At 40.1% G+C, this 66382-nt stretch overlaps 1 long non-coding RNA gene across 1 annotated transcript; it reads right to left on the bottom strand.

The window, feature by feature from the left end:
• Positions 1-32158: 32158 nt before the first annotated feature.
• Positions 32159-60557, bottom strand: LOC115646179. The gene is made up of 3 exons (XR_003998960.1): positions 60459-60557; positions 58010-58121; positions 32159-32295 (listed from the first exon to the last, which is right to left on the bottom strand). It is a non-coding gene; the product is annotated as an uncharacterized LOC115646179 (long non-coding RNA).
• Between the last annotated feature and the right edge of the window lie 5825 nt (positions 60558-66382).

Genomic DNA, 66382 nt, shown 5'->3' on the forward strand with positions numbered 1-66382 from the left:
ACCTATGCCAGGAGGGTATGTGCCGAGGCAAGGAAGGGAATGGAGAAGGGTAAACTCACAGGCCGAGGAGGTACCCTTAATGTCACTGTGAAGTAGTATATTGGAGCAGGCTTACCCTTTTGGTCGTCATAGGCCTATGTAATGAGCTGTGGGTGACCTGTGTTGGCTGACACATGGGCACCAAAATGTCCCCAGCAATAACTTTCATTAGACATGGGTCTCAACCAACTTCTTGGATACTGAGTATTCTTCAAGGGTCACCACCATACTGGGCATACCTGAAATCAGGTCTGACCACTGGAGACACTATGGACATGAATAAGCATGCTGCTTCACATTGCAAGGATGACTTCTTTAAATGGAAGAGAGCTGACAGAATGCAACCTTCCCCATGGAGAGAAAAAAGGTTACTAGAAGTCATGCAGGGATTCAATGTACCAGGCACAAAATTAGAATCCTAATAATATATATTACTTTGGTAGAATTTTAAATTAGGATAACCCATGTAAAATAAAAATAACTGAATTGGTTTAAAATAAGTGATCAAATATGTTCCAAGAGAGGGAATTATGTAGGCATACAATATATGATTTTAATATTGTACGTATTATATTACAAATGTATGCACAGATCTGAAAATGGATTGCAGGCAGGCAGAATGCTGGGCCCATGGAGAGCCCTCCCCCTGAAGTTAGGGTTGCACCTTTATAAAGCATTAAAAGTAAAAATAAATAAACAGGACTCTTCTAATGTTATAAGTGACTTTATACTAATTTATTAGGAAAAAAAGCCATTTCAGTTTATCATTTGTTATCAAGTACTTAGGAAGGTAACCTTCATTTAAAGTGTTACCATAATTGAAGTGTAAAAGGTCTTGGTTGTTCAGCAATACCTGGTTAGGAAACAAAGTACCTCGCGCATGATAAATCAGTGCTTCCAAAACCACATTGTGTTGTATGAATCTCAAAGAAGCACGGGTTTTAAAATTCAAATCCCACACTAATGCCAAGAAACCAAGGCAGGCCATTTTTCATGGGATTCCACCATGATAATGACCACAGCAATGGCAGATAAACTATTACAGATGAGCCACATTGAATGTGATATGAGTTAAATATCTAAAGTACAATTCATCAGCAGTGTATAAATAAATTGCAGAGAGGGAGAGGGAAAGGGGAAAAATGGTATTTTATTCTATTGATACATTTAGTAAGTCTCCATAACCCATTTCCTTTTTCCAGTGATTTTTCTGAGCCAAACATTCAAGACTTAGTTGAAACTGAAGATAATGTTAACACTTTGTCAAGCATTTGAATCGCTTCCAGCATATTGTAGTATAATCCACTGTCCACAAACATCCCCTTCATTATTGCCTAATTACATGCAAATTTCATAAAATGAATGAGTTTTAAGTACTTGTCAATCTGTCATCCTAGGAACCACTGAAACATTTTGACTGCTAGATAAATAATCAGCAATAATCACACTATGCAAATTTGATATTTTCTGTACAATTATCTGAAACCATAAATAACTGGACACAAAGACATTTGGCATTCTCTCAGAAAGACTTGACCTACGGGCTTCTTTATTCCCAACAAACATGCTAGCAGAATTTTTAAAACTCTGACTAGATAAATGTGACCAGTAGGAACATTATCAGCACTTAGTGAATTCATATTTTGTTTTATTTTTATTTAGGGTGGGGTTCCTTTCTTTAAGATTAACTGCACTAACTCATAATTCCATTTGTGTTCAGACTTCTAGTTCTCTTCCTTTTTGCATTTCTTCTTTATTTCTTAATCTTTATCTTTGTTCTTGTTTAATTTTTCTTTTCAAGTAATCAGGAAAAGACATGGAAGAGGCTGTTACCTGTTAATATTTTTTTTCCATTGTAGGGCTCTTATGGTGGTTTTTATCATGATTCATTTTTGACATTTCTAACACACTACAGGCACTTCAGTAGAACCAATACCAGGCGGCTAATTATCAGCATTATAGACAAGCTTAGAAATGTATAAACAGTCCATGCAGGTGAACTTGCAGAATCAAGAGCTACTTCTATATTCTATTTACGTTGTGTGTGTGTGTGTGTGTGTGTGTGTGTGTGTGTGTGTGTGTGTGTGTGTGTGTGTACAGATGTGTTTGTGGATGTGGATGTGTGTTTTGAATTCTTAAATACTGGTTCAGAAATTGATGTTTTCCTATAAACAGTAATAAAGCTCTCAAAAACAAAACCACATCAGCTAAAAAAAAAAAGATGACTGAAAATCTGAAAAATGAAACATAAATGAAATGTTACCATTAGTACTGGCATAAAGTACTGGCAAAATACTAAGGCCAAGAATTTGGTGAATACTGCAAAATAATTGTTTATGATTATTTCCTTGATGTTTTAAAAATTAATTTGCTTTAACTACATTAACAAGATTGCTATTTATTTTCTACAAATATTCTAGGGCCCGATTCAGCTCCCATTGAAGTCAATGGGAGACTATCTATTGACTTTAAATGTGGTTTGGTTGGGTCCCCAGGGAATCAACTTCACCAGCACAAATATCTGTAAAAATCAAGTTTTAAATTCAAGTACCTGAATGTTTACTGAAAATGAATCTCAAATGTGATAAGTAAATGACTATGTGATTTTCAACATTTTTTAATTGTTATTTTTATATTTAAATATGCAATGTAAAAATTCACATTGTTATTGGTTGGATGCATAAGTCATCCAACAGAGTACCAGACCCAATGTTGCGTTACTTTTGCAACAACAAAATACAATGCACATTTTGAATTGTTGGTATTCTCATTTAACTGTTCACAAATTATTCATTAAAGACATTTGTGATTAATTTTGAATAATGAATAAATTTGAGGATTTCATAGTATGTTCATGGATAACTCATGATCTGTGAAAGATGAAATTAATCAAATAAGTAGTTTTTTATAACTATTCACTTATCTGTACAGTATGCTATAGGAACATTTGAACAGCCCAATAACGTCCTCTCACGCCTCTAATCTAAAAATGTGTCTATTATATTAATTTTTTGCTTCTCGCAAACAAGAAATTAATAATAAAGGTCCCTGAACACAACACTAGACTCATCAACCACTCTTTTTTTGGCAGATCAGCTTCTAGTGAGATGAATAGGTAATAATACCCTTTTATTTACACCATACACAAAATTCTGGCAAATGTGACAGCTTTGTGAGCTAAAGTCTAGTGCACTTGAAATATAGCTTACAGGCTCAAAATCATCTTACTGAAACCCTTTTTATCAGGGATCTTAATGGAATTATTTTCTATCATCTTTAGCTATTCAGTATTCAAATATTTGAATTCAATAAAGGCATGTGGAAATGGGCATCTGCAAACTGTTTCAAGACTTGCAGTGGCAGCAACAAATGGAACCAATAGATGTACACCTGCTGGATAAGAAAAATGAAATGCTCATCATAGCGGACTTTTCCAAAATTCTATCAATGCCGATGAACCAGTGAATGGTGATTATTTTATAGGATGTACGAAACCACTGTAGACTACATAGAACTTTATAGTGCTGAATGTTTAGGGGTCACCAAAGGTGAATAAATACTGAGAATTCTGGATCTAGAAACATTCTTGTGATAAATACTCCTGAGGGAATTCTGCACCACTGTGCAATGCAGAATTTTGCAGAAATCAGTGTTGTGCATGCAGAATTTCCTTTTCCCCACAGAAATGGGCTTAAGAACTGCTGGCTGCCACTAAAGACTGCTGGACCTGGCAAAGCCAAGCTTGCACATAGAAGAAACTGCTGGGGGAGGGGGAAGGGAAGGGACCTAGAGGGGTCCTGGCTGCTGCAGTTCTGCACATGCCCTGAGGGAAGGAGACAGTGTTGCTCAGCAAACTCCACATAAACCTGGTACTAAGCATCAGGCTGTTTCTCCCTCTGGATTCCTTGGCTCTGAGGGGTAGGGAGGCAGGTGGCTGGGCTACAGGGGGCCCTGTGGCTGGGCTCTACGGGTGAGGGGGGGTGGGTATCTGGCAGGAGGGGCATGGCTGTGTTCTGAAGTGGGAAGGGCAGAGAAACAGCAACTGGCTGTTTTCTTTAACTCTCTATTCCTCTGTGAATTTTTGTGTGTCTCTGTATTATTACAGACATACTTGCTGACAGATATTTTGAAATAAATTACCAAAATAATTGAAACTGGCATGATTATACAGTGTTATTTTGACAAATAAAATTTGCAGAATTTCCCAGAATGTTAAAGTATTGTGCGCAGAATTTTTAATTTTGTGGCACAGAATTCCCCCAGGAGTAGATAAAGAACTCTTCTGTGCCTTGTGCATATTCTTATTTCCCTATTCCAAGCCCTCGTGTTTTTTTCTTGTCACGAGCCCAATTCCACAGTCCCTTGCTACAGTATATGTCTAGTCTAAAATAAATAGGATCAGTTCATTCAGGGCATTCCAAAAGTGGGGAGTGGCATGAAATAAATCAGAGGAGGGCAGGTTAGGGAGTGGTGAGGCTGGCATCATTGGTTGAGCAGATTGGATGGAATAGTATAAAAGCCAAAAGCACATAAGTAGGAAAGGATGAGTTGTGATGAGTCAGTTGAGTTTGAGGTGTTGTGCAGTAAAAAAAGCACATGTTGGACCTGGTAGGAGGGAGCTATTTCATCTCTTATCTGAGTCTTCTGTCATCAAGAAGAACACTTTTTTTGAGGGAGGATGGGGGGTAGCTTTTTGGGTGCGGGCAGCCTTAGTAATGCATCTTTAGCAATTTAGATCCCAAATCTTAGAACAGTGCTCTAGATCACCAGTAATATGACAAAAAATTACCTGCAAGATCCACTGTGAAAATGTAGTGCTTACTGTTATGTAGCCAGAAAAAAACAATTATGTGTCAAATTGATGGAGTTTTATTTACGAATTATGGTAGAATTTAAACTGAACTTTGATCACCAGTTGCATGGATGAGCACTGTTTTTCAATACCCATTCCAAGTCACCTGGCTTCATTTCAAAATCCAGTCATAGTGTTAACATGCCACCTGCAAACTCTCTTTGCCTTTCAGTTTCATCAAAAATAATTATATGAGGAAGATCTCTTTCACCAAGAACTGATCTGTGGCCTGTGCTTACAAGACCCTGCCCATTTCTTTCTGACATGTGAGAAATAATGTTAAATGAGAGGTTTGGACTGATGTTCTTTTGAAGGCCTTCGTCATTACAGTATTGAGGTTTGTGACATTATACTTAGCAGTTTGCTAGAATTTCCATCAAAACTCCCTAATTCAAAAGGGATTGATAACTCAGATGATTAACCCTCTGGATTCTGATTCATACAGCATTCAGCAACCTGGCATATGTGAATCACATGCTGCAATTTTAAAAGCACTTAACATTAATGTGAGAATATAAAGTATACCACCTTGTTTTCAGTCACATAAGTGTAAGGCTGGTTCATTGTGAACTCATACATGTTGACTCTCCTCCTTCCTTCCTTCTACTGCTGTAATTTAGCATCACTCACATCAGTCATTATAGCTCAAGAGAAAACAATAGCAGTAGCACGGTATATTAACAGTTCACAAGGATGACATGGATTCTTCTCCATTCCTAGTACGTACAACATGTAGGAACTACAAATGATCCCCCGCCCTTCCCCCAAAAAAAAAATTGAATTAAAAAAAAGGGGTGACTTTAAAAAAAATAATTGAAACTTGCTGCTTCCTGAGACTTTGATTTATGTTATAGTATGAATATGTTATAAAAGATACACCCAGTCTCCTTTAAGAAGGTTTAGTCTCTTAAAACAGACAAGTAAACAAACAAACAGAAAAACAGTTCTGAACTTTTCTTTCAGGCTTCAGGGCTACCTGGGTCTCATCTCCCTTCCATCTCCTGTTTGAGGCCAAGAAACCCAAATTATCCCTTTCCAGAACTATTGGTCAAAGCAGGCACTTGTTTACCCTGACACTTAATCATGTTCATCAACCTTGAACCTTCAGGCCGACTTCTGCTGTCAGGTAAATGTAGGTCTGACCATGGACACAAGAGACAAGTACAGGGAGATGTTTGCCCAGGTTATTCACCTCCGCCTGATCTTCCTGGACAAAAGTGCATGCACAACCAGAATCTATAAGTCCCTTAGTCACTGTTCCTCCCAGCCTAACTGGTACTAATCAAGACCGAGCCTTCCCTGCCCATAACAGGCAGCAGGTTTAAAACAAACAAAAGGAAGTATTTTTCACACAACACACAGTCAACCTGTGGAACTCCTTTCCAGATGATGTTGTGAAGGGCAAGACTATAAGAGGTTCCTGCCTATCCTGGCTAGTAGCCATTGATGGACCTATCCTTCATGAATTTATCTAGTTCTGTTATAGTCTTGGCCTTCACAATATCCTCTGACAAAGAATTCCACAGGTTGACTGTGCATTGTGTGAGTATTTCCTTTTGTTTGTTTTAAAACTTCTGCTACTAATTTTATTGGTGACCTCTAGTTCTTGTGTTATGAAAAAGAGTAAATAACACTTCCTTATTTCCTTTCTCCACAATCAGTCATGATTTTATAGACCTCTATCAGTATCCCTCCATTGTTAAGCTTTTCTCCAGTTACAAGTCATGATGCCACGGCTTCCTCTGATTAGCCAGTGGTAAGATGGGGAGAAAGCATGCACAGAAGAAGTGCTACCAGAAACATAGCCTGGGAAAGTAGCATATAACATCCATGACTCCCATAACCAGAAGTCCTGAAACTTGATCTGAAGCCTGAGCATGATTCAATTTACACGATTTTTTATTTTAGGTTTTGATTCTTCTTAATGGCCTTATTTTCTCAACTCTGTCACCGTTAATATTTTCTTCTTTTGGTGTTTGTGTTTTTGATGTGCATTCCATAACTGGAGAATCCTACTGCGTGTTTACATATAATTGTTTTGTTAGTCTATTAGATTTCCCATACTTTAGATTGTTTGGTATCCTAAAGGATACCAGGTCAATCTAACACCATTATGTTGGTTCTGAGTTTTGAATACATGCAGGGGACAAAGCATTCCACTTCATGTTGATTTTTTCTTTTCTAGTAGTGATGGGTGTGTATTTATGCCTGTGTTATACCCCTCTTCCCACTGTCAACTATATAATATTAAAATCTGGTCATAACTCTGAATGTCTGTTCCTGCTGTCAGTTCAACAGTGCCACAGCAGCCCCTGGCTCTAGGGAGGTAAAGTTGCAGGGAAAATCCTACTTCACCCCTGCAACTCTAGTCCAAGGCTTGGTCTACATTACGTGTTTAAACTGATTTTAGCAGCGTTAAACCGATTTAATGCTGTAACCGTCCACACTATGAGGCCCTTTATATCGATATAAAGGGCTCTTTAGATCAGTTTCTGTACTCCTCCCCGACGAGAGGAGTAGTGCTAAAATCGGTATTACCATATCGTATTAGGGTTAGTGTGGCCGCAAAGCGACGGTTTTGGCCTCCAGGCAGTATCCCACAGTGCACCACTGTGACCACTCTGGACAGCAATCTGAACTCAGATGCAGTGGCCAGGTAAACAGGAAAAGCCCTGTGAAATTTTGATTTTCATTTCCTGTTTGCCCAGCCTGGAGCTCTGATCAGCACGGGTAGCAATGCAGTCCCAAATCCAAAAAGAGTTCCAGCATGGACCCTATAGGAGATACTGGATCTGATCGCTGTATGGGGAAACAAATCTGTTCTATCAGAGCTCTGTTACAGAAGACAAAATGCCAAATGCTTGACAAGCGTATCGGGAAGCCAGAGACTCAAATGGACGCTCATGAAGGGAGGGAGGAGGCACTGAGGACTCCAGCTATCCCACAGTCCCCAGCAGTCTCTGAAAAGTATTTGCATTCTTGGCTGAGCTCCCAATGCCTGTAGGTTTAAACACATTGTCTGGCGTGGTTCAGGGAATAGCTTGTCAATTTACTCCCCCCCCCCATGAAAGAAAAGGGAAAGAAATCATTTCTTGACTTCTTTCAATGTCACCGTATGTCTACTGAATGCTGCTGGTAGACGTGATGCTGCAGCAGTGAAGAGCAGTATCCACTCCTTTTCCCTGCCCAGTGGCAGATGGTGCAGTAGGACTGGTAACCGTCCTTGTTATCAACCCGTGAGTGCTCCTGACTGGCTTCAGGTGAGGCTGGCCGGGGGCGCCTGGGTAAAAATAGGAATGATTCTCAGTCATTCCCAGTAGATGGGACAGAACAGCTGGTAACCGTCCTCATCATAACAACTGGAGGCTGAGCTCCATCAGCCCCCTCCCTTTCCTGTGTAAAGAAAAGATTCTATCCTGCCTGGACTATCATAGCAGTGGGATGCTGGGCTCCTCTCCCCCGCACCGCTTAATGTCCTGCCTGGACTGTCATAGCACCGGGAGGCTGCCTCCCCCTCATTTTATGTCACTAAAAACTCAGTGTTTCTTATTCTTGCCTTCTTTATTACTTCATGACACAAATGGGGGGACACTGCCACGGTAGCCCAGGAAGGTTGGGGGAGGAGGGAAGCAACGGGTGGGGTTGTTGCAGAGGCACTCCTCGTAAATGGCATGTAGCTCATCATTTCTGCAGGATCTGATACAGAGCAGTTGTGCTCTCTGATACACTGGTTCTCTAGTACACTTGCCCCATATTCTAGGTAGGACTGACTCTATTTTTAGAAACCATAAAGGAGGGATTGACTCGGGGAGTCATTCCCAGTTTTGCCTTTGCGCCCCCCAGCCGATCTCAGCCAGGGGCACCCCATGATAGCAGCAGACAGTACAGAAGGACAGATAACTGTCATCTCATTGCCAATTTACACCAGCAGCAGATTGGTAACCATCTCTGCTATCATGCAAAAGCAAATGAATGCTGCTGTGTAGCGCTGGAGTATCGCCTCTGTCCGCGGCATTCCGTACACATATGGTGACAGTAAAAAAAAAAAAGCTGAACGGGCTCCATGGTTGTCAATCTATGGCGTCTGCCAGGCAATCCAGGGAAAAAAGACCACAAAATAACTGTCTGCCGTTGCTTTCCCGGAGGAAGGAATGACTGACGACATTTACCCAGAACTACCCGCGACAATGATTTTTGCCCCATCAGCCACGGGGCTCTCAACCCAGAACTCTAAGGGGCGGGGGAGACTGCGGGAACTATGGGATAGCTACGGAATAGCTACTCAGAGTGCAACGCTCCAGAAATCGACGCTAACCTCGGACCATGGACGCACACTGCCAAATTAATGTGCTTAGTGTGGCCGTATGCACTTGACTTTATACAATGTTTTATAAAACCGGTTTATGTAAAATCGGAATAATCTCGTAGTGTAGACATACCCTAAAGCATGCTCTACCACTCTGCAGGAATAGAGCAAGGCCAGTTTAGTTGCACTAGAAGCTATCAGGAGATGGTGCATGCTGAGTGCAGAAAGAATCTTCAGAAAATTAAACTGCTACCCTCTAACGTGTCTCTATTTAGAGTATGTGAACTGAGATTCTAGGGAAGGTAGAAGTTGACCAAATTTGGGTGGATTTTCTCAGTGATAGCAAAAGACACATTCCTGACACCAGAGTGACATTCTTGCCAAATTTCAAATCCCTACTGCAAAACATGGAGGTGGTAGAGCTTCACAAAATGGTTGTTACTTTGTTTTGCCAATATTTAAAAAAAAAAAACCTATTTGTGCCTAACCTCATTATGAGAAACAGTGGAACTGTTTTAGTCGAAACTTTCTAAAAATTTCAGCCTGAGGCAGACACACGGCATGGAAAATTTCAGTCCAAATGTTTTAAGACTGGCAAAGTAATAAGTAACTAAAACAGGGTCTTATACTAGAACATTGCAGGCAACCTAAATTGTAGATTTCTCTACCTGATCCACTTATAATAGACATCTTTTGCAATATATACCATGCATTCAGGCCTCTTGCCATAATTTTTCTTAATACACCCAATAAATCTTCATAATCCTGACCTCCAACCTCTCATAATATAACATTTTATCAACACATTATTTTATAAAGGTGGAATTACATTTTGGTAGGAGATGTAAGTATGTGCCAACTTAACATGAATTGTCTTTTGTCTGAGAAAGTTTTGATGCCATTTTCTTTTAGTATCTTTTCCTACATTCAGTGATCCACAGAGATAAAGGTGGTGATTATTAAAAATGTTTTCTTCTGTTCCTTTTGTAGTGCATGCATTTTTATGAAGCTGTCGTTGTTAAATCCCTCAGTGTCCCTCAATTTCTTATGCCCAGTCCTGTTTTGTCACTAGTTAGTTTGTGAAGGCAAATAATATGCACAGAACTATTCTGTCCATCAAGTTTTCTAATAGTCAATATCCTGACAAGGATATCTGAGTGTTTATCAACTGAGATCTGGATGGTTCCATTAAGTTATCCCATGGTTACATTATTCAGCAAGTTCTATCTCTCTAGCCACAGTTGACTGGATGTATTTATAAATGCTCTTTAGCTTCATGAAACATTTTTTGGATATGATACTTGTTGCACATCATACACATATCATGTGAACTGTGCCTCAGTCCTTGTTACTTATTAGTTGTTACATGTTTGAGTCTGCAAGAATGAGGTTTATCCTATGGGCACTGTAATTGTGCACTGAATGTATCATAGAGAAAGATGATGTAAGACATTATGCACTGTTGCTATAAAGTTTAAATTTCATTCAGGTGGAACTACATGGGTTACCTGTGGAGGAGAATCTGGGCCAGTAATGACCTAGACTGAAGTATTGATTTCACAGCAAATAACTGGGATTTCTTCTCTTTAATTTTGGTTACTGTTCAGGTGATTTGGCATGACTTTTAAAGGTACACACAGTAGAAGAAAAACTGCATTTAGGGACAGCATATCATTATTTATTTGTTCCAGTGTTTATTCTCCAAGAAAAGCAAGCAGTTCTTCTGCCTTCACAGAAAATTCACAGTGATTCAGCACTTATTGAATGCATTAGGTGACTGTGCTAGAGTAAGAGAATTGTGGTGGTGATGGATAGCCCTCTTTGCTTTGAGTTTTGATGAATTTTTTTCATCAAAATTCAATTTTTGACTAACTATCTCCTCCCCACCATTTTTTTCTGCTCACCTCTAGTCTTGAAAGATGAGATAGACTTTTTTTTTGCTGCCAATGTTGAGGAATATGTAAAGACCTATAATATAAGTCTTTACTAAATCATTGCTATAGTAATTGGGAGATGATGAATGTGACCTCCCTTTTGTCTGGTGCTCATAGATACTGAAATAAAAGATTGGGTTGAAGTGTCTGATACTGCACTGAAGTCAATGGAAATTTTACTATTGACTTTAATAGACACAGATTGAAGCCCTGAATTAACAACACAATACTGGAATTTTCTATGGACACAACATTTTAGTCACAGTCCTATGATTTTTAAATTAGGCTACTTATATTTTTTTAAATCAATCACTTAGAGTGTTCAGGTGGATAAGAAATTCCATTTAACAAAAATATATCTCTAGGATATTATCCACTAAGGAAGGAGACAAATTGTTAAGTTAGCACATATTTTCCCACATTTTTCCTAAGGAGAAAAGAAAGGCTAGTGGCATAAAATAATGCATTATTGTTTAATTCTGAAATAAACAAATATATACAGAGAAAGAAAATCTTACTATTCCTTCAGAGGTACACAAAAAACCTTTGTTGTGGTGTGAGCATGAAAACAGGTTAAAACTGAAATATTTGTATATGTAACATCTCATTTTACATTACGAACATTTATTTCTTCTAAAATCAAAATCTATTTCCTAAGTGGTTTCATTTTTAGTACATTTTTGTCAAAATTATATAAATTGCTTTCCGGGAGGTCTGTGACATGGAAGTTGTAAGCAGCGTCTATCCCTTTACCATGACATTTCATTTTTCATTCATCCTATAGTAAAATCAATATGATTATTAAAATCAAAATGGCCACAAGATTACAGTTTTCTTTTTAGACAAGAAAAATGAATGCAATTTACTAATTGATAGAGAATAAATTGACTCCTAGTTTAAGGTATATAGTATTTACAGTACACCTAATTTTCTTTCATTGCTGAATCCTGGTATGAGAAATGTCCCGCCTCCTTATACCAAATACAACTCCCCTTCCCCTAAACCTGCTTGCATGCACATACCATAATTTTTCTAGAAGTCTGCCTTTGTTACCATTCAGTCACATTGGACTGGCCATGTAGGGTGGCTTGCTGCCAGATAAATCAGCTACATTCACCTTACACAGTTATTAATAAAACCATGTTTTTTTTATTTTGTATTGTTTTTTTTCTGGGATGGGAGTTGTCACAGATTCAGAAACTAGTTAAAGTCCATCTTTCAAACAGCTTCCTTTCAAAACTCATCTAAACGTAGTTTCTAGCTGCTAAACCTGTGGGACTTTGGTACTGGAACGGCAGATGAGCTGGGTTATCAATCACATAAACCTCTATTAATTTTATCACAACTCTGATAGCTGTTGACATTAAGTGGCACAAATTTGGCCATTTTAGTCTCTGAGGTAGTGCATCTTCATATCCTATCAAATGCTAATTATATTTTTGACCTTAAATACCAGACAAAAAATTCATCCCCTTATGCAGCCCCCATTCCCTTTCTCCCCATAGCAGAAACACTTTTGCACAGGCCATTTCTCTGACCTCACTGCTTTGCTGGTGGGTTTATTTTTTAAAAAAGTGTATTTTAGCATTCTTATAAGATTTCAATAGCTGTTCTAGTGAAAGTCTTGATACACAGTAGTGCTGACATTAGCGTTCACTGCGCTGAAGAGAAGAGACTGCTTGATGATGAAGACATTTCAAGGACACCACTATTATGGAAGAGCTTTCTCTCTGAGTCAGTCAGTGTTTCAGATTGCTTAATTACAGCAAATTCACGCAGGTAACTGTGATGAACACATGGAAAGCCATTAGGAGGTCTCGTCTACTGTTTAATTTCAGAGAGGAAAAAAGATAATTGTTGAAATGGTGAAAGAGCATTTTGTACAAGCTTTTAATAGGATATCGCTGCTTGTCAGTCACCGAGGAAATCCTAAAATAATTTGTATCATATTAATATTTGACATATTGTTATTCAATAAAAAGGCTTGGACATCTCTGTTCCAAGGTCAGTTGAAGAGTAATTTTCAATGTTCTTGGAATTCAATAGGATATTATGTGTTTTATTTATTTGGAATTGTTGCTGTTCCTCTTCCTCCCCACCATTGCTGGAATTTTAGTTTCTTTACTATAGTTTCTATTTGACTGACAATTAAGCTTGCAAATATGCAGTGTGTCCCTTACTAGTTAATATGACAGGTGTTTATTACATCCAGCTATTGCTTCTTGTTGACAAAAAGAGTGTGAATATAACTGGGTCTGTGTGCCAATTTTTCCCCTCAGACAGTCAAGCTAAGCTTCCGCTGAAGTAAATGGGAGTTGCAGGCATGGATCTAAGGGAAGAATTTCGCTGATTTATTGGGCGGGGGAGATTGGCATAAACCACAAAATTAGAAGCTAGATCTAAGTTAAGATATGAACTCTTCATAGATCAGGTTTGCTGGATCTAAGGATTTGTTTGATAATAAAGATAGGATCTATTTGCAAAATGTGGCTCCAGATTTTTAACAACCCCAAAGGTTGGAGTTGTTCACATTTTGATTGAACATAAGAACGGCCATACTGGGTCAGACCAATGGTCCATCTAGCCCAGGATCCAGTATTCCAACAGTGGCTAGCATCAGACACTTCAAAAGAAGTGAACAGAACAGAGTAGTTTATTGAGGGATACATGCCTGTCATCCAGTCCCAGCTTCTAGCTGTCAGAGGTTTAAAGACACCCAGAGCACTGGGTTGCGGTGCTGACTATCTTAGCTAATAGCCATTGATGGAGTTATCTTCCATGAGTTTATCTAATTTTTTTTAATCCAATTATACTTTTGGCCTTCCCAATAGTTCCTGGCAATGAGTTCCACAGGGTGACTGTGTGTTCGTTGGGCGCAGAATTACTGCTTTCTATTTGTTTTAAACTTGCTGCCTATTGACTTCACATGGTGACCCTTAGTTCTCATGTTATGTGAAGCGGTAAATAACCCTTCTTCTTTCACTTTCTCCACATCATCCACGATTTTATAAACCTCTCTCTTATCTCTCCTCAGACATCTCTTTTCCAAACTTAACTGTCCCAGTCTTTTAAATCTCTTCCCATATGGAAGCTATTCTATGCCCCTAAGCTTTTTTGAGACAAGGTAACCACAATTGCACACAGAATTCAAGATGTGCATGTGTCATGGATATATATAGTGACATTATGATATTTTCTTATCTTATTATCTATCTCTTTCCTAATGGTTCCTAACATTCTATTAGCTTTTTTTGACTACTACTGCACATTGAGTGGATGTTTTCATAGACTGATCCACAATGACTCCAAGATCTCTTTCTTGAGTTGTAACAGCAAATTTAGATCCCATTATTTTGTATGCGTACTTGGGATTATGTTTTCCAATGTGCATTACTTTGCATTTATCAACATTGATTTTCATCATGCCATTATGATGCCCAGTCACCCAATTTTGTGAAACTCCCCTGTAACTCCCTGCAGTCTGTTTTGGACTATCTTGAGTAATTTTGTATCATCTGAAAACTTTGCCACCCCATTGCTTACCACTTTTTCCCAGATCATTTATGAATACATTGAACAGCACCGGTCCCAGTAAAGATCCTTGGGAGAACCCACTATTTACCTCTCTCCACTGGGAAAACTGACCATTTATTCCTGCCTTTGTTTCCTGTTTTAACTACTTACAAATACATGAAAGGACCTTCCTTCTTATCCTATGACTACTTACTTTGCTAAGAGCCTTTGGTGAGGGACCTTGTCAAAGGCTTTCTGAAAGTCTAAAATACACTATATCCACTGGATTCCCCTTATACATGTATTCATTGAGCCTCCTCAAAGAATTCTAGTAGATTGGTGAGGTAATATTTCCCTTTACAAAAGTCATGTTGACTCTTCCCCAATGTATTTTATCTATGTGTCTAATAATTCTAATTAATTTCTAATTTCAACCAATTTACCTGGAGCTGCAGTTAGGCTTGTAATTGCCAGGATTGCCCCTGGAGCCTTTTTAAAAAAAAAAAAAAAAAAGAAAATCTTCATCACATCAGCTATCCTACAGTCATTCAGTACAGAGACTAATTTAAGTGATAGGCTATATACGACAGTTAGTAGTTCTGCAATTTAATATTTGAGTTCTTTCAGAACTCTTGAGTGAACACCATCTGGTCCTAGTGACTCATTACTGTTTCATTTATCATTTTTTTCAAAACCTCTTCTATGGACACCTGAACCTGGGACAGTTCCTCAGATTTGTCACCTAAAAAGTATGGCTCAGGTGTGGGAATCTCCCTCATATCTTCTGTAGTGAAGACCAATGCAAAGAATTCATTTAACTTCTCCATAATAGCCTTGTCTTCCTTGAGTGCTCCATTAGCACCTCAGTTGTTTAGTGCCCCCATTGATGTTTGGAAGGCTTCCTACTTTGAAGTACTTACAATTTTTTGCCGTTAGTTTTTGTATCTTTTGCTAGTTGCTCTTCAAATTCTTTTTTGGCCTGGCTAATTACACTTTTACATTTGACTTGCCAGATGTTATGTTCCTTTCTACTTTCCTCAGTAGGATTTGACTTCCCATTTTTAAAAGATGCCTTTCTCTCTAACCACCTCTTTTAGTCTATTTAGTCCTCTTTTTTCTTTTTTTATTTGGGGTATACATATAGTTTGACCTCCTATTATGTTGTTTTTAAGAAGTTTCCATGCAGCTTGCTAGCATTTCTCTCTTGTGAATATTTCTACTACTTTCAATTTAAATAGCTTCCTCGTGTTTGTGTAGTTCCCCTTTTTGAAGTTAAATTCTACTGTGTTGGGATTTTTGGTATTTTCTCTCTTACAAGGATGTTAAATTAAATACATTATGGTCACTGTTACAGAGTGGTTCAGTTATATTCACCTCTTGGACCAGATCCTGTATGCCACTGAGGACTGCCTCCCTCCTTGTGGGTTCCAGAACTAGCTACTCCAAGAAGCAGTCATTAATGGTGTCTAAATATTTTGTTTTTGCATCCCATCCTGAGGTGACATGTTCCAGTCAATATGGGGACAGCTGAAATTCCCTATTATGATTGGGTTTTCTGTATTTGTAGCCTCTTTAATCTCCAGGAGTATTTTACAGTCACCATCACCATCCTGGTCAGGTGGTCAGAAGTATATTTCTACTGCTGTACTCTTATAATTCAAGCATGGAATTTCTATCCATAGAGATTCTATGGTACTGTTTGATTCATTTAGGAATTTAATTATATTTGACTGTATGCTTTCTTTCACATCTTGTGCTGTTCTTCCAGTCATTGCAAATCCAGTTATCTACATTTCTAATAATCAAATCCCCCATTACTATTACTTGTCTCTTCCTAATAACTGGGGTTTTCTCCTCCAGGGTGCTATCCGCAGAGTAAGAGGATGCCATGACATCATCTGGAAGGAGGATCCCAACTATGAGATTGTTTCTCTCTGCTCCAGTTTATGTTCTCCTTCCCTGAGACTTTCATCCTCCTCAACAGCACAGAAGCTATCACACTGGGGGTCTCATCTGTGTACTCTTCTGTCTCCTTAGCTCCTTCAGTTCAGCTATTCTGGTCTCAAGAGCCCGTACTCGGTCTCTGAGGGCCATCAGTTACGTGCACAACATATGCCACCTGCCCACAAGGCAGATAGTCATACATTCTGCATTTAGTGCAATAAACTGGCTAGCCCCCACGCTGGTGCTGGACTGCTGCCTTTATTCTTGTACAATGTTGTTTTTGTTTATTTGTTCTTTATGTGTGGCTTTTTTCCTTTGGTAGGGGGACACTTACTGGCCTAAATTTAGAGAATGTTTATTAGGTGTTTCTGGCTATCATGCTCCCCCTTTAACTTCCCTTGCAAAACTCCCCTGTCTGCTGCTCCTGTTCGCTAGCTCTTCTGGTAATGTAGGAGCTGTTTTTTAAACCCCTAATGTCCCTGAGTTCCAGTTGAGTCAGGCATATATCTACCCAGCAGGTAGCACATTATGTGAGGAAGACAATTTCACAACCTGTTTGTTCTTTAGAATTGTAGATTCTTCATCATTTGGCGCCTTTATATGTCCCTCTGAAAGATGATCTTGCTTAACCAGCAGATAGGGGCTTGAAGAAGGAATCACTGGGCAAGATTCTGTGGCCTGTGTTATGTAAATCAGACTAGACTATCATATGGTCCATTCTGGCTTTACAATCTATGACTCTGTGTATGGTCTTGGGGAAGGAAATGAGAGTCACTTTTCTTATGATCAGCTCCTGGTGGCTCTCACACCAGTGGCAACTGTGTAAATCTTAGCCAAGACTGAATATCAGCATTAGGTCTGGAAGAAGGCTGAAACAGTTTTGTATATGGTCATCGCTGTTACAAAGTGACCACTTATCGTCAGTTGCTACACCAAATAGCTGAGATACCACAGTTATTTTCTGTTGTAAACATAAGGAATAATTCAGAAACTGTAAAGTGCAAACTGCTGGTAATTTAAGAAATTCAATAGTGACCCCTGTACATATATAGAGGTGAAAGAGGGATCATGGATGGGTAAGTCACATACAGATAAAATGAGTGTTCCCATAATAAAATGGTAGGAAATTTTTAGCCACTGACCTTTATAGTGGGATGATATATGTTCAGAAACATGAGAAGAGAATGGGTACTGTGGGTGCACTTAAAATGATTTCACCATTTTGAAATATAATAGTAAGTCGATATACATATCAGCATGGGATTAACATTAGAGCCAGTAAAATTTCCCAAACAGTAACAATTTTTAATTGTGTGATGCACTGTGAACACACATATATGACCACAGAGTGCATATTAGTCTATTTAGTCCAAATTTTCACCAATGCAGCTCTATCGACTTCAGGAAAGTTGCTAGAGACTGTGTGACCTGGCTAGTAAAGCAGAAGTCTAAGACTCAAGAGACCTGGGTTCAATTCCCAGATATGCCAGTGGCTAAGTGGCGCAGTCACTTCATCTATACTTCAGTTTCCCCATTGATTAAAATGGGGTAATGATATTTATCTCTTTCCTGCAGTGCTTTGAAACCTCTGAGCTCAATGTTAATGTTAGATTTACTGGTGTGACTCAGCATTGTTTGGCCTATAAACTTATATTTCAAAGAACTGGTCTCTCAAATGTGTGTTATATCTTACATTAAAATTCTTATAACGTAATGAGGAAAAAAGTGTCATTTACAGTAAACAAAGCCTGCAGAGAAACAATATTCAGCTATAATTAAATAATAAGAATCAAGAGGCAGTTCATTTCTGGGGAATTATTACTGTATGTCTGCTAAGTGAATTATGACAGACACAAGCCTGAAGAACTTCAACAACTCAAGAAAGGGTTTGGGAAATCTCCGTTTCATTTTTTTTTTTAAAGAAGAGACTGTACTGCATCATATTGACAGTGAATTATTGACACAAGGTATGATGGCACCATTGGCAACCATTCAGAAAGGTGGATATAAAACAATAAATCTACAGTGCCATTATAGTCTATCAAATGCATTTACATTTTGGCACTTCTTAAAGTTTATTTTTCAGGTAATACACTGTAACACTTTCTTTGGAATGTAAATATTAGTTTGGCATATGATACACATGCAGAGAAGTAGACAGTAGAATTTTTTATGATTTTTAAATATATTATTTTTGCCTGCAAAACATTAAGTATCTTAATTACTTTTTTCTTTTTTTTCCCCCCCCAAAATTCCAACACTGATTAGTCCATGTTATGGACTAATTGCTTGCCAAATTTCATTAATTTGATTTTAAACCAACAGCTGAATTATATGAAGGCAAACAAGCTTCAAAACAGGTAAACTTCTGTTATTCATATAATTTAGAAAAACAAAAACAATTTTTTTCTTTAAATTGTCAAATTTTAGCCCCAAGCACCATTTTTATTACTAGTTCATAATTCCATAAAAATAGGGCTTTATAAATGAAAACATTGACAGACCCTTAGCTATAGTGGCACTACAGGGAATAGCTATAAACAACAATTTTATTCCTCAAGCATATCTTACCCTTGAAAGTTTACACTAATTACCTGTAGTTTTGTTAATGTTCTAAGCTGCCCTTCATCTCTCCCATCCAGACATACCACTCAGATTCTTCAACAGATATATTCAACAGCTTCTGTTCACACCTGACATCAATTTCCTTTGATGTTCACAGTCTAAATGAGAATGCTACAGCAAGCTGTATTTGTGAAGTATACAGGATGCCTTTAAAATGATGGCAGGTATTTTCCTCATTAAAGCAGCCATAACAGATAGTCAGATATGATGCTGTCCCTCACCTTCTTGCTAATTAATGACTATGATTGCAACCCAAATAAGATCAGGCAATTAAATGTGATAACATTTCAGAAGCAAAGAAAATGTACAACAATCTTGGAATATCTTCCTATAGATAAATAAAGTTAATCTCAGCAAAATTAACATACAAATGCACTATTCTATCAAAAAATTGCATAAACTAAATAATCTAATACTTTTACTTTTAATTGAAACATGAGTTAGTATACAGGCTCAAACCATAAGCAAGTTGCACATCTATTTTATAGTCTATATAGCTAAAGTTTGGATTCTTCAAAGCACAGCTCTAAAGTACATTTGCAAATATGTGACCTCTAGTAGTAAACAAAATAATAATAATAAAAACCCAGACAATTTCTCCCCTAGAAGACTTATGTGTTGAGATTTAGTGCTTTGCATTGTGCTCTCCCTCAGCATCCTGTGACAGTAACAAAATGGCCCACTGCATCCTGCCTCAATATCTGCCACTATATCCAACAGCAACAATTAAGCACTTTAGTCATGTGATTCTGCTAAAATGTTCAGAAGAGAAATCATTCATATTGTATTTTAATTTGCGATCATTCAGCTTCAGAGTTAATGCTCAATAGAACCATTCACACTTCTTGGAGTTATTGATTCATGTTGTCTGTACACTCAAACAGACTCCACTGGATCAATTTGTATTCAGGTCCTATTTTGAATGTTTTCTTTACAGACATAAGGACTAGTGATTTATTCTTTTTTTTTAAATGAAAACTTAGGTTCTAAGCCTGCAATTCTGCCTCCATATACCTGCCTACATAGCCATACTATATAGTGGCCCCTGATAGTAAGAACCAGATAGAAAGGGCCAGATGGGTATTTTCCATACTTAGACCTGGTCTACACTACGTGTTTATACCAATTTTAACAGCGTTAAACCGATTTAATGCCACACGCGTCCACACTACGATGCCCTTTAAATTGATATAAAGGGCTCTTTAAACCAATTTCTGTACTCCTCCTCAAAGAGAGGACTAGTGCTAAAATCCCAACTCTATCCCGAAGGCTAGCTCAGATAAGGCGGAGGAAGAAGAAGAGGATGCGAGACGAAATGTTCTCGGAAATCATGGAAGTAACCCGCAATGAAAGAGCTCATCTGAATCAGTGGAAGGACGTAGTATCAAATTACAGGAAAGATGCCAGTGAACGTGAGGACAGGAGGGACCAACGTGAGGAGAGGAGAGATGCTCGAGATGAGAGGTGGAGGAAGGAAGATCAGCAGTGGCGGAATGAAACGCTGGGGCTGCTGCGTGATCAAACTGACATTCTCCGACGTCTGGTGGAGCTTCAGGAAGAGCAGCGAGGTCACAGGGTGCTGCTGCAGCCCCTGTGTCACCACCCTCAGTACTCCCCATGTTCCATATCTTCCTCACCCAGACGTGTAAGAACGCGTAGGGGAAGGCTTTGTGCACCCATCCACTCCACCCCCGTGGATAGCCCAACCAAAAGGCTGTCATTACATTGAAATGATTTTAGTGGCCTTTTCCTTCCCTCCTATCTTCCTCCCAAACCGCACCCGGGCTACCTTGTCAGTTCTCTCCCTCTTTTTATAATGAGCTTTTAAATAAAGAATACATGATTTTTAAACGATAGTGACTTTATTTCCTTAAGCAAGCTGTAATTGAAGGGGGAGGGTGAGTTGCTTATAGGGAATGAGTCAATCAAGGGGGTGGGGTTCATCAAGGGGAAACAAACACAGCAGTCACACCGTACCCTGGCCCGTGATGAAACTCGTTTTCAAAGCTTCTCTGATGCGCACCTCTTCCTGGTGTTCTCTTCTAATCACCCTGGTGTCTGGCTGTGCATAATCAGCGGCCAGGTGATTTTCCTCAGCCTCCCACCCCACCATAAAAGTCTCCCCCTTACTCTCACAGAGATTGTGGAGCACACAGCAAGCAGCAATAACAAAGGGGACATTGGTTTGGCTGAGGTCTGATCGAGTCAGTAATATGCGCCAGCGTGCCTTTAAACGGCCAAATGCACATTCTACCACCATTCTGCACTTGCTCAGCCTGTAGTTGAACAGCTCCTGACCACTGTCCAGGCTGCCTGTGTATGGCTTCATGAGCCATGGCATCAAGGGGTAGGCTGGGTCCTCCAGGATAACTACAGGCATTTCAACATCCCCAACAGTTATTTTCTGGTCTGGGAAGTAAATTCCTTGCTGCAGCATTTTAAACAGAGCAGTGCTTCTGAAGACGCGAGAGTCATGAACCCTTCCTGGCCATCCCACGTGGATGTTGGTGAATCGTCCCTTGTGATCCACCATTGCTTGCAGCACCATTGAAAAGTACCCCTTGCGGTTTACATACTGGGTGGCCTGGTGCGCCGGTGCCAAGATAGAGATATGGGTTCCATCTATCGCCCCCCCACAGTTAGGGAATCTCATTGCAGCAAAGCCATCCACTATGGCCTGCACATTTCCTAGAATCACAACCTTTTGTAGCAGCAGCTTAGTGATTGCTTTGGCTACTTACATCACAGCAGCCCCCACAGTAGATTTTCCTACTCCAAATTGATTCCCGATTGACCGGTAGCTGTCTGGCGTTGCAAGCTTCCACAGGGCTATTGCCACTCGCTTCTCCACTGTGAGGGCTGCTCTCATCTTGGTATTATGGCGTTTCAGGGCAGGGGAAAGCAAGTCACAAAGTTCCATGAAAGTGCTCTTATGCATGTGAAAGTTTCGCAGACACTGCGAATCGTCCCACACCTGCAAAACTATGCGGTCCCACCAGTCTGTGCTTGTTTCCTGGGTCCAAAATCGGCGTTCAATGGATAGAACCTGCCCCATTACCAGCAGGAGCTCCAAAGCGCAGGGGCCCATGGTTAAGGAGAATTCAGTTTCCATGTCCTCATCACTCTCGTCGCTGCGGGGCCGTAGTCACCGCCTCCTCCTCGCCTGGCTTTGCAGTTCATGGTTCACCATAGACTGCACGATAATGCGTGAGGTGTTTACATTCATGATCGCGGTGTTGATCCGAGCAGGCTCCATGCTTGCAATGCTATGGCGTCTGCACAGTTCACCCAGGAAAAAAGGCGCAAAAATTTTGTCTGCTGCTTTCACTTAGGGAGGGGTGAGGCTGTACCCAGAACCACCCGCAATAATGATTTTTGCCCATCAGGCACTGGGCTCTCAACCCAGAATTCCAAGGGGCGGGGGAGACTGCGGGAACTATGGGATAGCTAAGGGATAGCTACCCAGAGTGCAACGCTCCAGAAATCGACGCTAGCCTCGGACCATGGACGCACACCGCCGAATTAATGTACCTAGTGTGGCTGCGCGCAATCGACTTTATACTATCTGTTTTATAAAACCGATTTATGTTAAATAGAAATTATCCCGTAGTGTAGACGTACCCTTAGTGTATCCTTTGTATGAATGGTCTTGACCTGTGCAATGTGCGGAGAAGTCAGGTGTCTCTGTAGCACTGTCTCTCCTCATCCTGGTCCCATAGAGCTCTATCAATAGAAGATTGGAGGCTGCGGAAAGGGTGGCCTCTCCAGATAAGGGATAGGGACAGGAATGAAGAATGGCAACTCTCTCCCTCCCTAGCCAGACCTAAAAGCCAGCAGAAGATGAATTCCATTTGAGTCTGCCTTAACTATTTCCCAGGGCTTTGAAAGAGTCCTTCCACTCCTCTGCCTCCTGTTCTTTCCCATTGGAACCCTTGTGCTCTTGAGCAGAAAGATCTGTAAGATGTACTACAATGAACAACATTCAGTCCATCATCATCAAGTCTTCTTTCAGAAAAGAAATCCCTGACATGTCCTGTAGCAACAAGGACTCTTCTTCAGATACACTGATCTCATCTCTAGCATTTTCTAATTACACTACATCAGGCCTGTATTTTCAGTTCTCTAAAAGGGCTCTATGTTTTTTGTGTGCCTGCTCTTAATCAAAGTGCACAAAGCAGACTGATTTCTGGGCAGCAGATTGCCATAGGCTAGCATTAACACAAGTGGCAGATTGTGACAACAAAGTTATGCTGGTAATCCTATCACCTACACGGTATCCCTTTTTTTTTTTTTTTTTTGCAGATTTTTCTGTCCACCTATCTTGCTTTTTCATTATGATTGAAAAGGACTAATAAAGGCAAATACCAGCAGAATAGTGTTTAAGTGCCACATCTAAGGAAGAGACTTATTGCAATATTCCCCTGTGAGAGCAGGGAGTTTGAGGTTATTAGGGCAATCATACCACAAACTTCACAGTTAGGCCAATGTATGTGCATGTATGACATTTACCACACCAAGTATTGAACTGGGGAACTTCCAGAGCCAAAAGCCAGGATTCTATAGCTGTGTGTATAACTCACATCCTCTGTGATCACTCTAGAGAGGAACCTGTAACACACACTCACCACCATTTCTGTGTTGATTAAAGTAGCAAACCATGCTGTATGTCAAAGAACACAATTGTGTTTATGTGGTTTCCTCACAATCATAATGCTATGCAGTGAGGAAAGAAAGATAGCTCACTGGTTTGAGCATTGGTTTGCTAAACTTGGGGATGTGAGTTCAATCTTTGAGAGGACCATTTAGTGATATTGGGCAAAAATGTGTCTGGGGATAGGTCCTGCTTTAAGAAGGGGGTTGAACTAGATGACCTCCTGAGGTCCCTTCCCACTCCCCTATTCCATGATACATGTGCTTGGTATACAGATGAAATATTGCTGTACACTGCCTGTTTATAACAGAGCACCCTGGGGACAGGGCTGTATTCTAAATAATCCTGGTCAGAGCCCTTGCATTACCATAGTAACACAAGGCTGACAAAGAGATGTAACTAAACCTTTCCCAGCAAGGAGTGTGTAAAGCTCCTGGATAGAGTCCTAGCATAGAGACACCAACGAAGAATTTAGTCTGTTTTCCTTTCTGTAATGTACACCCACTTCAAGACCCACAGCAGTGTGTAAAAGACTCAGTGTAAATGAGAATTGAGCCCACTATTTTTCACTCCTCTTACATATATTTAATATTGAGAATTAGGTGGGTAAATGGCAATGGGGTGAGATCAAGCAAGAAAATCCAGAGCAGCACAGGTATCGGAGAAAAATTCACAGGGAGCTGGAGAGGCAGGCATACGAAAGAGCTGGAGTCACAGCCAAAGATCATGCATGACCAAGGGGTTGCAGTATCACTGCAGCACTGCAACTCTTGGTCTACATGCTTGTTCCCGATTCACCATTAAGTTGCATCTGAGGGTCAAAGGGGTAAAGCAGGATTTTCGTGAACTATTCATATCGTGCACATTAGGCCAAGTTACTAGCAGTGGTTTAACATTCCTTACTAGTTTTGCTTTAAAACAGTGGCTAAGGACACGTTTATAAGGCAATTACATGAAAAGACAGCTTTGCCGCCCTCTCTGACCTCCAAAGTGAACAGGCTGCTGCAAAATAGAAGGTTCAGTTTAATAATGTAGTATGCTGTTGCACTTCCATATTCATGATCACTGAGAGGAATGTTTCTGTGAAAATAAGTAAATATTCATGTAATATATGGCTTAATTTTATTTAAGTATTTTTTTTTAGCTCCTACTGTGTGGTGTTATGGAAAATAATTATTAAGAAGACTGAGCCAGATGACAAAGGCCTGGATTTTCAGTGTCCCTCCCCGCTTTTTTTTAGGACAGAATATATATATGATGTCATAAATCAAATTCATATTGTCACAGGCCATGGTGGATATGACAAAATGATGAAAGAATTTGCAAAGCAATAATGGAGATGTCCCAAGAGAGTCTGTGAAACTTCACACAAAGAATGTCATCCTAAAGCTAAGAGGTCAAACTCAAAAAGTATTTTGTCATATTAAAATGAGGATTATTCGCTTTGAGGATAAAGACAAGCTGATCTCATAGATATGCAGTCAAGTGCCATAGTCTCATACCAATGGATAAGTATAAACAAGGACCATTTAGGTAAAGTTTGTATTCTGTAATTACTGTCATTATAAATGTGCAGTCAAGATTGGGTATCAGCTGATAGATATTTTTGCTGCTTCTTCCTGGACAACATCTCCAAGATCCCGCCTATTCTCCACCACACAGCTCAAGTTTTTGTCCCATGATCTCACATCTAGACTACTGCAAATCTGCCTTTCTCAACTCAACAAATGCCATCTTGCCATTCTTATTTTAAAAAATGCTACAAAAGATCATCTTTCTGGCTTCTTGCTCTGAACATGTCACTCCCCTCTTTGGATCCCTACACTGGCTACCCACTGCCCACTGCTGTCATAAACATGCAAGCAGAGTCAGGATAAGCTCTACACTGACATCTGGTGGAAAGAATTTCAGAGAGTGTATTTGCATAGGCACGCCTACCCTATCCCAGACTCCCAAGCTGTGGGACTGCTTGGTGACAAATTGCTCACCCTCATCTGGGCGGTACTGGCTAGACATGGGACATGGGTTCCAAAACCCAGAGAACTGAGAGAGGCTGGGGACAGGTATTTGTGCCTGGTGGTGTAGTCTCCTTGTAGAGCCAGAAGCACCAGTTGCACCTCCTCCTCCTCCTCCTCCTCCTCCTCCACTGTGGAATGTCAGAGATGATTTTTTTATTCTCTCAAGAATTTAAATACAGGTTACTGAGCTGAAATCACTTTGGGCTAATGGTGCACTAGCACTGGGGCTCCCCTACTATGAGCTGGAATCACTAAGAGCTGAAAATCACTAAAAAGCTAAAATCACTGAGCTGAGAGCACTGAGTACGGTGCTAACTAGTGGGGAGCCCAAAGCTATACTGTGGAACAGAGCTGCTGGCGGAGTGGAGCAGTTTGTGGGGACGGCTGGAGCAGATCACGGGACAGCTGGTGGCAGCAAAGTGGCTGATGGAGCGGAGTAGCTGTGGGACGGGTGGAGCGGCCCACAGAGCGAGCGGAGCCGAGCAGTTTGCAGAGAGAACCGGAGCAGCTCATGGAGCAGAGCAGCTGGTGGAGCGGAACAGTTTCTGAGGACGGCTGGAGGAGCAGCGTGCAACGGCTGGTAAAGTGGAGCAGTTCGTGGAGAAGGCGGAAGCAGAACCCACAGAGATGCAGGGCAGTTGGCCCAGGACCACGTAAGGTGCCCCTTTCTATCCAGGCTGGGGGGAGGGACCTCTACAGATAAACTCTCGAACTCTGGGGTGGCATTGACCAGAGACTTTTGGGTTGTTGGACTTTGGGGTGATTGGACTTAAAACCCTAAGGGGAAAAAGGACAGTGCCAAAAGTACTTGGAGGTGAGTTTTTGTTTATGGTTTGTGTTATAACCCTGTTTGTGGTGTTGCTCCAATGGGATGCTGCATTAATTCCTTCCTTTATTAAAAAGATTTTGCTACACTCAGACTTCGTGCTTGCGAGAGGGGAAGTATTGCCTCCTAGAGGCGCCCAGGGGGGTGTGGTATGTGAGTGTCCCAGGTCACTGGGTGGGGGCTCGAGCGGTTATGCATTGTGTTACTGAAACGGAACCCATGGATACTGAACCCGGCCCTTGTTGCTGCCAACTCAGAGGGGCAGAAGGGTTACAAACAGATAGCTAACGGTTAATGTCTCTTTCACCTATAAAGGGTTAACAAACAGTGACCTGCAAACACCTGACCAGAGGACCAATCAGGAGACAAAATACTTTCAAATCTCATGGAGGGAAGCCTTTGTTTGTGGGTTTTGGGTTCGGCTTTGTTCTCTATGGGTCCTGGACAGGACTAGAGGTACAACCAGATTTCTCCCTGCTACAGTCTCTTATCTATTCAGAATTGTAAGTAAGAAAAGGCGGTCATAGTCTTTTAATTTCTTTTTTTTTTCATTTGCATATGTGTACTTGCTGGAAGTAGCTTAAATTGTGTTTCTGCTGGAGAAAGTTTCTTTCTATTGTTTATAGTTGAAAGACCCTGTAACTGTTTACCATCTAAAGTGCAGAGATAAACCTTTTACTTTTTTTCTTTCTTTTTTATTAAAAGTTTTGCTTTTAAGACCTGTTTGATTTTTTTTCTCCTAGTTAAGATTCAAGGGAATTATTGGGGAGAAGGGAAGGAGAAATTTTCTCCTTGTGTTAGATTCACGCAGCTTGTATTGCCTCTGGGTGAGGGGGAAGGTAACACTCCTCTCGGTGTGGTGATTCAAAAAATTGAATCAGGCGATCTCCTAGTGTTCCCAGGGTGGGAAGGAGCTGGGAGGAAGAAGGGAGGGAGAGGGGAATGGTTTATTTCCCTTTGTTGTGAAACTCAAAGAATTTGGGTCTTGGAACCCCCAGGGAAGGTTTTTGGGGGAGATCAGAGTCTATCAGGTGCTCTACTCTAAGTCCTGATTAGTGGCAGCCTATCAAATCTAAGCTGATAATTAAGCTTAGGGGAATTCATGCTAGTACCCATATTTTGGACGCTAAGGTCCAGAATTGGGAATTATACTTGACAACTGCATCAGACAAACTACTTGTCTTTTACTTTAGGACCCTTCCTGGCATAGCACTCCCACTTCAAAAATCTTTCTGTTGTTTACACTATCTAGCCGTGGACCCCCCACCTCTCGTCTCTCAATGATTCCAGCATCTATCACTCAACACTCCAGTTTTACTTCACGTACCTTTGTGCTTCCTCCCAGGCCACTCTTTATCCATGGGAAGAAATCCTGTAGAAATAAAAGCCACCATTCAGTTATTCTCCTTAATACTCCCTCTCCTGTGATGCTTGCAAAAAAAAATCAGCAAAGGCTGGTTAGCTGGTGTGCTATCACTGCTGCTTATTATGCTAATCATAATAATCTGTTTCCTTGTGCCCCTTTTGCCTGTTAGTTGTATCCACCAGCTGTCTCTCAACATGTACTTAGATTGTAAGCTTGTTGGGATAGTTCAGTGCCTAGCATAATGGGCCCCTAATCCTGATGAGGCCTGAAGGTGCTACTAGTATATTTATTCTAGTTCTGTTATGGTATATGCTCTGTATATCCTCCAGAGTGACATTGGACTTGAGTTAACTGTAGATGTTATTATGGAACTTGAGGTAACATTTACTCAGTAAAACAGCAGCTAAAATGATTAGGGGTATGGAATAGCTTCCATATGATGACAGATTAAAAAGACTGGGATTATTCATTTTAGAAAAGATATGACTATGGGGGGAGGGGGAATATGATAAAGGCCTATTAAATCATGAATGGCGTGGAGAAAGTGAAAGTCTTATTTACCTCTTTACATAGCAGAAGATCCAAGGATCGGTCAATGAAATTAATAGGCAGCAGGTTTAAAACAAACATAAGACAGTACTTTTTCACACAACACACAGTCAACCTGTGGAACTCATTGCCAGGGGATACTGTAAAGGTCAAAAGTATAACTGGGTTCAGAAAATAATTAGATAAGTTCATGGATGACAGGTCTATTAGCCAAGATGGTCAGAGATGCAATCCCGTGCTCTGGGTGTTCCTTAACCTCTGACTGCCAGAAGGTAGGACTGGGCGACAGGAGATGGATCCCTTGATAATTTCCCTGTTCTGTTCATTCCCTCTGAAGCATCTGGCATAGTCCAATGTCAGAAGATAGGATACTGGGCTAGATGGACCACTGATCTGACTCAGTATGGCTATTCTTATGTTCTTATTTACTATTCAGAAATCAAACAAACATCATTCTTTGGTCTGGATGCAAGATGGGTCTAAGAAATTCTGCTGCTAGGAGCCGTGGTATAGAGGACATTTAAAAATAGCATATTGGTTTTTTAGCACCTAGGAACAATAGGCAGTCTTGTGAACAAACCAAGAGACCAATGACTGCAGTAATCACCAAAACAAGAAACATATGAATGCCAGCACCTCTTTCTTTAGCTGCAGTCTTAATTCTAGCCCCCAAGAAAGAAAAAAACTTAAAAGATGCAAATAAATCTAGTCCAGAATTCCCAGCAAGAACAAAGTTAATAATAAAGTATGGGAAGATTGAAATGGTGGCAGAGAAAGTAGGAGGTGGATAGCTGTTCCCATTCGGTTTGAGGGATAGTGGCCAGAGAGATCCCAAAAACATTTTCAGTGTTATTTTCAATATTAACAACAATCAGTAATGTATCATTGGTTGCTCACACCAGTTTATTGTCCAGGACTGGTTGCTCATATCTTACAAAGGAGCAGGGGTGTAGCTAGGAGTGGAAATTTGGGAGGGCCCTGACTTTCGGGTGGACGGGCAATGACAGACTGGTCTAGCTCAGCTCTCTTCTGGTACTACGTCCTCTTCCTAGCCCTCGTGCCCCCAGGCACAGGACTTCACCTGCCAAGCTGGGCACATGCATGGGGTGACTCAGAAAATGGCAAGGCAGAGCTGCCAGAGCATAGCTTTCTGAAGGGCGGGCATATAGCTCCATCCTGGATTTCAGATGCCCAAGTGATGCTCCAGGCCGCTGTGACAGCACTAGTCCCCTGCTCAGATTTGGTTGGGCCTGGATGCTAAGTGGGTGGGCTGCAGCCCACCCAGGCCCACCCATGGCTACGCCCCTGCCCAGGAGATACTATCAGCATACTATGAGCCCTTTGACTGAAACTGTTGACAAAACTGTTGACTAAAAAAATCCTCAGAATGCTGGATTTGTGAGTTCTTCAAACCCCCTTCTGGTTACTTTGTACTGCTCAGGCAAGACAAATCAGCTAGAAAGCTTCCTCTAAACAGGCACTTGGGGACTCCTGTCATAAACAGATAGCTAAGGGTTAATGTGTCTTACACCTGGAAAGAAGTACCTGAAACACCTGACCAGAGGACCAATCAGGAAACCAGACTTTTTCAGATCTGGGTGGAGGGAAGTTTGTGTGTGAGTTCTTTGTTCTTGGGTCTTCTGCCTGTCCCTCTCGGCTATGGGAAGGATTTTTCTACTTCCTGCTTTCTAATCTTCTGTTTCCAAGTTGTAAGTACAAATATAGTAAGGCAGTAAGGTTTCTATTGTTTTCTTTTGTATTTACCTGGGTATAGTTGCTGAAGTGTTTTAAATTGTATTCTTTTTTAATAAGGCTGTTTATTCATATTCCTTTTAAGCAATTGACCCTGTATTTGTCACCTTAATACAGAGAGACCATTTTTTATGTATTTTTCTTTTTTTACATAAAGCTTTCTTTTTAAGACCTGTTGAAGTTTTTTCTTTAGTGGGGAACTCCAGGGAATTAAGTCTGTGCTCACCAGGGAATTGGTGGGAGAAAAAAGTCAGGGGGAAATCTGGGTGTGTTAAATTTACTAGCCTGACTTTACATTCCCTCTGGGCGAGGGGGGAAGAGAGATTAGCTCTCGGTACTTCTGTTTTCCAAGGCTGAAAACGGGGAGGGTGGAATCTCTCTGTTTAGATTCACGGAGCTTGCTTCTGTGTGACTCTCCAGGAACACCTGGAGGGGGGAAGGGAAAAGGTTTATTTCCCTTTGTTGTGAGACTCAAGGGATTTGGGTCTTGGGGTCCCCAGGGAAGGTTTTTGGGGGGACCAGAGTGCCCCAAAACACTCTAATTTTTTGGGTGGTGGCAGCTTTACCAGGTCCAAGCTGGTAACTAAGCTTGGAGGGTTTCATGCTAACCTCCCTATTTTGGATGCTAAGGTCCAAATCTGGGACTAGGTTATGACAACTCCCCCCAGTATATGGTTCATGAGAAGGCTGGAGTGGGCTTGGGGTGGGAAGGAGTGTGACAAGAGCGCAGTGTGCTCCAGTGATTCCTAGCTGCTGGTCTAACTCAGAACAGCCCTTCAGATGTTCTAAATGATGCTAGGGTTGACAGACCCTAGGTCAGTCCCTGTACCTATTGGGTGTCTGGGAAGTGCTAAAGGATCCTCCCCCAGCCTAAGGGGAGGAACCACAGGGCCACAGAACCCACTGAGTGCGGGGGACAACTAATAAAAGAACAGGGACAGGAGTGAGGTCAAAAGGTCAGAAGGAGGGAACCTAACGGGGACACCGAGCAGAGAACCCCGGACAGCGCCCACTGCTCCTCGAAGGCGTCAAGGGAGCCAGTGGACGCCGCCCACAGGAACTCCGCCCGGATGCGAGATCGGACCATGGAGCGGAAGCAAGCCCCACAGTCACCGGAGTCTCCATCGGCCAACCTCCCTTCCCTGGTCGCGTGGATGTCCTTTTTCGCCAGGGCGAGGAGGAGGTTGACCAGGAGGTCCCGGGGGTCAGTCCCTGTAGCAGGGTGCTTACCCTGCTTCTGCCATGAAGGTTGTGGCTGGGAGCTACTAAGCTGGGCTGACTGGGAAGTGGCTGCAGCTGAGCCACGACCTAATCAGGCCACAGCTGGCCTGTATAAAGAGGCTGGGAGCCAGGAGCTAGCTATAGAGGGAGCTGAGCCTGGCTGCAGGGAGCTGGACATGGAGTACCTGAGTGAAGCAGGGCTGGGGACAGGCTGAGGAGCTGGGGAGCTCCAGCCTGGAAAGCCCCAGGCTGCAGCCTAGCAGAAGGCCAAGGGGTACTAGTGGTTGCAGAGGGCAGCCCAGGGGTAGGCCAAGGCAGCAGGTCCAAACCCAACCTTGCCAGTGATGAGTAGGCTGTTACTGCAGTCTGCCCCAGGGACTAGACAATGACTGGCAGTAGCCATATACTGAGGCAAGGTGGGGATAGAGGGTGAGGGTTCCCTGGGAAGGGGAGACCCTGAGAGAAAGGGGTTACTGCCAGGGGGCAGCACCTCATGTAAAAGGGCACTGGGTCCAGGGAGGGACATGGGGGCCAGAGGACAGGTGGATCACTGGCCTGCAGAGGGAGCTCCAGAGCTGAATTGAGCTAATTCCCGGAAGGCACTAGCAGGAGGTGCCGAAGGGGTGAGTCTGCTTTTCTACAGTCCCACAATTGGGAGCACAGAAAGGTGGTCTAGAACCACAGTCCTTCCTCTTGGTCCTACAATGAGACATCAAGGCAGAAAGTTTGTTCCTTTCTATGAGCATAATTTGTGCTAACTCACTCATGAACATTGTCATGTAACCAGAGTGGTTTTAATCTTTCTTTTTTATTTCTTGTATTTTGGCAGACAGCCCCTCTGTGACTATAATACTTTGTTTTCAGTTGAAAAATAGATCTGAGGACAAGCATGGCTGAAATATGTGCTTGGAATTCAAAATAAAGCATTTAAAGATTTGTCACAGACACAGGAAATTACTTCTTCCCAGCAGCAAAGCTAAAATGGCAAGTGAGATTTGGTGATCCCATGGAAAAAAAAAACCCTTACCCCTGCAGTTCGCATGTAAAAAATAATTCTACATTGTGCTACAGGAATAGCCCTAAACAATTACAAGCTGCCATGTTTGGGGGCCATAACAGTAGATTAGTTTAGTATTTCTTTGTAACGGTTGTATGATTAAAGCACCGATGGACATTCTTGGGTATTTGGAACCAAGGCTTTGATTCTGATCTCACTTACTTCAGTGTAAATTAGGAGTAACTTGAACACAGTTAATGGTGTGTGAGGTCAGAATCAAACCCAATGAGAATATCCCTGAGCACCAAAATTCAAACAAAGAAGCAGAAACATATCAACTATATACTAATCTGTTTGACATTTGGATCAATTGTCTCTGAGGTTTCTTAAGGTCCCCCAAATCAATTTTAGGAACAAAGAAGATCAAGTTGTTTTAGTGCTAGGTTTTCTGCTCTTTAATCAAGTGCTATCTGTTTATCAGATTATTCTCTCCAGGCTGGTTAGGACTCTAAAGGGTAGGATCCAAATTCATCCTTAGTTGACCCTACTGAAATCAATATATTTACACCAAGGATTTAGCCCGAGGTCTTCTGTAAGAGAACTGAATTGAGCCAGTTTTCTGCCTTTCTTTCTGTCAGTGTTATTATGTTTAGTTATATGCTATCTGAATTTTTTTACAGACTCTTTTTTTTGTTGTTGATATAAACACAATAGAATAAATACAAAAAAGTGTCTCTGATGGCTTTATAAATATATATCTAGTTGTTCACAACCTACAAAAGAAGAGGTAAATTGTTACCAGATAGCACATTCTCCTCTGCAAGATAAGATTCCAAAGAAATGGGTAAGATAGAGCTGGTTTTATACTGTAACTACTGGACTACTTTCTATAGTATCACATTTTATTATTGGACTGTAATTGGATAGGTTCAAATTAGTGCCGGGTGAACCTTCAAAACTTTGGGGATTTGGTTCTAGTAAGCATCTTGTGTGTTTTGCCAAAGTTCATTATAAAACACAGTGGTTTAAAAGGTATCAGGCTATGAATCTTGTAAGAGGTGGCTTTCACACAGAATTTCCAGGGCTCCTTCATTCTCGCCAGCTCACACATCTGCCAAGAATAGTTTCTTGAAATATTTCATTGTTCCAGTTTAGGCCTCTGCCTATCTCCAGGAAAAAGACAAAAAAAAAAAAACAACTAAAAAAGTTAACCAAACATTTTTAAAACTCAAAAAAGCCTTCAGTTAACATTCAGTGTGAAGGAAAGCTTGGATTGGTTCTTATTTTATTCAGATTTTGTCCATTCCCGCTTCAACTAAAAGACCAGTTTCTGGCCCATATTCTGATCCCTTCTTGCCACTCCAAGGGCTATAAATCTATGTATGAAGAGGCATTAAATATCCCCTAAAGAGATGTCTGAGGATTCCTCAGCTAGCACCAAGCCAGCATTGCCATCTCTGTGCTACTGTCGCCTGGATCCTCCACCAGGCATCAGAGGTGTTTGAGGAATGTACAATGTAGATGTGGCCTGGTAGTCCTGGGTCAAGTACAAGATGGTATAGTTTACAATAACCTTGTTATCTTTTCTAAGTTACACCAGGGACTGAATCCGTTTGTGGATAGTGATGACATTAATTCATTTTCCTCTTCACCTGGCCCAAGTGGTGGTCTGGCATAGGTGAGGAGCTAGTCCACAACCGCCCTCCTTAGCACTGCAGCAGATGGACAATTATTCAGGGCTCTTCATTACTATATAGTTAGTCAACAAAGCAGCAAATGCCTTCTCAGGTACACTCAGTGCCTGTTAATATTCAGGAATCAGGATTTTCATAACTTTCTTTAATGATTTTGGCAATCAAATTCCTAAAATACATTCTTCTGCTGGACAATGTATGTTTTCCTTCATAAGATATTTGTGCTTTTGAAAAGGTCTGAATCTGGAACCAACTTAGATATAAAAAAACTTTGAAAAAGGCCAGTAGTCTGGCTACTCCATACACTAGGATCCCATAAGATACTTTTGGTAAGATTTTCATCTTACTCAGGCTTGGCAGAATTCAGTTTTATTTTATAACTTTGACAGATAACTGTTTATTTTTTAGTATTTTTTCATTTTTATTGATTAAAATTTTCATAATTTTCTTTCTTTGTCTATCTGTAAATTTCAATCATCAATGGATATGCATTTGCTTCAGTTTGTCTGTGTACAGTGAAATCGACATTTACCAAGATTTATCAATAAAAATCAAATCTATCTAAGCCTAATCTTATTTAATAGTGTAATGGTAATTTGCTGACATTGGATTGCTAATTTTCCTCTTGGATTTTCCAAGTCCCTACATAACTCTTTTAAACAATACAATTTTGGGGGGAAGGGTTCTTAAAGTCTATGCCAGGGTCCTCAAAATTACCGTGATCAGAGATGGAGTCTGCATCTGCTAGTATGCTAGTCTGAATTCCTATTACTTCCTAATTATTTAATAAGAACACTCAGCTTAACCTAAGCTTTCTAATGCACTTTTACAGCTATTCATTGAACTAAGTGTCACAGCTTGCTTACAGTTAACCATTTCTTTTTATCACCCAAACCCACTGGCAATAAAGGTAAAGTAGTCTTGACCACAGTGCCAACACACAGAATGTTTTAAACTGGAGATGAGAATGGAAACTGATTACCTGATTAATTTTGCCAAGCACATATCTAGCCTGGATAAGTATTCTGCACCTCAAGCAGTGCTGTGAAAATGTCCCGATTAGAGGCATGGCTGATTTTGATTTGGTTCATTATTTATTCAAAATGTTGGCTACTTGATTATTGTCTTGTGGTCTGACCTCTCCCTCCACCTCCCTTAATGATTGTGGCTAATGTTAGGAATACTGTTTCCTCTTTTTTAAAGTTGCATTTCTTTTTATTGGCAGATGCACTGGGTAAGAGGAAATCAGGAAATGAAATTGATAACCTTACCCCCAGGTAGACTGACACATCAAGTGATGGGTTGCAACGCTGAGACATGTTTGAATACAGAAGGAAAATCCTTTCAAATACACTTTCAGACCATTTGCATGAAATGGTGAAGGAAGAATTGAAAGCAGAAGAAGTTTCCATCAACTATTTAAAGAATGTCTTCTCTGGTGGGAGAACTTTATAAGCAAAATCTAAAACCTTACTGTAAATTGTACGTGTCTGTTTCACAGCATTACTTTATCCTTTTGCCATTTGGCTGATCAACTGATATGGAGTCAGGATTTCTTTCTGCAGTATAAATATCAGTACTGATTTGGTCCCTCCTCTCTCATCTTTTCTATTAGAACTACAGTTTGTCACTGTACTGTCTTGAAACTCCATTATAAGTCTTAAATATTCTTCAACTGGACCTGCTAAAAAGAGCGGCTAATGTAACCTCTGTGTTGTTGGATTCATCCTGCATGTTTATTTCAGAAACGTCCAGTACTAAAAACCAACCATGTGAAATACAAGGGGGGTAAAACAATTTCAAGGTAAAGTTTTCCACTGTAAGTAAGGACTCTGTGGGAGGATTAAATGAGTTCTTAACCCTCCCTCTCCTCATTCAAAACACATGTTGTTGGCCAGGAGAGTTGTAGGAATTTTAAAGAATAATACCATAGCAGGGTGAAAACTGCAAAATAAACTCCATGACTTTTATTGGAAATATACAGCAATCTGATTGAGTTCATGACTCTTTTGTGTTCACTTTCTGCAAATAAGTTGACTGGCAGGAATATACATGGAAACAAAATTTTAAGTGACTATTGAAGAATATTCCTGTATGGCAAACTTTATGAATTTGCAACTGTACATGTTCACAGACTGACTTTAAGAGTTACACTCACCAAACAAGGAAGAGGAACAACATTCTGTGACCTATATATTCAATTGCAGCTAAGCAACCCAACTTAAATTTTGAATACAAATTACTTACAGCTAACTGCTCATGCCCAGTCCACAGGTCAATGATTATCAAAATTATTTGGTGGATAATTTCATATAATGAAAAAATGTAAGACAATAGTGATTTGTCCATGTACAATTTGTGAATATAGAAATGAGGCAAAAATAATCACAAATTATTTGCTGGAAATTATATTCTCAGATCTAGATATAGGTCATTTCAGAAGCATGGAACCACTCATAGATGGGAAGAAATCTGTCCCCTGACTTCAGTGGGAGTTGTGGGCACTCAGCACTTTGCAAGATCTATTTCTATGTTGCCATGAAAGATTTTAAAACACTCAAAATTTAAGGGAGGTCCCTAATAGTGAACTTGCAACATACATAATGCATATCTGATCCTTAAAATAAATTGATTAAAAAACTGAAATGGTGCTCTGTCATGAAATAAAACCACAAACTTCAAAGTCTTTGGAGTTGCCAAAATTAGCTGTACATTTTGTTTACAAAATTAATAACTTGTGGAAGAACATTAAAAAACAAACAGTTTTCAGTTACAGTACAATCATTTCATTTACAGTGGACGAGAAGCTGGATATGAGTCAGTGTGCCCTTGTTGCCAAGAAGGCTAACGGCATTTTGGGTTGTATAAGTAGGGGCATTGCCAGCAGATCGAGGGACGTGATCATTCCCTTCTATTCAACATTGGTGAGGCCTCATCTGGAGTACTGTATCCAATTTTGGGCCCCACACTACAAGAAGGATGTGGAAAAATTGGAAAGAGTCCGGCAGAGTACGACAAAAATGATTAGGGGGCTGGAGCTCATGACTTATGAGGAGGGGCTGAGGGAACTGGGATTGTTTAGTCTGCAGAAGAGAAGAATGAGGGGGGATTTGATAGCTGCTTTCAGCTACCTGAAATGGGGTTCCAAAGAGGATGGATCTGGACTTTTCTCAGTGGTAGCAGATAACAGAACAATGAGTAATGGTCTCAAGTTGCAGTGGGGGAGCTTTAGGTTGGATATTTAGAAAAACTTTTTCAGTAGGTGGATGCTGAAGCACTGGAATGGGTTACCTAGGGAGGTTGTGGAATCTCCTTCCTTAAAGGTTTTTAAGGTCAGGCTTGACAAAACCCTGGCTGGGATGATTTAGTTGGGAATTGGTCCTGCTTTGGGCAGGGGGTTGGACTAGATAACCTCCTGCGGTTCCTTCAACCCCGATATTCTATGATTTCACTTTAAGGAAATATCTTAATATATCCTGCAGCTTTCCTTTTTGAATCAGCATTAAACAATTTACAAATACTTTTTAGAAGTAATCTATGATAAATGTTCCCTTTATAGAAAAAGTTATCAAGTAGTTAATAATCACATTTCAAAAAATTAATGAGCTGATGTTTCATACAGTACATATCCTCTAGTATCTGGTACATCCAGCCCTTGTCCATATCATATATTCAAAGACATTCTAAGCAACTGGTCTCCAGGAAATCAGAACGGTCAAAAAGAGTTCTTCCTCCTCAATATGAAATTCCTTCTCAAGTTCACTTTTTCTTTATCCTAACCTGAACCCTTAAAAAATGGAAGGAGCTTTTCCACTATAGGGTTCATTCTTGTTCCTCATTAAATCAATAGCAGCAAGAATAGGGGTGGAAATACATACAAAGCAGGTTCCCTTTTGACATGTTACTTTCTAGGAAAAATAATCTCATTTTCTCTTACTTGAGAAGAACTGCTGTTGGTCGAGTCTGACACCACTGGTTTTTAACATGAAATTGCTTACTAAATATCTTGAAAGCCCTGATCTTGAAAGAGAAGAAGTACCCAAAATTTTAACTAACTTCTGTGTGAATTCTGACGCATTCCACTTTCCATGATCAAGCTTTAGATGAGGTATTGAACTATCACTAGCTTCTTTAATGATGTTCAACCATCACATGACATTTCTTCTTGTCATAATCTCAGAGATGAAGGCTATTGTGATGAACAGAAGAAAGAAGAGCAAAGGCAACAGTTTCTCAGTCAAATTCTTCCTGTCACCATGGCAGCTTCTTACACCTACCTTCCCCCTCTAATCTCTCTCACCACACCCCAACCATCATTGCTTTGGAATTCACCAGCAAATACATGGGAGGTTTGTATTAAGCGGCAGATGCTCCAGCTAGTTCTATAGTACCTCTGGAACATAATATTCTATTAATAGAGGTAAAGGTGCTAATAGAGAATGGAAGAATTAATTAAACAGGCAACACCTGTGAGTAATTCCAAGTGTGTTAATGGGACATTCAATATCTAAATTCTTTTAACTGGATTATCTTCCTTTTTTGCATTAAAAATATTATGGCCAAATTCTGAAAAATGCTGAGTATTACAGCCAAAGTGGAAGGGAATAGCCATTGAGGTCAGGACTAGGATCTAAACTATTGATAATGTATTTTAATTAACAAAACTTCTGTGCCACACTTTGGTTTTACCTAGGTTTTAAAATGCAGGAGTTCTTCAGTCAAAATGTACAATTATGGGTCTGAGCCTATTGACTAGTTGTGAACTATTGCAATATTACAATTTTTCAGGCATTAGTACTAGTTGTAAATGATCAAATAAAGCAAAACATTGAACAATTTAGCTTATTACATGTTATATGGGGCAAGCTGAATGCAGAAGATGATGGTGAATTTTGAGACAGTTTATTGATCCTTTTTCATTAAAATTTGATACACACTCATAACTGACAGTGGGCAGAACAGTTTTCTGTTTTACAGTAAAGTGTCCCATATATCTAATTATTAAAAATAAAATAGTAGTTACTGCAAACAAAGCATTTCATATTTGGTTGTAAAGGATCAAAGCAACAATTGTACAGTTCTAATTATAATTTTGGACAAAAATATTCATCTTAAGTTAAATATAACACACTAGACAGATCATATTTAAGACTTTTATAAATGTACGTTTTAGAAAAGAATTGAATAGCCATCACAATTTTCACCACAACATCTGATACATCTGCACGATTATCCACTTATGATATTAATAACATGACAGTCACCATGATATCTGAGCCCAGCAAAGTTATGGAAAGTGAGCAGTAAGTCTAAAGTTTTGTATGCTCCCTCCAGCCAGATGCTAGAGTCAGGCTCACTGAGGAAAATTTAGGGTCCTGGTAAATCATGCTCACGGAGACCCAACCACCCTTCTCATTTCATCCAAGTTAGACATTTTGGGGGAACCCTCATCTCAAAGCCCCAGTACAATTCTTCCCCACTTCTATCCACTCTGGCTATGCTTTGGAGCTGATTGGCCTATTTTCCTTGCAAAATTTGTTTTGAATTTTCAGTGAAACAACAAAACAAAAAACAAAATATTTCAATTTGGAAATGTTGCCACAGTGCCAAGCGGGAGCTGTAGTTTGGATGCCTCCTGCTGCCATTCCTTTTTATAGACTGGATTCTCTGGTCAGATCTCCATCCCCCCTGGTGACCTACAGTCTCCTCTCTCTGTAAGGAGATGTGATACATCATGGGTGTCCTGTCTATGGTAAATCATGGGAGATGTAGTCCAACTGGGAACCCTGCCCCATAGAGGAGAACAGACACTCTTGTTTTCTTTGTTTTTGTTTTTGAGGAAAACTAAAATAAACTCATGGGAAGAAGAAACTTTTCATGAAAAATTTCCATTTGATTGAAAATGCAGTCTTCCATCAAAAAACAGCTTTGACATAAAATTTTCACCAGCACTAGTGGGTAGGATGGGTACTTGTTTTCCTTCAGTTGATGTATCTGATTCTCTTTCTGTGTATTTGTTATAAGAAAGCTGATGTGAAGAGATGTGACTTTTGCATTTAGATCTGTAGGCGGTTGCATGTCTAGTGATTGTGTCAGGAGTTCCAAATTTGTGGTAATTCTGATGAAAATGTTGCAGGTGTTGAGAAACCTCAGTGCATCAGAGTTTCATCCTATGAAGAGTGAAGCACAATGCCTCCCAAGAGTGCATTGTCATAGTGTTATTTCCACATTGTTGGACAGCCTGGTCCTGCATTTCTGGTGTACTCAACATTCCCACTGAAGTTAACAGGAATTCAAATATGCAAGGAGTGCAGGCTTGGCCCCAGTGGTTGAGAATAGGATAAATACAATACATGAATATGTGAGATTATGGAGCATGTAAAAACATGAAACAGATATATGATGTCATATTCTGTATGTATCACATTACAAATAGAAATGGTTTAGTCACAGTTGCTATAAAATTTAATTTTGTGAAATCCTGAGTTAGCACATAATAGCCTACAATGAAAAAGAATTAAAGGTGAAATCCTGGCCCCAGTCAAGTTAATGGGAGTTTTGTCATGGACTTCAATGAGGCCAGGATTTCATGTTACATAGACTGTGCTCCAAAACAGAAAGATTATAATATGCAAATAGGTCACATAGCAACAATACAAAAACAAAAACAACCCCTCCCCCAAGAAACTAATGAACTAAAATATGTTCAAACGTGGTGCACAACTTCACACCCTCTGTTTAAACCATTTGAATTTTAGATCACTAATATGCATTAGAGATGGCTGGAAATTGAAATTACTTTTTTTTCAAAAGTGCAAAATTCTTCCCATAAAAATTCTTCCCAATCAGGAAAAATAAGTCAAAAATATGATTTATTTTATTTTTTTCGTGGTAAGGGATTTTCAGAATATTTTCTTTCGGGCAAACAAATATGGGAATATTTTGCTTGCAGGCTGCTCCCCTGGAAAGCTCGCATTAACTTCATTTCTCCCTGCAGGCAGAAAGTGAAATTGAGAAAGTCAGTTCAATGGGCAGCCTTCATTTCAATTTTCCCTACAGAGGAATAAAAAACTACTTTCCTGGAAAAATGTGGAAAATTTCAATTTTGCAAAGAGGCCAGTTTCTGTTCCAAAATCCTTCAGATGGAAAATTCCCGACCAGCTCTAAAATGCATATCTGTATGGTCACCACATGTGCCTTTTTGCAGGCAAACACAAATGCAAACAAGGAAAAGAAAACCATTACTTGACTGTTTTGGTTGTTCTGTGCAATATGATGACTGCAATACAGTAATTGTGATGGAGTTGCAATGGCACCCTAGAATTCACAATCCCTCTACGTTTTACTTTAATTAACAGTCCAAAAGTTAGTTTGTGTAACGTAACTGACTAACACGTATTAAATTCCTACTTAGATTAGCACATCTTCAGCATGTCATCAGCATTCATGATTTTCCAGTCCAAGGTGCTGCTGCTTCACTCTCTATGCAGAGGCTCCCCCCACATAAGCCTGTCTAACTTTTTAAGCCCCACTTAAGCCTATTTTCAGACTTAAGTGATGAACAGGTCTTGTGTGAATACATGCCAGAGGAGGGAAATTCACCCTCTCTGAACATAACACAGGGAGGCTACTAGCTGGATCAAGACCACAGTGCAAAGGTACTATATCAAATATTACTCTTTGTCCCATAGTCAAAATATTGTTCATAGATAATTTTCTGCCTAGAAGGACATTTTATTGAAATGAGAATTTTTTTCCCTTTGTGTGTTGAGCCTATCTCTCGATTGAATAAGAAGAAAACAAATGAAAAAAGGAAACATACATAAGACTATGTTATAAGAAAAAGAAAATTAGCAAATGGAGATGGTCACACTGCCTATATGTTAAATCCCTTCTACCTTTCCTTTGTCTGTCTTGTCTATTTAGATTGTAACCTCTTCAGGCCAAGAACCTTCTGTTACTCTGTATTGTTTTTGGCACAATGAGCCCTGTTCTTGGTTGGTTTTTAGGTAGGTACTGTCATAACAACAAAAAAAACTCCTTTTTAGAAACTTAAACATAAAGGCTGGGATTTTCAGAGGAATTACTGCATGATTCCCATTGAATTTCATTGAGAACTAGGAACCTAACTGCTTTGGGCTCCTGTCAGAATCCTACTCACATTAGTTATTTTTTGCTGGTCTGTATTGTTTAAAATACATCTCTCTTATTTCTAGGCTGATCTATTTGTTTACACGCATTTCCTTATTTCAAAATTATCCTGGCCACCCACTCCTCTCTAGTGTAGGCAAATGTATTACCCGGTATATTATTTTGTGTATTTTCAACTGATTTTCGTGATATATGATAATACATAAAATATTTATGTCAGTCAACATTATCATGACATCTCTTATAGAAATACTCATCTTATGGGCATTAACATTTGCTTAAGCAGTAGTTTGAGGATGCTGGGACCTACAGTGAAATGCAAAGGTGACTCCATCATCTTGCTCAACATACGAGGGATAGAACTGGGGACTGCCAGAACTAAAACTATACTGGGCTAAAGCTTGAACTAATGCTTTGAAGCTAGGGTAACAATTCCTAGCCTTGCACAGGAGAGGACCTCTAACACACTGCCAGTGGATTATACCAGTGGCTCTCTACCTTTCCAGACTACTGTATCCCTTTCTTGCGTATTCCCTAGTTTCACTTCACTTAAAAACAACTTGCTTCCAAACGCAGACATAAAAATACAAAAGTGTCATAGCACTCTCTTACTGAAAAAATGCCTACTTTCTCATTTTTACCATATAATTACAAAATAAATCAAATGAAATATAAATATTGTACTCTGTGTATATTATAGAGAGCAGTATAAACAAGTTATTGTCTGTATGAAATTTTAGTTTGCAGTGACTTTGCTAGTTCATATTATGTAGCCTGTTGTAAAACTAGGCAAATATTTGCATGAGTTGACGTACCCCTTGGAAGACTTCTATGTACCCCCAGAGGTACGTGTACCCCTGGTTGAGAACCACTGAGTTATACAACATTTTTTGCTTTTGTAAATTTTTGGGAAAGAAAGAAAGGCACAGAAGTGTTGACTTTTGCACACCTCCACTTGTGGAAACACAAACTACCTTCACATTTATTCTGTGAGAATACTCCCTGCTCTTATGCATTTCCTCATTACATTCCAGAGCCACAAGGAAACTATCCCAAACAGCCACTCCCATTGAGGAAAGCAGTGATGACTCAAAAGCCATTTTTTTCTTTCAGTTGCTGTTCTAGAGTGTTTGATAAATATCAGGCTGGATTTTAGCATAATACTCCAGAGTTGAATAAAGCATACAGATAGAGAAGACTAATTAATATGAATGACATCTCATCAACACAATAGATTTTTGGTAGGAGGAGAATAGGATGACTTCACTAGAGTCATTTGCCAGCTGCTCAGTGAATAGGTCACAGGCATAAGAAAGATAGCTTTCCTGTTGAAAATGTTGGTTGCATTGCTCATTTATCATTCACAGTCCTGTATTCTGTAATAGGAGAGATAGGTGAAGCAGTCAAAGGAAGTCAGAGCTGACTCCTGGTTTCCAGTGAAGTCATAATCCTGTTTGAATTACATCAGTCACTTGCAATTTTACTGATTATAATGTTCGACGTCAGCACTGTTCCTTCAGTTCAGCACCAACTAAGCTCCACTGTGTTCATATACTATACAATGGGATACACATTCATTTTACAGTTACATTGTTATGCATCATAAGATACCATGAACATATGTTGTAGAATGTCACACACTGTGCTTGCTGTGAGTACATTGTATAGAAAAAGAAATATATAAGCCAATATCCTGGCTGCTTGAAGAGAGGGGAAGGGATCTGCTTTGCACTCTGCCTGTTCTCTGACAAGAAGAGGAAAAGGAGCTCATATCAGATCTGTGGCTTCCAAAAAAGCCACATGCAGCTCTAGAATCACAAGCTGGATAGCTGTGATTTAGACAGTGCTTTCATCTGCAAGGATCCCCAAATGCTTCACAAATCATTACGTCCACCACTGAAGTGCAGCCGCCTATGGAGTGAAATTTGGCAGCTGTTTAACAGCACACATAAATCCTACACAATAGTTTAGGGAAATAATTTTGAAAGAATACTGCAGGTAGGAGTTAGGGCAGTAGAATGTAATTATGTGAATCAGAGTCATACATCAGAGAGATGCAGATCATCCTAAACAAATGTCAATGAAAACTTTTCACCACACCACACATCATATATTTTGATATACCATTGTGATGGAGTTCATTCCAGAGTGGAGCCTCCTTCTAGCCGTCTTGGGGATTAGCTCTCTTAGCCAGCATGCCCTCTCCTGGTGGTGTTGTACCAATTATATCAGACCAGTAAAAACCAGCAGGATCTTATTAAAGGGGACAAGGCAAAGATGCCACATTTATTATTATAACAATTTATGACTAATAACTAATATCTTAATTCTTATACACACACATTATACCTAATACCTAATACCTATACACACACACACACACACACACATTCACATTATACCTAATACCTATACACACACACATTCACACATACACACACACACATTCATCAGGTGTTCTGCAGCTGCTGCATAGTTACCAGTCCTGAAGATAGCTTAAATTCATGGCTTGATTTTGCAGCTTGGGTTCGTAGCTTGTGGCAGCTAACTGGCCAGGAAAGCTGGGCACAAGGCTGAGCTGGATCTCTGTTGGGTAGGCACCGATGTTCTTCCATGTTGGCAGCAGAATGTTAGCCAGAGTTTCTCATCTCACCCTTCTTTTTTATAGGCTTTTAGTTTGGATTCAAAGTCTATAGGTCTTGCTGTGTCACGCTGCCTCTGGGTTTAGATTGATCACCCATCAATTGCAGGCGTGACTTTCAGCCTTGGACCTGGCTTTGATCTTCATTCTGTTGTTCTGTTGTCCTTTTCTTTTTAGGGTGGATGCTTCTTACTTTGTTTAGGGCTGTGGTCTAGGTCTTCAGCCGTTGGTATTTGAACTTTATCTCATCAGGACAGGCTGGGGCTGGAGGTTGATTCCATTATTCATACATACCTCATTTACACATCTAAACTAAACTAATAAGATTACAGCAGGGTTTGCAAAAATGAAGGTTGGAGGAAGCTTTTACAAAATGGAGTGAGTGTTTTAAAATGGGGTTTGAATTACAATATGGAACAGAAGTTACAGTATAGGCAAGTGTAGTGAATGGTGAACAGAAGTTACATTAATAAAGTGAACAATTGAAAACAATTTCATTTATCAGTTCTACAGTGGTGCCTCTCCTGCTGCCTTCTTTGCCTGCAAATCCATCTCAGCCCCAGAACCACAGCGTTCTTTTCATGACTTGGCCCTCCCTCCATGTCATCATCCATGTTTTCCCCTTGCGGGGAGGGGGGTGAACTGGGCCCACTCATTACTCTGGGTCCCAGCCCAGGGACCATGGAGATAGTAGCCTCCTGCTGCCTTTCCTTAAGGTCTCTGCCAATACTGCTTCAATTCCCTAGGCCACCTCCCCATGACTCCAGCACCTTCTTCACCGTCTTCTCAGGGCCTCCAGCCTGCAGTCCTAGCAGCCAGCCAGGAGTTCCTTTTTGCTCCCCCAGTCCCTGACAGCAACTGTTCTGTCCAAAGTCCTACCTTTCTGCAGCCCACTAGGAACACAGTCCTCTCTCCTTGGGCTTCATGCAGCCTGTCTCTGGCCCTGCAGCTCCTTTTACATAAGCCCACAGGGCCCTGATTGGCCGCTCCCTGTGCAACCTCCCTAGGCTGCTTTTAACCCCTTCCTTTCTGTTGTGGGATGAACACGCCAGCACAACCATGTATGTTTCAGAGAAAATTATTTTATAAATCTTTTGGAGGTTTCTTTTGTTTTCATTATTATTTGAATGGGACTATTTTTGTGTCCCTCTACCTGCAGAGATAGGTGTCTTAGTTATCATAAATTAAATTGAACAGAGCTTAGAGAGAGCCAGTTAACGCTCCCTCTCCCTCCCCCCACCCCCAGTCCATCTCTTAAACACTCACATGACCTAATTTAATATCTCTGTACACAAAACTCAATATTCTAAATACCAGATATCTCCAGACCTTCCACAGCTAGAAGCAGGTGCTTCTGTGACACTCACTGAGAAATCTGGATTCTCCTCTTTTTCACAGAAACAAAATCCCATTTCTATCCCTTAAGGACAATGACATAATAGACTTCAAAGCTGTGATACTTTTATGTACAGAAAAGGTCTATCACTCCATGACTTAATATGCTGCCCATTCTGGGCCTCAAACAGATGTCATTTTTGAGGGAAATTCTTCACATAAGACAAAAAGGAGGAGAAAACATTACTATGGTAGGTTTCTTTTATTTAAAAAAGGCTGCTGTTAGAAGTTCCTCAGGGAATTGGAATGTTGGAATACACCTGGGTGGTGTGGTTTCTCTCATCCCTGAGACACATAATGCAAGGATTTAATACAAATAAAATATATTTACTATATTTTAAGTTAAATTAGTTCAGCAGAGGGAAGTTGCATAGCTTTCTGGTATATGGCTTCTGACAGCATAAAGTTTATTATTATAATATGGAGATATACCTATCTCACAGAACTGGAAAGGACCTTCAAATGTCATTGAGTCCAGTCCTCTGCTTTCACACCAGGACCAAGTACTGATCCTACATGGCCCCCTGAAGGATTAAACTCACAATCCTAGGTTTAACAAGCCAATGCTCAAACCACTGAAATATCCCTCCCCTAGTGAGTTAGGTGTTAGGTAAGTGATGTAGCCACTCTATCATGGCAGCAGCTTCCAAAGACATCAGGCGCATCCATCCACCAAGACAATAAAGAGAACTCTCCATGACCAAATGGCATGCTGATTGTTCTTGAGCTTCACAGAGGCTAGATGGGGAGCTCAAGAAGCCCCAGTTAAACCACCCATGGCCACAATCTATTCTGTCATAATGAAGAAGAATCTTTCAGGTCATATGGTTGTTCTGGGGGGCATGCTGTGAGCTGATCTGAAGAGACTAGAGGATGTGGATCTAACTTATCGATTTGGCAAGAAGTGTAACATTCACCCAAAATATAGTCCTGCACAATCTGTTGTTGCTGTTCCTTAGAAAGGTTGTATCTGATGTACTGTCTGAGAGGCTCAACTATTTCAGAAAAGGGGCATCTTGACTTAAGCCAGCATTTTTTTTTATGTGGAACTGAGATTGAATTGTGAAGTCAGCTGTCTTGATAGTTGTCTGTGTGCAGTAATGTGACCAGTGTCCTGCCTTCATGCCTAATCGCTGGGGTACCAATTCCAGCCAGGACCAGAAGTTTGAACACTGGCGTTTCAGTCCTTTGAACAGGGCTAAGGCAAAATCAGCTAGTGTCTAAAACATGAAACTTGGTATGTATACAGCTCTCATTGAAAACCAGTGCCCCTTTGCAGTTTGGGGATTTTTGTTTTTTTAAATCACATCTCAGCATGCTCTGTGGTTTAACTAAGATTTTATAAGAGCCTAATAAGGCTTATCCCATTTTGTAAAAACACTGCCCATTTTCTCTGCACAATCTGCCAGGGGTTGCTGCTTAAGCAATTTGCATGGGATGAATGTAAATATCTCATTGAAACTCAAGATTGGTACAAGCCTCATAATTCATATGTTCATTTTGAACCCATACTCCCTTATTGTGAAAGAGCTGTTTGGGATGTTTGGTTCAGGCTATTACCAAGATAGGAGTCATTTGCAGAATTGTAGATATAGATGAGTTTGAAATTTTGAACATCCCCAGAGTTTTCTTTAGGTAAATGGTTTTGGCTCAGGCCCATCTCTAATTGAAACACTTACAACAAAAATGTACAAATACTCCATTAATGCAAGTAAAATGTCATTAGCGTGGAATTTCTTTTCTTTCATAAACTTCATCATAAAAGTAAAGGGTGACCGAATAGATTTTGTTCCTGGGCTGGTAAAATTTTGTGACAGTTTTGCAAGGCTGTTTTCTCCAGATAAATCAAGAAGAGCAGCAAAAGAGGAAACTTATTGTTCCACATTTCATTTGCCCGAGTACTCTGTGAACTGCAGAACTTAACTGGGACCATTAAACATCAACATCAATAAGCAAAGGTAACTAAAAAAATCTTTAAAAACAAAGCCTGGAAATGAAATTAAAAATGTACACTGATTAAATATATTGTGTAATTGCTGTTTACAGTATGTTGTCAAAATGCCACATACTGGGTGTGTGTTATGTGGTGATGCTGTTGGACCATAACATTTTTCCTTTTACCTGATTTTATTTAGGATTATTTCAATGCAATATAACATTGCACTAATTTGCCTTTTTGCATTTAGTATTTTAGTATAAATATATATTATATATTATAACAATATATATCCTTCCTCCAAATTGACAATAAATACACAATAGCTAACTTTCTGTAGTGCAGTAATGATGATGCATGACACTTGTGTTTATTATTATGTATTTACATTGTTAAGAAAAGTGACATGTGATGAATCTTTGACTTTTAACTAATAACTTAAAAAGGTAAATTAAATTGACTAACTTATTCCTACTCCACAAAAACAATGATTTAGCATTTGCTGGTGCCTTTTTGTGAACGGTTGAATGTAATGCTAATGAAAGAATAGTGTCTGGTTGGTGTATCAGGCAATGCAACTATGTAATTTGCCAAAGGGCCAGGTGTTTGCTTTTCTTTGACAGAGTGGTTACTGTGCTGTGAATATTTGACCTTTGCTTTAAAGTTTTGGTTTATAATATAATGTTGATAATGTCTCCAGAGCAGATTTGCCTGGGCTGCTGAAAGAAAGCGGCAAACCTTTTTTCTTTTTTAATTCTGACAAAAACAACAGTACAAAAAGAGAGATGTATTTTAAAGGTTAAAAATATTAGGCTGCTGTGCTTTTTACACACACACACACACACACACACACACACACACACACACACACACACACACACACAGAGGTAGCAAGGCATTATGCACTGACATCCATCCAAAAACGAGGCTTTGTCATGACCTGCACGCAGTTGAGCACCAGGGAAGCCATGAGCAGCCTGTCCCTCTGATTATATGGTCTATGGAGAACAAGGGATTTAAAATAAATGGAGCCAACATTAGCTGTTGGTTTAAGTAGGATTGGTTGGCTATTGCCAGAATTTACAATACAAAAGGACGTCCATTGCCAGCATTTGAAATATAATGGGGTCTTGCCAAAAAGCATGATTGGCCTGAGTCAGAGCTCCTTAGTACTGTTTCTGGGAAAGGCACTTTTCAAAGGAGGGACTGGGGTTATTGTACACAGTGTAATTACAATGTGTGGCTAAGTACTAAATCCTTCTTCCCACAAAAAGCCACTAACAAAGCTGGCTGAATAGCCGCTATCTACTCTTCTGTCTGACTTGTAAAATGCGAATAAACCTTTTCCAAGCTTGACACTAATCACAGTATTCCATCCTTCTCGGTGCCTTGAAGATTCATGGGAAATGGAAAGGAGACAATACTACATGATGCCTCTTTATTACAAAACCATGGTAGGGACTCCATTGTAGAAGTATAAAACACTTCTTATGATCAGTCTGATTTCTGACACCTCCTCTGACTTCCACAAGTGTCTTTCCCACTTCAACTATGTCGTCTGCTGCCAGAGAAAATGTTTTGGGAGTGGGGATGAAGGGGCAGAGTTTGAGGAAGATTTGACCCATCCTTTATGGAAGAATAATATTAAATAATAAATAATAACAATTAGAATAATTATAAAGCTACATTTTGCACTGTCTGTATCAAGACCAGAGTGTTCTAGGAAGCTGAACTGCCAAGTGTGATGACTAACAACAACAAAAGTAGACAAAGTGCAAAAAAAAAGTGACCATTTTGTCAAAATTCTTTTTATATTTTTTCAGTGAAATTAGAAATAGTCAACTATCAAAATTTTGAACCTTAAAAATATTCTACCAGCTCTGTAGTATTAGAAAACCACATCACAAAAGTGTGAAAATGTCATCAAAACTTTCTAGGTGATGGTCAGAAACTAAAAATACTGATAAAATTTGTTGAAAATTTGAATTTTAGAAAATGTTGATCAGTTGTGGTCATGACACTTACATATTTTTACCCGTTCATGTGTTTAAGCAGCTCTGCTGGAATTTCAGGCATCCAGCTGCAGTGGGAGGAGCAAGCAGCAAATTCCTCTGCTATGTCTCCTCCTGGCCACTTAGGACCATTGTGATGTTTGTAAGCAGGCAGCCAGTCTCTCTCTCTTCCTCTTCTGTCAGTGGCACTGCTCCCTCCAGTAGGAAGCAGAATGATATAGAAGGGATGGAGAGACAGAGGAAGAAGACAGGCAGCAACACTCACAATTAGGGCCTTCCAAGCTTGTTGCCACGGTAAGTACGCAGTCACACTGTAATCACCCTCCTGAGGGGTCAGTGGAGGAGAAATCTAGTTAAGAACTTTACAAATACTAATTAGTCAGCAAAGACACTCCTTAAATAGACACTATCATTTTTTACCTGGGGCCCAAATGCATGAGCTCCACATTTTGCCACATCCCAACCTGCCTAGTAATTGAGAGTCACAAAGACAACTTCCAAGTCTGGGTCTCCCAGTCACTGGAACAACTTAAGTATATTGTTTATTTAAAAAAAAATCATATCTATAGTGTGCAAATTCCATTTTAAGTAGACAAAGTCCTAATAGGGCCAGAACATGTTGAACATTCATCAAAAACAAAATTAGAACAGGATTCTGTACCACAAATACAAATTAAAGCCATCTGCCAATTTTGTAAAATACTTCACCTAAAGATCTTGTAATTTTTCTTGTAATCTGAATATAAAAGGCAACCTACCTCTTAAACAACCTTTCTTTGATGAGTTTAGTAGGAATCATATTTTCTAGTAACTGCTCACCATCCGAGAACTATCTCCTTGCTGATGTTTTGCTTCAAAGAGAACATTGGTAACATGTTTGCAGAGAACGGCCACACTTTTTGTACTATTTATTAGTTTGTTTTAGGTCAATGGAGAGCTTCTGAAACATATATTTTCCTTTTTATCTTATAAACCGTCAGAGAGTTCTCAAATAAGCACAATTTACAGTTTGTTATCCTAAAATAAAATCATGATATATTCCTAAATTGATAGAAATTGCATAGCACCAAATGAGAATTACGGATTTTTTATTCTCTCTTTTATACATGCCTGTCTCTATGTCTATAAACATATGTTTGCACATACTGTGTATTGATAGATTAACATATAAAATTACAATATTGCATTTGCAACACTGTACTTAACCTTGTGTCTGCATTTTTACTTCAGGGGTTTATATCTCAGCCATAAAATTATCTGTAGGCTGAAACTTGGCATAGATTGTCAAGCTAGGATTTTTTTATTTCTTAATTTTTTTGTAAAATTAGAAGAAAATTTCTAGTGAACACTCTCTCTCCTCATCATTTCCTCACTCCCTTGCAGAGCCAAAAGAGGCTTGGGGAAAGATCCTGAACGGTGTCAATTTGGCATAGCTGGACTGTATTCCATGGACCTAGGGTAATTTTCACCAGACTTCTGTCTTTTGAAATGAAATGTTGCAATCCATTAGCCATAAAGGTGGAATACATCATTTGTCTATTTTCGATCATTTAAAGAACACATATTTCCTTTAAATCATCATCTTTGTGCATGTAGGACAGCCTTGCTTACCAAAAAATCCATACTGAATTTTAGCATAAAATATTAGGTTAAATTGAGTAAGGAGCAAAACTCATCCCTAACTCCAAGTAGCTGCTTTTGGTGTTTGGGAGCCATGCAAGAGTTTCTGCAATAGGTTTCTGGTGTCTCCCATGCCTCCTCTCCTGTCCCTTGTGCATCGTCTTTCTGCCCCCTGCTTCCATGGAAAAGGGGCTAGATTTGTTTCTTTACTGCATATATGTGATAATAATACCAGCCTCAAACTACCATAGTTGCTCAGATCAATGATTTGCATAGTTCAACTGCTACCTTCAATTTGCTAACTTTACATGTTAGCGTTTATAGCAATAGAGCTTAAACATTTAAAAGGAAACAGCGTGGCCTATTGGGCAAAACATTGACTTTGAAAACATCACAAAGTGCAATGCAGCTTTACTCAGATGTGCATGGAGAAAACCTGTTGAGGACACAGAACACATATTTCTAACACAACTGTTTTTGTACACATATGTCATCAGCCAATCTCTCTGGTAAACAATAAATATATGTAAACACTGTACACAGAACACAAAAATAATCAGTATACCCGGCATGATAAATTCTGCCCTCTGCTAATGGATGTGGTGCAGGACGTGGAGACTGAGTCTCCCCCTGCATTAGGTGGTAGGTAGATCCTACCATAGCTCAGAAGAGTGGGACAGAGACGAGCCAGGCCTGCTGATAGTGGGGGGCAGAGTGAGGGCAGCCAGCTTCAGCTGTGTTACTGAGCATGCTTAGTCCGTGTGCTTAGACAAAATGCAGAGATAAAATTTCTCAGTACTTTAAATGACTGCTTCATGGAGCAGCCGGTATGAGAACTCACAAGGGGAGAGGCAACTCTAGATTTAATCCTGAATGGAGTACAAGAGCTGGTCCAAGAGGTAACTATAGCCAGACCGCTTGGAAATAGTGACCATAATACAACAGCATTCAACATCCCTATGGTAGGAAGAACATCTCAACAGCCCAACACTGTGGCATTTGATTTCAAAAGGGGGAACTATGCAAAAATGAGGGGGTTAGTTAAACAGAAGTTAAAAGGTACAATGACTAAAGTGAAATCCTTGCAAGCTGCATGGCCGCTTTTTAAAGACACCATAATAGAGGCCCAACTTCAATGTATATCCCAAATTAAGAAATACAATAAAAGAACTAAAAAAGAGCCACTGTGGCTTAATAACCATATAAAACAGGCCTGCACAACATACGGCCCACGGGCTGCATGCAGCCCGTGGAGGCTCATTGTGCGGCCCACGACGGGGAATCAAAGGGCTTTGGGCTGCCCTCAGTGGTGGGGAGCCCAGAGCTCTTTAAATCTCAGTCGTGGCCAGGACTCAAAGGGCTCTGGGAGGCCAGCTGTGGCGGGGAGCCCAGAGTCCTTTAAATCTGAGCTGTGGCCGGGATTCAAAGGGCTCTGGGCTGCCTGCAGCCTCGGGGAGCCCAGAGCCCTTTCAATCCCAGCCGCGGCCGGGATTCATAGGGCTCTTAGCTGCCCGCAGCGGCGGGGAGACCAGAGCTCTTTATATCTCAGCCGTCTCAGCCACGGCCGGGATTCAAAAGGCTCTGGGCTGCCCGCAGCAGCGGGGAGCCTAGATCTCTTTAAATCTCAGCCGCGGCTGGGATTCATAGGGCTCTGGGCTGCCTGCAGTGGCGGGGAGCCCAGAGCCCTTTAAATTTCAGCCGCGGCCGGGAATCAAAGGGCTCTGAGATGCCCACAGAGATTCCTGGCCGCGGCTGAGAGTTAAAAGGCTCAGGGCTCCCCGGGGGCTGCAGGCAGCCCAGAGCCCTTTGAACCCCAGCCAGCAGCTCCAGCGGATGGGCTAGGGCTAGGATTTAAAGGGCTCGGGCTCCCCTCTGTGGCAGAAGTTCTAGTCCCTTTAAATCCCTGCCCCAGCACCGCAAAGCTCCGGTTTCCCCCAGCCGCCAGAGCCCCAGGCCCTTTAATTTGCCCCTGAGGGCTCCCAGCCACCTCTTCAGCTGGGAGCCCCTGACTGATTTAAAATCAAGTATCACCTCCCCACCTCCCAACCTTTCTTTTTGGCCCACAGCTGTTTTGATGGGGCAGCGCTGGGGAAGGAGGGTTTGTTTCTGCAGGGCTAGGCGGTGCTGGAGCGGGGTGTTTCCCTGAGCTGAAAGGTCCTGGTGGGGGGGGAGTGTTTCCACAGGGCTGGGGGTTTTCTTTGGAGTAATGTAGCCCTTACCACTTTACGAGTTGTGCAGGCCTGATGTAAAAGAAGCAGTGAGAGAGAAAAAGACTTCCTTTAAAAAGTGGAAGTCAAATCCTAGTGAGGCAAATAGAAAGGATCATAAACACTGCCAAATTAATTGCAAGAGTATAATAAGAAAAGCCAAAGAGGAGTTTGAAGAACGGCTAGCCAAAAACTCCAAAGGTAATAACAAAATGTTTTTTAAGTACATCATAAGCAGGAAGCCTGCTAAACAACCAGAGGGGCCCCTTAATGATCGAGATACAAAAGGAGCGCTTTAAGATGATAAAGTCATTGCAGAGAAACTAAATGGATTCTTTGCTTCAGTCTTCATGGCTGAGGATGTTAGGGAGATTCTCAAACCTGAGCTGGCTTTTGTAGATGACAAATCTGAGGAATTGTCACAGATTAAAGTGTCACTAGAGGAGGTTTTGGAATTAATTGATAAACTCAACATTAACAAGTCACTGGGACCAGATGGCATTCACCCAAGAGTTCTGAAAGAACTCAAATGTGAAGTTGAGGAACTATTAAGTAAGATTTGTAACCTGTCCTTTAAATCGGCTTCGGTACCCGATGACTGGAAGTTAGCTAATGTAACACCAATATTTAAAAAGGGCTCTAGAGGTGATCCTGGCAATTACAGACTGGTAAGTCTAACGTCAGTACCGGGCAAATTAGTTGAAACAATAGTTAAGAATAAAATTGTCAGACACATAGAAAAACATAAACTATTGAGCAATAGTCAACATGGTTTCTGTAAAGGGAAATCATGTCTTACTAATCTATTAGAGTTCTTTGAAGGGGTCAACAAACATGTGGACAAGGGGGATCCGGTGGACATAGTATACTTTGATTTCCAGAAAGCCTTTGACAGGTCCTTCACCAAAGACTGTTACATAAATTAAGCTGTCATGGGATGAAAGGGAAGGTCCTTTCATTGATTGAGAACTGGTTAAAAGACAGGGAACAAAGGGTAGGAATTAATGGTAAATTCTCAGAATGGAGAGGGGTAACTAGTGATATTCCCCAAGGGTCAGTCCTAGGACCAGTCCTGTTCAAGTTATGCATAAATGATCTGGAGAAAGGGGTAAACAGTGAGGTGGCAAAGTTTGCAGATGATACTAAACTGCTCAAGATAGTTAAGACCAAAGCAGACTGTGAAGATCTTCAAAAAGATCTCACAATACTAAGTGACTGAGCAACAAAATGGCAAATGAAATTTAATGTGGATAAATGTAAAGTAATGCACATTGGAAAAAATAACCCCAACTATACATACAATAAGATGGGGGCTAATTTAGCTACAACGAGCCAGGAAAAAGATCTTGGAGTCATCGTGGACAGTTCTCTGAAGATGTCCAAGCAGTGTGCAGAGGCAGTCAAAAAAGCAAACAGGATGTTAGGAATCATTACAAAGGGGATAGAGAATAAGACTGAGAATATATTATTGCCTTTATATAAATCCATAGTATGCCCACATCTCAAATACTGTGTACAGATGTGGTCTTCTCACCCATATGAGGAAAGATTAAAGAGGCTAGGATTCTTCAGCTTGGAAAAGAAGAGACTAAGGGGGGATATGATAGAGATATATAAAATCATGAGTGATATGGAGAAAGTGGATAAGGAAAAGTTATTTAATTATTCCCATAATACAAGAACTAGGGGTCACCAAATGAAATTAATAGGCAGCAGGTTTAAAACAAATAAAAGGAAGTTCTTCGTCAAGCAGCGCACAGTCAACTTATGGAACTCCTTACCTGAGGAGGTTGTGAAGGCTAGGACTATAACAGTGTTTAAAAGAGAACTGGATAAATTCATGATGGTTAAGTCCATAAATGGCTATTAGCCAGGATGGGTGAGGAATGGTGTCCCTAGCCTCTGTTTGTCAGAGGATGGAGATGGGCAGGAGAGAGATCACTTGATCATTGCGTGTTAGCTTCACTCCCTCTGGGGCACCTGGCATTGGCCACTGTCGGTAAACAGATACTAGGCTAGATGGACCTTTGGTCTGACCTGATATGGCCGTTCTTATGTTCTTATTTGTGAGCATATGATCATGCTCAGTGGAAGCCAAGCAGTATGCGTCTTCTCTGGAGTGGGAGGTAGCTAGGACATGTTACTTTTCCCCATGAGGTATGATCTGATGCAAAAGGTGATGAGTCCAGCCTCCTAGCAGGCTAGTGCATATGCTGCAGTATGTTCTGGCTGAGAACAGAACAGGATGCACTTCGTTCCTGCTCAGAAGCAAAGCACAGTATGTGCCACATCACAAGCCTCCAGCCTGTCATGAGGTATCTTGCTCTGCAGCAGCCAGATGTTCTTTGCAAGTGTGCTTGATCAAACTCCTTGTGCCAACTACTTCCAACAACAGGCATTATTAGCCTTAACATGTAACATATGTGCACTCAATAGAATAATGCACATAGCTAAATAGGTGTAAGGCATGTGCTTTAATACAAGCCTAAGTATTGATAGAACAGAATTGATCAATCAGACTAAATAACGTGTTGCATCACTTTCCATAAAGCATTTTATTTGTCTTCATTCAACATTGAAGCCTCAAATAAATTCATGTATCTAATGTATTTTAATTAAGCAGAGGACGGATAAAGAGTTTTCCTCTCAGAATCCCCAGCTGTACTCTACTGCTCTCATCAATGGGAGCAAAACTAAGAAATCTCCTTCACTGTTAACAGTAATTTTAGCTACGGTAATTTATTTTCATTCCATTTCCATAATAGTGGGATATTGGTTCATTATTGACCAAAACAGCTTTATATGTATAATAAACTAGATCACCAAGACCAACTGTTTGCATGTACCACTGGAGGTCTCATCAAAGAACTGACCCAGCCTGATCCACTTAGCTTTGAGATCACAGCTCACATTTTATAGATTGGCCAGCTGTAGCATTATAGAAGCTCTGAGTGTTTTCTTGGAGAGCCAAGGACATAATGTATGCATTTTCGCCTATCCCATGACTTAGAACAATAGTTTCATGTCACATTGTCTGTTAGGTGGGTAAGTGGTGACTATGAAATACTGTAAATCACTAAGGGTATGGGTACACTGCAATAAAACACCCATGCCAGCTGACTTGGGCTCATGGGGCTCAACTTGTGGGGCTGTTTAATTTTGATGTAGATGTACTGGCTCAGGCTGCAGCCCGAGCTCTGGGATCCTCCCATCTTGCAAGGTTTTAGAATCAGGGCTCCAGACGAAGCCCAGATATCTAGACTGCAGTTAAGCATCCCCCCAGCCTGAGCCTCATGAGCCTGAGACGGCTGGCATGGGTCAACCGTGGGTTTTTAATTGAGTGTAGACTTACCCTAACTGTTCAAGAGAGGAAGGCAAAGATGTGCTTATAATCAGAAAATAATATATCTAACAAAACATTCAGTTTTCCAACTATGAAGTTGATTAAACATTTTTCCTAAAGAAAAAAAATAAAGAAACAGTTTCCGTGTGCCCCCCTCCCCTGAATCAGCAAACTCCTTTGCCCACATCAAATTAGTCCACTGTACAGGCAAAGCTATGCTGTACTCATTTGTTAGAAATTGGCCTTACACAATGAGTAATATGGTAATAGTTGTTGGACTCCTGGCTCTTCTGTATGCTTTCTCAGAGTCTTCAAATGGAGCCAGTATGCTTTCCAGGAAAATACAAATTCAAAAACCAAGCAAACAACTGTCCCAAAAGTCATTGCAAAGTCACTCTCAGTCATATTCTGACCTACCTGTTTGGTCATGTACTGGATGGAAATCAGTTGTCTTAGAATGATGTTGGTCAGCTCCTTGAAGCATCCTCCAAAATGTCTCCATTATCTCCTTTAACGAGGGCAGACTCATCTGCAAGTGATGGACATTACAGAATTAATTCGCTTGTAAGTTTAGGATAATTAACGTTAAGAGATTAATCTGTATAAATGAGTTTTTCCCCAATAACGACTCTTAGATAGCAAGCAAAGAGACATGCTAAGAACAAGGAAAGAGTTTAGAATACTGTTTCGGGGGAGACTTTCAAAGACAGAAGTGGTAATTATGCAACTAATTGTCATTGAAAGTCATCAGGAGTTGCGCACCTCACTGTAATTTGTCCTTTTGAAACCCTGTCTCTAAAATGCTAAATTTTTTGCTTGATTTGAATAAGGTCATTATTCAGATACCACAGTGTAATGTGTTTAAAGGAAAGAAATAGATGGCTAGATAGATAATCTAAGCATTTTCTTAGAACTGTAAATTGTTGTATGCTAGTTATACTGAATTAGATAGTCCCGTAACACATTCATGAATAGCTCCTCCTGAATAGCTACTGAAAGATACTTTGAAATCACCTGGTAAGGTCTATGGCTGGAGTTTGTAGAAGAAAAGGGATTTAAATAACTTATAATTTTTAAAGCAGGATATGAAGGAAAGTATGTGACCAGGAAATGTAAGGATATTTGAAGTCTAGAGAAAGCAAGGTTGGAAAGTGAGAGTGGGAAAAGGACACAAAGGGAGAATTAAAAAGAGAGAGACTATGCAGATCACAAGAAGGAGGGGGAGATGAGAGCAAAAATATAGTCAGAGGCAGGACTGTGTGGAGCCTTGAATGTGAGGCTGAGTAGCTTGAATTGTATATGGTAAAATACAGGGAGCCAGTGAAGGTACCTAAGTTGGGAGGAGATGGGTTAATAAAGCCCAGAAACAGAACTCTCTAACTCAGCTCTCATTTATTGTATTAAATTAGCCTAATAAGTTCATACATCTCACATAATGCACCTATAGTAAGTATTTAATGCATGGAGGAAAATGTTTCCCTGACCCACTTGTGCAGAGCCGGATTAACCTTTTGTGGACCCCAGTGCCTGGACATGGCCCTGCCCCTTCCCCTACCCCCCCCCCCCACTTGAATGGGGGGGCTGAGAGGAACGAATAGCAGGTAGGATCTTGGAAGGAAGCGACTAAGCAGGGGCGGTGCCTCGGGGCAGAGTGCAGGAGGAGCCGGGGGCGGCAGGGCCATGATCTGAGCACCGCAGCCCCTGGTGCCATTGTAAATCTGTACTGCACTTGTGATCAATATGGCTTGAAACATGAGGACTCATAGCACATCCGTCTGGCCCCTATGAAAGATGTACATGAAAGGTGCATGTGCTCTGCTTGTGTATGTACAGTATACTTCTAAATACTGCACTGATCTTTCTGAAAATCTACAGTGATAGAAATTAAAAAACCTTCCAGCAGGACCCTTGGGCCCTTGTGGAGTCCTACTAGGGTGACCAGACAACCCAATAATATTGAGATTGTTTCAATATTAGAGGCTTTGTCTTATATATGCAACTATACCCCAACCACCACCAGGAAAAAAGTGTCCTGATTTTTCACATTTGCTATCTGGTCACCCTAAGTCACAATGACCACAGTGGGATTCTGCAGGGATTCAAGGGTCCACACTAGTGCTTCCTATTGCAGGACCATGGCAAGAACAAAATCAGCCTTTTGCTTTAGGGAGTGGCTGACTAGTGTAAGCCAAAGCAATGATGGGTTTTGCAAAGAACTTTAGATGCTTTACAATAAATCTGGATGGATGTGCTTAAAAATCCCATAAGAGTTTTAAAAAAAATCTGTATGTGTTTTCTCAAGTAACTATTTAAAGCATATTAGAGTTTATTTAATTGTACTGGGATTTTTCAAAGCATATCAGGGCAAAACAGCAGACTATAGGCCCCAATATGCTAATTAATAGATAGCTAGAACCCTGAAATAAACCTGCAACACTTCATTAATCAAACAGTAATTGAATTGGCACAGTACTTCTGTGCAAACTATATATAGATTGAAATACCAGTCTTGACAAGGGTGAGGGCAACTTTCTTCACAATAGTATGTTTTTGGACATTGAATTTACGTTGTTCAGTGGGTAGTTGGCCTTCATATTTCATTTTCTGCACAGAAAATCCCACATGACTGAGCCCAGTGAAATATTCCACATGCTGCCATGGTCTTTGAGGTAAGTACTTTTCAATGGCGACAAGATCAGCTCAGTGCAAAAGAACAAATCAGAACTGATACATTTACTTCGTCATCTAAAGACATCTGCCAATTAATGTTGTAAAATAACAGTGTTGCACAGATGTTTCATTTGGTAAGTTTATACTTGACTGTTTGAAAGCTAACTATCTGGAGATTTAACTGACAAATACTTACAGCTTTGCTTATGAAAAATGAAACAATAAATTTTCCTGCAAAATTGATGAAGTATAATTCTGGACCTTGATTGCCCATAGTAAGAACTCAGTGAGGAGCTGATTGCCCCTAAAGGAAGAGAACAACAAAAAAGGTACTTTAAGCTGTTTGCTATGAAGTGATCATTAAGTAAATACCCATGCTGTTGTGTGAGCTTCCGTGAGTCACTTGGCCTCTGGGTCTCTGTTCTCCTTCCCATGAATGTCAGTGAGATTGTTTGCAATCTTAAAGTTAAGTACTTGTTTAAGTGTTTTACTGAACTGGGTCCTGAGTACCTGCCAGTTTTCAAGTCTCCATCATCTTCTGCTGAGGTGCTAGGGCTGGTCTAAAAAGATTGTAATTTCTGTTTTGTCTTAGCTGAATTTTATTCACTCCTTCTGTGCTTGCAGCCATTTTGATGAAGCTTTCAGAAAAAAAAAATCCACTGCAAGCAAGCATATCAAATTTCAGATGTAAAGTAAGAGAGAGAATTTATAAGCAACAGAAAATGATCCATGATAATGAAAGCAGTTGGCCATCCTTAATTAACTATAAGCATTGACACTTACACCAGCTATAATAGCAGCAAAGAATCCTGTGGCACCTTATAGACTAACAGACGTTTTGGAGCATGAGCTTTCGTGGGTGAATACCCACTTCCTCAGATGCATGTAATGGAAAAAAAATGGTGATACTTGACACCAGCTATAATGTTTGTGCACTCAGTGTACTTCACAATCCCAAGAAGCTGAATTCACATGCCAAGGAAAGCAAACAGCTGTGATACTCACATCATTTATCAGAGGAAGCTACAGCTCTTTGATCTAAAAAACAAAGGAAACTACCTAGTGTTTTTTCAACAAACAGTTTAAACCGATTAGGTAGTTTGAACTTTCATGGCTGTTCAGGGAAACACTATCCTTGGAGCTGGCTTGTTAACTAAAACTACTGTAACACTTTGGGGAATATATTCTCTAGCTATCTGATTTCTTCTAATCATTGTCCTCTTTCACTTGAGAATTTCCCATTATTCAGGAACATATGGACTAAACATTTCTTCAGTAATCATGTCTGAACAAAGTAATCATTCCCTCATTAACCAATTATTCCTCAGAATCAAATGAAACAGACATATTTGCTAAGACAATTTTCATTAATAAACCCTATGGAACCATACCTAACATATCTCCCATTCAAATGGCTTAATTCAAAGACTTCTGTGTAGATAACAAAGAGGGATTCTTGTTTTACTCTAACAGTAAATGATCTCAGGAACAAGGTTAGAGATGGAATGAATACCAGATTAAAGAAAAAAAGAAATGTTAAAAGAGCAGTAATTACTGGTTAAGTTATTTAGCCTTTTTTGTGCTGTGAGTCTCTCCAGTATGCTCAAAACTTTTGTACAAATCTGTTGATTTCAAAGACACTGTAAGAGCAGTGAGAACACAGGCTGACCAAAGGGCTTTGTGTGATAGCTGGAGGGTGTGTGTGGAGGGGTGGCAATTCGTGATGCATGTACACAGCCAAACAAAATATAAAAACAAGAATATTTTTCTAACCACCAAGGAGGAAAACAGACTGCTGCTGTGGTAGCACTGCGTATGATATTTCAGAAACCACTCACTTAAAGTGTATCCAAATGAATCTTGGAAAACTGCATGTTATTTGGATTTTAAAATAGCTGATGAAAAATCTGACATTGAGGAGTTAAAAGAAGAGCATATCTAGCACATTTGTTTTTAATTACTTGTTGCACACAGTAGTTTGAGACACCTGTTCAGATACCATTCAGTTCTATGACAGGGCAGGAACTTCTTTACAACACCAAAAAACAATATCATTTTATCCCAGCCTCTTTCATTTGACTACTGAAACAGATCGTACTGAAATACAATGCACTCCCTCTTAAAGACATTGCCATGGATTCTGCATTCTTCAGTTCTTTTCTCATCCAGAAGTACGCATATACCTTTCTGAGAGTTATGTTGTAAGGTTATTTAGTTAAAGAGCCAAATCCTTCAGCCCTTACTTGGATAGAATTCCCAAGGACTCAAAGTGATGGCCCATAACTTAAGCTCTACGTAAGTACTACATATTATCATCAGCATCTATTTCTGATTTACAATTTGTAGTCTTCCTGATCCCCATACTAACTTGAATATCTATTTGCAGTGGGAAACAACAGGTATGACTGATTTTTTTTACCCATCAGAATCTTCACCATTCTATCTCCAGTATCTTACAATTCTTTAATTTTTATTGTTGTCTTCACTGGGAACAAAGAAGGTGTTATTTAGTGTTGTAACTTCTGGCCCAACTGGCAACAGACTTCAGATTGGCAATCTTGAGAACAGGGCCGGTTCCAGGCCCTAGCATGCAAAGCTTCTGCTTGGGGCGGCATGCCGCAGGGGGCGCTCTGCCAGTTGCCAGGAGGGCAGCAGATGGCTCCAGTGGACCTCCCGCAGCCATGCCTGCGGAGGGTCCGCTGGTCCCGCGGCTCTGGTGGAGCTTCCGCAGGCATGCCTGTGGGAGGTCCACAGGAGCCACAGGACCAGCAAGCGGCAGAGCGCCCCCCGTGGCATGCCGCCGTGCTTGTTGCAGTGAAATGGCTAGCGCTGGCCCTGCTCGAGAACAGCTAGGATACTTACACCAAAAATATCTTCAAAGTTGTTCATATAGCTTAACAGCCTGAATTTGTAATCAGGTTATCCTGTTAGTGGAAGGGTGCTGATTTCAAAATCCTTACATTAATTTCATTTCGCTGTCTGTAAATCAGAATGTTTCAGCCTATTCCTTTGTTATACATTCATGAGCACCAAAGGCAAAATGGCCAATGGCAAAATGGTGATAACAGCTGTCATTCAATTGAGAAAGATGTAAAAACAGTTTTATCCATTGCCCCTTGAGCTCAGGATCCGGACACTTGATGCAGGACTACAGTTTTGTGCCTGGAATTTTCTGTATATGGTACCCCCTCACTGGCCAACTGATTCACAACTGTCTTTACTAAGAGATTCCTAGATAAAGTCAGTATATACTTTTTTTTTTAAAGCACAAACCATTCATTTCCATATCTGGTTTTATTTTTGAGATAATGACAGTAATCATTTATCCTTATATTTTAGAGGCATTCTCCTCATGTTATTATAGTGTTGTCTAACAGAGTCACTGTAGTTCAGGATCAGCCATCATTTCTATGAAAAACAAATAAGGAGCCTGTAAAAATCTACTCAGGTATGAAGTTTGGCATACATGGCCTTAGCATGACAATAATTGAAACAAAAACTTTGTTTAACGCAGTTGGCTATTAAATCAGGGCAGGGCAAAAAATGTGTTTGTGGATTCAAAGAGATATTTTTAACACTTCAAAGTCTTCTCTTATAACACAAAATTAGATACATGCTTAGTCCATAATCCTTTTAATACCTAATTTGCAGAAGAGATCAAATAGTGCAAGGCGGGATAGTAATGAAACTCCTAGTGATACTTATAGGAATTGAGTTACTAAATCTTTGTACACTAATTTTAGAATTTAAGATTTTTTGTAAATAAATCTTGATATATTGGGGATTTATAATCACCTGCTTGATATATTGGGTAGACAGCAAATACAATACTTTTTCAGTACACCTCTATGACATGTACTAGTTATTGGTGCTATAGTATTATATATTTTATAGATAAGTTATGCAGCTACTATTTTTAAATTAATTTTCTACTCACATATTGTACCATAATTGTTTCAGGGTTATTATGACAAACTGAGATCCATAATCTGCACATTAAGTATCCTTAATAGTGTACATTGATATGATAGACTTTAATGATTTGGAAGGCAAACATGTCAATGGTCTGAGGGTTAAAGACTCTCTACGTACTGATTCAGATGATAGATTGTTACAGTTCTGGAAGCCTCCTTAGGGTCTGTCTTGTCAAAACTCCATCCATACAGACACTAGAAGAGAACCCATTGCAACATATCTTGGCAAACACTTACTAATGCCTTCATATTATGGATTCAGGCTCAGATGCCCTATGATGCTTTGCATAACACAGTCTTGGAAAGGATTACTAACATACACTGGTAGGCAGATATCTGCATATTTGCTTTAATAAATGCGTGCCTGAATATATGTGTCGTGCAATACTGTTTTTAAATATGAAAACACTAGGAAACTATGTAGCCCAGTCTCTTTTCTGATTTAGCATATGTACCCACAATGTCTTTTTATACAAAATGTGAAGCTTACACTAGTTATTCCCGTTACTGCTTTTTCTCTATACACTGAATATTCCTTTATATAATGATTGATTTTACACTTTGTTTTATATACTGTACTCATTATAGATATTTTTCTAACTTCTTTTGTGTCCGGCCGTTTTCTAGTTTATGTTGATGGTGTTCATTCCTTTTATCTGGAACTAAATGTAACTTGATTCCCTAATAAGGCCTCAATCCAGCAAAATACTTAAGGATGAGTTTAAATTTAAGTACATCAATTGCTTCTTGACTCAACAGCATTGCTATGGTCACCATTAAAAGTCAGCCACCCAGTAGGCCAGAATTTACTTTGTTACGGTGACCATTAAGCCTCAGTGAGGTCCCCTTTAAGATCATCTTTTCCAAAGAGCACAGACAGTTTCCCTAAAACTCCTAATAAATTAAGAACCTTGAGCCTAAGCATGATTGCCCTTTACTGCAACTTTTTCTTTTTTAAATTGATATGGTACAGAAGGTGTTAAAATTCTATAAAATACAGCTGGCACAAGAATAAAACAAATGAAAAACTCACAACTAACGGTAGGTTACCAACCTAAGAGAGTGAAATACATATCAGTAACTTAGAGGGCAACATAAAAACAATCCACCAAGCCCTTTGCTTAGCCTCTAAGTCCTCTCATTGTTTCTGTAGAAAATTCTAAGAACTGCCAAACTAGTCCAAAGACTAATGAGAACTGAGTCAGGTGTTTGAAAGCAGCAGTTACTCTCATTTCAGAGAATAGGTTTCAGGCAGCAGCATAATAACCCGAAGAGAGGCTGCCACCTGAAGTTTTCTTGTATATTGTTTTCAGTATATTGTTGACATTTTTCCAAATAGATTTTGGATGCTTCAGTATCAGAGCAGAGTTCAGTCATATAATCCAGTTTTTGATGATCATATTTAGTAAGGGTGCTTGACATGAACTATATTTACTAACAGGCTGGTGGCCAAGGTCAAAACAGGAAATACCCTTTCCATTCTTGCTGAAAACAAGTACTTCAGTTACAGGTCTGTATTGAGGAGTCCTCCCTACTCTCTTTGTACTGTTTTGAAGGAAAAAAAAAGAGTCTTATTTGGAGACCATAGAAAATTATGCATGATATGTAGTTCTATACCATTCTTTAGGGCCAAAATGTTGCTGTCCCTTAGGAGAATAAGCAGGGTCGGGGAAGGGGACAGAGTGCAAGCAGCCGGAATCCCACCCCCTCTTTGCACAGTCCACATAACAGCCAATCACAATTGTGGTTCCAGTGCTCAGGTGACTTCTCTTCCCATGCATCCCCTTAAAGTCAGGGTTTCACCTTTATTTTTTGGGGTGTGAAGGAGAATGTTATATTTATTGATATTTTGGATCCTTTATATTGACATTACAATTACAGTGTTTTGACACATATAGGGACACATCTTTCTTCAAAATTAACAATATTAAGCAATATATTGTATATTGAGCAGATATTGTTATATCATTAAATTTCCCCTCCTTTTTTTCAAAATTATTAAAATATAACCTTAACATGATAAACCATTCAAACCATTCAATGATTTGGGGAGGAAGCTGGATCTTTTCCAAGATGGAAAGAAGAACAGGAGTAGCTTCCTTATTTCTGGTCTGAATCTTTTTAACAGGCCAACCCTCAATAGACA

Source organism: Gopherus evgoodei, chromosome 1 (genome assembly GCF_007399415.2).
Source record: "Gopherus evgoodei ecotype Sinaloan lineage chromosome 1, rGopEvg1_v1.p, whole genome shotgun sequence".
In the NCBI taxonomy this organism is placed as follows: Eukaryota; Metazoa; Chordata; order Testudines; family Testudinidae; genus Gopherus; species Gopherus evgoodei.